This window comes from Oncorhynchus gorbuscha, linkage group LG05, assembly GCF_021184085.1.
Source record: "Oncorhynchus gorbuscha isolate QuinsamMale2020 ecotype Even-year linkage group LG05, OgorEven_v1.0, whole genome shotgun sequence".
In the NCBI taxonomy this organism is placed as follows: Eukaryota; Metazoa; Chordata; class Actinopteri; order Salmoniformes; family Salmonidae; genus Oncorhynchus; species Oncorhynchus gorbuscha.
The window spans coordinates 70,672,170-70,742,508 of NC_060177.1; the positions used below are offsets into that span (position 1 = coordinate 70,672,170).

Sequence of the window (70,339 nt, forward strand, 5' to 3'; positions counted from 1 at the left end):
CTTGAATGAGTAGGTGTGTCCAAACTCTTGACTGGTACTGTATGTACATAGAACTAGGAATAAAGTGACAGATACTAAACAGCAAAAAAAAGGGTCAATGCAGATAGTTAAATAGTTTGGGTTAACCAAATAGCTACCAACTATTTAGCAGGCTTAGGGGTAGAAGCTGTTAAGTGTCCTGTTGGTTCCAGACTGAGGACTCGTTCCAGACTTGCATCGGTACCACTATGAGGTAGCAGAGAGAACAGTTTATGACTTGGGTGGCCGGAGGCAATTAAATTTTTTTTTTTTTAGGGCCGTCCTCCCAACACCGCCTGATAAAGAGGTCCTAGATGGCAGGGAGTTTGTCCCCAGTGATGTAGTGGGGTGGACGCACTACACCCTGTATCGCCTTGCGGTCGAATGTCAAGCAGTACCAAGCGATGATGCAACCAGTCAAGATGCTCTCAATGGTGCAGCTGTAGAACGTTTTGAGGGTCTGTAGGCCCATGCCACATCTTTTTAGCCTCCTGAGGGGGAAGAGGCGCTGTCGTGCCCTCTTCACAACTATGTTGGTGTGTGTGGACCATGATAGATCCTTAGTGATCAAGACAGGAAGGAACTTGAAGCTCTCGACCCTCAACTACAGCCCTGTCGATGTGAATGGGGGTATGCTCGGGCTTTTCCTGTTGTCCATGATCAGCTCCATTGTCTTGCTGACGTTGAGGGAGAGATTGTTGTTCTGGCACCATAGTGCCAGGTCTCTGACATCCTCCCTATAGGCTGTCTCATCGTCGTCGGTGGTCAGGCCTACCAACATTGTGTTGTCAAACTTAATGATGGTGTCGCTATAACCTTGTTCTAACAGAAACATAATTTATCTTATCTTACTGCAGGGTAATTCCTAAGGGCCTGTATTACTGTCATGTGCTGTATTTCACTGTCAGTGACATCTTCAATAAGAACATGAGAACTCCCACTCTGGAGAAAGGCTTCACCCTCAATGAGTACACAATCTAGCCAGTGGAGGTCACTGGTAAGTCACATATCAGCAGTCCAAAATCAACCGCCTCTGCTGTTAGACTTTTATGTTTGGTTCTGAAAGGTCCGGATGGGTGTAAGCTGAGGAAACTCATATTGCTTACATGCCACGAATCCTTCAGATCCAAGTGTCTAGAAGTGGATTTTGGATTAGACACCTGTATCTTAGATACATTTATGAATTTCAGTAAAGAGGCAGTTAGGAAAGCGAAGGATAGCTTTTTCAAACAGAAATTTGCATCCTGTAGCACAAACTCCAATAAGTTCTGGGACACTGTAAAGTCCATGGAGAATAAGAACACCTCCTCCCAGCACTGAGGCTAGGAAACACTGTCACCACCGATAAATCCACAATAATTGAGAATTTTAATAAGCATTTTTCTACGGCTGGCCATGCTTTCCACCTGGCTACCCCTACACTGTTCAACAGCTCTGCACCCCCCCACAAGCAACTTGCCCAAGCCTCCCCCATTTCTCCTTCACCCAAATCCAGATCCAGATAGAGTTTCAAAATCTGGACCCCTACAAATCAGCTGGGCTAGACAATCTAGACCCTCGCTAAAATTATCCGTCACAATTGTTGCAACCCTTATTACTAGCCTGTTCAACCTCTCTTTCGTATCTTCTGAGATCCCCAAAGATTGGAAAGCTTCTGCGGTCATCCCCCTCTACAGACCTATACCTATCCTACCCTGACTTTCTAAAGTCTTCGAAATCCAAGTTAACATACAGATCACCGACCATTTTGAATCCCACCGTACCTTCTCCACTATGCAATCTGGTTTCCGAGCTGGTCATGGGTGCACCTCAGCCACGCTCAAGGTCCTAAACGATATCATAACCGCCATCAATAAAAGACAATACTGTGCAGCTCTATTCATCGACCTGGCCAAGGCTTTCTACTCTGTCAATCACCACACTCTTATCGGCAGACTCAATAGCCTTGGTTTCTCAAATGACTGCCTTGCCTGGTTCACCAACTACTTCTCAGAGTTCAGTGTGTCAAATCGGATGGCCTGTTATCCGGACCTCTGGCAGTCTCATGGGGGTGCCAGTGTAACGGATGTGAAACGGCTAGCTTAGTTAGCGGTGCGCGCTAAATAGCGTTTCAATCGGTTACGTCACTTGCTCTGAGACCTTGAAGTAGTAGTTCCCCTTGCTCTGCAAGAGCCGCGGCTTTTGTGGAGCGATGGTGGGTTCGTGGGTGACTGTTGTTGATGTGTGCAGAAGGTCTCTGGTTCGCGCCCGGGTATGGGTGAGGGGACGGTTTAAAATTATACTGTTACACCACAGGGTTCAATTCTCGTACCGAATCTTTTCTCTGTATATATCAATGATGACGCTCTTGCTGCTGGTGATTCTTTGATCCACCTCTGCACAGAAGACACCATTCTGTATACTTCTGGCCCTTCTTTGGACACTGTATTAACTAACCTCCAGACGTGCTTCAATGCCATACACCATACATCTCCTTCCGCGTGTGCTATCGTGCATAAATGTATTTTGTCCCCCTACACCAAACGCAACCACAACACGCAGGTTAAAATATCAAAACAAACTCTGGTAAAATGTTTATATCCCAGGACAAATTAGCTAGCAACAGCAAGCTAGCTAAATAGGACAAATTAGCTAGCAAGTGCAAGCTAGCCATACATGTTTAATGCTTTTCTACCTGTCTCCAAATTAATGTAATGGGTTTAGTTTGTTTTTATATTTCAACCTGCGTGTCGTGATCGCGTTTGGTGTAGGGGGACAAATTACATTTATGCACGATAGCGCAGCCGGTTTGGGTTCCGTGTTAGGTTTTATGGATATTTTGACACGTCAACCACAGATGGAACAACGAGTCAGATATTTCACCGGATTTATAAATGTGAAGCTTGTTATTTTATGACTATATGACAATCACTGGAGTTTTTTGTTGTGTGTGCAATAGTGACCTCCAGGCTCCTCTTCGTGGTCATTGCTAGAAGGGATCCAGCTTTTGTTAAATTAATGTAATATTTGACATTTCATAGCAGATTGAGAATTTAGGCTGCAGGTTGAAAATTAGGTAAGAGTTAGCTAAAATTCAAAACAACTATTTTGGGACAATTTGACCAAGGTCTTGAACCCAGATATCCGCCGCAATCAAACTAATTTTATGGACTGTTATCATACAGTTTGGGGAGCCACTCGGCTGTTGTTGTCAGAAGAGTTTAATGCAGTGTTCTAACATGGACGCCAGGAGGCGTCGTACGTCAACTGCAAGCCCTCTTTAGCCCGGTAATTTTAGTAGGATCTCTATGGTTTTTTGGCTTTGTTTTAGTCTGCTGCAAAGCAGCCAGTTATAGAAGCAGGTCAGGGCTAGAAGGGATCCAGCTGTTGTAAATTTAACCATTTTTATTATTTAACCTTTATTTACCTAGGTAAGTCAGTTAAGATCAAATTATTATTTACAATGACGGCCAACCCGGACGACGCTGGGCCAATTGTGCGCCGCCCTATGGGACTCTCAATCACGGCCGGTTGTGATACAGCCTGGATTCGAACCACTGTCTGCAATGACGCCTCTATCACTGGGATGCAGTGCCTTAGACCGCTACGCCACTCGGGAGTCCAACGTCAGATAGGACTTTTCGTAGCAGGCATCAAGCTAATATCAAACACAGTACAGTGAAATATATTATTTACAAGTTACCCCTTCTGTCTGTGGTATAGTATGGTTTAAAAAATGATACGTTTGTTGTTTACAACGGTTTCCACTGAAACCAACGACGCGTGGGAACCGTAAAGCATGATGGGTTGAAATAAAATGCAATGAGAAACACCAGCGAAAGCTGCGACAGATTAACCAATAACTACATCAAATGCGTAACGGCGTAGCCAATAGGAGATATGTGCGATCGAGTTTGGTCAGTTACACACCCACATTACTTTCTGTCAACCACTACTTAGCGGGAGTTGTAGCTGTGAAACCAAGCGTCCATACAGCGGAGACAACCGGCGTTGGATTAATTAGGTAAAAATTAGCTTGGCTATTATGAGATGTCGATCGTTATCATTTGTTCATAGTGGAGGAGGTGGTATATTATTAATTTGCTATCTGAATTGATAAGTAACGTTACAGTGGAAACCGTTATTTGCTGTTGAGTGGCACACAATGGTAATTGACGTTGATTCACCTGCAAGCTAGCTAACGTTTAGATTGTCAGACAGCTATCAATAACTTCCATTTTGACACCTAACCTTAGCTAATATCCTGACATACGGACTTGTTAGCGAAGTAAGTTAACACCTAAAGGAAAATAATGCTGTTTACTCAGAATGTTAACGTTTGCTAATTTTAACTCTTGACTCATTTGGGGAAATGGTATTAGCCAGCTACTGTATAACTTAGCTGTTTTGTCTGTAACAATCTTGTTAACAAACGTTAACTAGCTAGCAAACTAGCTATTTATCAAAGCAAAGGTCCACCCCCCGTTATTTGGAGAACATAATTCTAGCTAGCAATTAACTTTAGAAGCGTATCCATAGAAACTGCGCAGTAGCGGTGGTGGAAATTGTTATGCAACGTTGATAAAATAATAGTTCCCAGGGATGCCATGTGCCTGTTGTGTAACTGTTATTTACATGGCAGTCGGCCAAGTGGTGCTTTGTGTGTTAAGCTCCGATCTGAAGATGCAGCTTTAGCTACTAGTGGATTAGTCTTAACACGCCAAGCGCTTTATAGAATAAGTGAGTACCGTTAAATGCTGGGTGAGCCCATGTTGATCCTCCCATGCCATTAATACCGTGATGTGTTTTGGTTTCCTAGGGCAACCATGTCTGACAGAAAAGCAGTCATCAAAAATGCGGACATGTCGGAGGAGATGCAGCAGGACGCAGTGGAGTGCGCCACGCAGGCACTGGAGAAGTACAACATCGAGAAAGACATCGCTGCATACATCAAGAAGGTACCCAGATGACAGGTCAATGACTAACATGGTCTGTGGTCCATGGAAGTCACTGAACTTCACTAACAGCGTTGTGCGGAGACCAGGCTTTGTGGAATCTAGCCCATAATACATGGATTCACCCAAGGTCAATTAAATGATTAAATGCCCACAGTCTACCTGTTTAGCCTCTGTAGTTGCGTGCCTTTTTTTGCTGTCTTTTTCAATAAATACTAGTCAAATACCACCACGGTTTCCTTGTTGAGATTCAATGGGGCATTTGCACTGAGTTGCAAGCTTATAGCAACAGCATGCGCAAACGGTTTACATTTATTGAAAGTGTGGATTTTTGCTAACAATCACAACTAGAGGACAAACTTAAGTACACATGGCCAGTTACGTTTTTAAGTATTGTGAATCAACAGTGGGAGCTAGATTCCACGAAGTCTGGGTGAAGTTACTTAAACTTTCTTCACTGGCGAGTTTAGTCCGCTAGGTCTGTGGCTGAATAACTCTGCCTATTCCTCATGCAGAACAGTCCTTGTGACTCTTGCCAAAAGTTACACTCGGGGCTGCAGGGTATTGATTTGATGTTGCGATATGTTAGACGCTCAAAGGAACTGTATAATTGCGTACACAGGTAAAGAGATGTTTTGGTATGAAATTGAGTTTAAATAGTCTGACCTTCTTACTAAATGTTAGCTGCCTGACAAGTTACTGGTTTTTAATAAATCAAGGGAAAACTATATGAAATTATTTACTAGGTACAGTTACAGCTCCCGAGTGGCGTAGTGGTCTAAGGCACTGCATCTCAGTGGAAGAGGTCACTTGAGTTCCTTGGTGTCCACATCACCAACAAACTAACATAGTCCAAGCACACCATAAATAGTTGTGAATAAGATATGACAAAGATTTGGCATGGGTCCTCAGATTCTCAAAAGGTTTGTATGGCAACTGCAAGGCACTACAGAGGGTAGTGCGTACATCACTGGGGCCAAGCTTCCTGCCATCCAGGGCCTCTACTAGGCGGTCTCAGAGGAAAGTCCTAAAAATTGTCAGACTCCAGCCACCCTAGTCATAGACTTCTTTGCTGCGGTACCGGAGTGCCAAGTCTAAGTCTAAAAGGCCTCTTAACAGCTTCTACCCCCAAGCCATAAGACTCCTGAACATGCTGCTGCTATGCTCTGTTTAACTATGCATAGTCACTTTAACTCTGCCTACATGTTAAGGTAATATGTACTAACCGGTGCCCCCTGTATATAGCCTCGCTATTGTTATTTTACTGCTGCTCTTTAATTATTTGTATTTTTTTTACTAAACACATTTTCTTAACTGCATTGTTAAGGGCTTGTAAGGTCTACACCTGTTGTATCTGCATGTGAGAAATACAATTTGATTTGATGGATGCCAGGTTGTAAATGAGAACTTGTCCTCAACTAGCCTACCTGGTTAAAGGTGAGAAATAATCATTTGATCTTGGCAAATGAAAAATAATCTCTAACAGGTATTGTAAACAAATTTGAGATGCACTTTATGTGTAACATTTCTGGGATCCTTTATTTCAGCTAATGAAACATGGGACCAACACTAATTTTGTTCAGTAGCTCACTTTATAATGGTTTCGTCAATGCATGCTGCTTCTGATTCATTACTGCATTCCTCTCTGCCCCTCCCAGGAGTTTGACAAGAAGTACAACCCCACCTGGCATTGCATCGTAGGGAGGAACTTTGGCAGCTATGTGACCCATGAGACCAAGCATTTCATCTACTTCTACTTGGGCCAGGTGGCCATCCTGCTTTTCAAATCTGGCTAAGCGGCCAGTGGCCCCAGCCCCTTCAACACCAACTGACCATTAAATACTGACTCGACAGAAAGGCTATCACCCTGGTCAATGGGGACTGCCTTTTTCTGTGCTGCTTTGTTTAAGAAAAAAAAATACATGGCCATGTGAGATTAAACACTTGTATTTATTTTTGTTTTCTACTACAGTAGATTTGATGTCACCGGTTTTTATTTTTATTAAAGCGATATTGTTTGGCTCTGTTTATCTTTTTGAGTACTTTATTTTAGCTACTTATGTTCACTCCTTTAATTTATTTGTGCTATGACGCTAGCTGGTCACGAGGTGGATTGTCCAAATTGATAGAATGACAGCACTGATTGTGGAAGAGGCCATTTTTATGATAAACAGACACTACATGCGGTGGGTGACAATTCTCACCTCACTCACTTTACCATAAAGGTACATGTCAAAGATCACATGGGGTAAAGGGCTCTTTTCCAAAATAATCCATAAAACTGTTCATACATCTGCCACCAAGGGCTCTAAAGGCAACGCGTAAAATCTACAAGATTAAAAAATATCAAGTTTTGCGCTGTACGGTTTCCGAGTAGAGAAATTGTGCGGATTAGATGGCTACAGCAGCGATAACGGATTACTTTCTAATTATTTAACCTTTAACTAGACTTGCCAACACATTCTTATTCACAATGACGTTTAAGAACAGTGAGGTGACTGCTTTGTTCTGCCCCTGAACGACAGATTTTACCTGTCAACTCTTTCGTTCGAGGAACCTTTCGGTTACTTCTAGTCGAACCAGGGATGCTATTTGACCCATACCGACGCAACAGTTATATTCCTATAGCAGTTTAATTTGGGCCAAACCATAGAACGGGATTTATAGGATCCCTGGTCCAGATCTAAAAAATAATTCAGACCGTCAGGCTACTCGCGCCTCGTTAACCATTGTTTACACGCAATCTGATGCCACAATGTGGCTAGGTTTGGTGTGCTAACATCACCGGCAACTAATATCCTCCATTTGGGCCAAGAATGACACCGCATCACGACATTAAGGAAGTTTATTTAGAAACCTAATACTCAACTTTATGTACAGTAATTCGAATAAACATTTATCGAGGGCACGTGTGCTAAATTTAGAGCAGCCAGCTACGTGTCCAGACCTAGAAACAAGGTCCGTAACTCGTATGGCCAAAGTTAAACTATGCAAAGGCAAGGTGGAAAGAGTTACGGTTTTGCATGTACCTGTCCCAACATCCTTGTATGGGAGGTTAATGTAGTCAGTTTACTCATGAATACTTTAGTGTCAATTGACAAAGCTCTTCAATCTATACCAGTGAAGACATTCTAGTTTAGGGGTGAAAGCCAACTGGAAACTGATTTGGTAGACAATAGACTTCAATGGCAGCAACCAAACACCTGACCAGTGAATGCCATGGCCTGCCACATAACCCCATTGAGTTTTGAATTACAAGGGTGCTGCTGGGAGTCTACCAGGACACCTCAGATTATTGAAAATATCAACTTCAACACATACAGCCAGAAGGTGGGATAGGACTGGTGGTACTCTTTATTACAACATTTAGAAAACCAGTTTGTGAGGGTAGACACCGTTGGAGAGGCAGAAAGAGGAGCGCAGGTAGCCCTTCAGCTGGGGAACCTTCTTAATGAGGGGTAGCAGCTGAGAGTCTACAGTCTTCTGGTCCTCCTTCCTCTGCTCTGTCAACTGGTACTTCTGTAGCAGGGGGAAATAGATCGTCAGACAACTTTAGCTTGTGGCCTACCAATTAAAAGCATTTTCTATTTACAACCTAGTTTAGCCACAACCAAAGAGGAAAGTAGTTATCTACCATTTATTGAACAAAAGACCCCCGCCCAAGTGAACAATTATAGCCATCTGGATAAACTGACTATTCTTCAAATAACATTCTAAGGAATGAGGGATTTGGATTTACACATATTGCTCATCTAGTACAGGGTTCGGCAACAGGGTCCGCAGGCCAAAACCAGCTAAAAATATTTTATTTAGGAAATCTGTAGTATCTGTAGTATTCCCACTAATACATTTTAAAAAGGAAATGTGATTGTGTCTTAATGTAATCAAGGTATAAAATTGTTATTTTAAAATGCAATCTCTTTGTGGTCAATTTGCAGTGGCCCAGTTATTATAATTATGTTACTGCCCGTCGACCATCCACAGCTGAATCTAGCTGCCTACCCCGACTTATTATGCGCACACTGCCTGTACGCAACCAGTCCAATGACAACCTTCAATAGTTACCCTAACCTCTACTCCATCCCAATAGTTTGTAAATGCCAAAAAGTGCGCATGTGTGTATATGTTGTGTATGTCTAATGTGGGGTTTACCTCTTTCTCTGTGTCAAAAATCTCTCCCTCCTGGTGGCGGGGTCTCCTCAGCCTCTTCTTCTTGAAGTAGGCGTCTGACAGAGTCTTGGGGATCTTCATGCCAGAGATGTCAACCTTGGTTGCAGTGGCGATGACAAACTTTTGGTGTGCCCTGCGCAGGGGGACACGGTTCAGGGCCAGGGGACCTAAAAGTTGGAGTGCGAGTTGGGAATTGAGTTCGAACTGAAATAGCAAGAGCATATTTTCAAAACACATCAAGGTAGGTATGGATACCTGATGAGGTACTGCAGCTGCAGACATGAATGTGAAATAAAATCTCACTGGACATTCTGAAAATAACTTTATGCAACGCTTGTTTTTCCAATCCACCGTGATGAATAAGAATATTTCAAAGAAAGCACTGGTTGTTCTTACCAGTTACAAGCAGGAGACCACTGGAGAGCTGCTTCAGGAACACAACACGCTAAGAGGAGAGAGACGAGACAGTTACAGGACAACATCTACCACATGTACATGCTACAGTAAATCACCAGCCCTGATCCTGAAACAGGGGATACAGGCTTAGTTCCAGCCTAGCGCAAACCTACCAGATTCTTACTGGTAAAATCAAGTGCCACAGCTGAAACCATCAAACTTGTGGCTTAGAATAAAGAGCATTAACAAAACTATCCACAAAAATAGTACAACAAAAATTGTACTAGGCCACTGCCAATTTAAATGTATAGGGAAACACATTACATAAATCTTTAACAAATCTGTTCAGATGTTCATCAACCTGAGTTTAATGGAAATGTTCCACTTCACACATTTATGTGCTCCCAATACAATGCTGCGAGTGTCCTCTGGCAATTGAGCCACACTTAAAAGCTGACACCATAGCAGCAGGACCTGCTGGGTGAATTCAGTGTGTGGGCGCAGTCTTGTGTGTGGGAACTACTGTAGTATGCCAGCAGTATGCCTGTGTGAGGCTTATATGTGTGCGTGTTTCTATGTGTGGACAAAAGGTGAACTGATTTGTCAGTGTGGGAGTATCAGGCAGCTTATCACATGTAGGGCACAAAAGGGCAGCAGAGCAACAAGAGGTTTAAATTCATATGCATAGCACACAATCTGCAATATTATTGTTTGCAAAATAATTATAAAGTGAGTAAGCTTCAGTGTGTGAAAGCAACAGATATTTATGAGTAAGAGCAGTGTCATGAGTTTGGCCATGAGGGTTCTCACCTTCCTGCACTGGCATCCAGTTAGCAGGACAAGGACAGTTTAAGGTGGTGGGGCTGGAGTGAGGTTACGGTATGATCCAACTCAATGACACATGAATGTGTGTGCATGCATGAGTATTAATGCATGAGATCTAACCTTTCCGCGGTGGCGTCCAGTGAGCAGTACAAGCACGGTTCCTGGGGTGATGGTGGCACGCAGGTTCCTCTTATGCTGGCTGAAGGGCTTCTTACCATGGTTCTTCAGTTTACGGGCCACATCCTCTGTGGGGTAGTAACGGGGCTGGGGGGCAAACGAGTCAAGGGACATTACACAACTTCACAATTGTAGAATTAAGCAACGCCACATCTTGCTACCAGACCCAACTGTATGCAGTATATTGAACCGATGAAAAGTAAAAATCAGCCTTATGTATACGACAGAACAAATCCGTCTCAAACCGTAATCTTCATCTGCTGAATGTGGTAGTGAGCTACAAAATCCAGCAATGGTTACAACGACCCAAGAGAAACTTGATGCCAACCACAATATAGGAAACCATGTTTGAGTGAGCTAAAGACTCACCATTTTGCGCATCTTTACAACACGAGTGCCTCCATTCTTGTCACCGCCAACAGTCTTGGTGATGGTGGATGGGGTCTTGACCTTCAGCTTCTTCTCAATCTAAAACAAGCACCGACAGCACATGTTGAGGCTTTCCGTACACTACACAAATGACTCAACATTAACCAACATCTAGTTTTTAATAAACCCTTATTAGGGATCCCCATTAGCTGCTGCCTTACTCTTCCTGGGGTCCAAATAAGTTTAACAGGTTCAATCTAGAGAACCAAAAAGTGACCGCTTCCCCCAGTCGGTGTGCCTCCCCTCTCTCACCTTGGTCTCAGTGGTCTTGGTCTTTCTCTTGTACATGGCCCTGCGGGCATACATGGCGGAGCGAGAGTAGCGACCGATGCCCCTGGCCAGGACAGGGTTCCGGCTGCAGTGAGCCTTCTTGGCCACCTTCTTGTCTCCCTCTGCCATCTGGGGAGAGGGGGAACAGAATGGGTTAAACCCATGGATAGTTCTACAATAGAAATATTGCTCTAATATAGATGTATAAGATTGTAGTAATTCCATGGTCGAACATTCATTACTAGTGGATCATGAATGGCTGATGCTGGTTAGTTAGCTACTTTCAATATGGTGCTGAAACAGAACGTGACAGCTAGCCTGATGTTAGCACACCAAACCTATCCGCTAAGAACATTGCGGCTTCAGATAGTCAAGAACGGGTAACCAAAATACTTGGCTGTAAACTATGGTTAAATTATAGAGCAAAATCAGCAGGCCCGATCAATGGATGATTGCCTGCCACTACAACACTGGCATGCCATGAACATTTCTGCAACTTGGTAACATAACAGCACAAGTGTGCAGGTAAAAACGGACATTTCAACAGACAAGTTAATTAGGCATTACACAGAATTGACCAAACACCTAAAAATGACTGGAGAAAGTGTACACGCAAGCATGAGCATATACCGGCATGACAAGTCGTAGCTACGTTAGCTATACCATTCACCTTAAGTTAGAATCCAAGCCAAATGTGAGGGCCAGTGAATAGAAATTAAACATGCGCCAAATCTGAAATCTGCTCAATTACAACGCGTTGAGATATGTAGCAGGCTGTGGGCCTACGCTTACGAAACACAACGCTAATTATTTACAAATCATCACACACAAAACAACCATATTCAAACATAAATACTCTTAAGAACATAATCAATAGCCCCGTATAAATTGGATGCGGTTATTTGGTGCATTTTGTATGGATGAACACCGATTTTATTTATGCAGTAGTGTGATGAGAAGCCATTCTTACCTTTGCTATGAAAAAAAGACCGACATCCGGGGAAGTTACGTATATAACCACGTTGCATTTGACGTTGACGTAAACAACGCAAACAAATCTTGGCCCTTGTAGTCCTTTGAGAAACAACTAATTTATCAATAAAATAAATCAATTTATAGTCAATAAACATTGTAAATTAAATCTATGAATGCTGTATTTGTCTGGTAAGAGGAGTAAATGTTCATATTTGTAATTTATGGACAAATCTACATTATTTCCAGCAATCATCAAGTAATGAGCTGTCTATGAAAATATTTGCATCTAGTCTCATAGGACCAGTTTCTTTGACCAAGATTACGGTGGCGTTCCAGGTCACCTTCATTGCAGACACACTGCACAGAGCAGCACATTGCTATATCGATGTGGATCCTGAGATACATTACATGACCAAAAGTATGGACACTTGCTCGTCAAATATCTCAATCCAAAGTCATGGGCATTAATATGGAGTTGGTCCCCCCTTTGCTGCTATAACAGCCTCAACTAATGGAAAGGCTTTCCACTAGATCTTGGAACATTGCTGTGGGGACTTGCTTCCATTCAGCTACAAGATAACTAGTGAGATTGGGCACTGATGCTGGATGATTAAGTCTGGCTTACAGTCCGCGGTCCAATTCATCCCAAAGGTGTTTGATGGGGTTGAGGTCAGAGCTCTGTTCAGGCCAGTTCATTTCTGCATGGACCTCACTTTGTGCATGGGGGCTTTGTCATGCTGAAACAGGCCTTCCCCAAACTATTGCCACAATGTTGGGAGCACAGAATCGTCTAGAAGGTCATCATTGTATGCTGTAGCATTAAGCTCTCTCGTCACTGGAACTAAGGGCTCTAGCCCCAGACTATTATTCCCCCTCCCACCAAACTTTAGTGGGCATTATGCAAACCCTTTCTCCATGCACCCAGTAGTATTCTCCTGGCTTCCGTCAAACCCAGATTTGTCTGTCAGACTGCCAGGTGGTGAAGCGTGATTCAAGACGCCAGAGAATGCATTTCCACTGCTCCAGAGTCAAATGACGGCGAGCTTAACACCACGCCAGCCGACGCTTGGCATTGCGCATGGGCTTGCGTGTGTGGCTGCTCGGCCATGGAATCTCATTTCATGAAACTCCTGACCAACAGTTCTTGTGCTGACGTTGCTTCCAGAGGTAGATTGGAACTCGGTAGTGAGTGTTGCAACCAAAGAATTTTTACATGTTACGGCACTCGAGTTCCTTGAGATGGTGTGGCCTACAACTCGCGGCTGGGCCGCTGTTACCCGTAGACATTTCCACGTCACAATAACAGCACTTACAGTTGACCGGGGCAGTTCTAGCAGGGCAGAAATTTTACAAATTGACTTGCTAGAAAGCTGGCATCCTATGACAGTGCCACATTGAAAGTCTGAGGTTTTCAGTAAGGCCATTCTATGGCCAATGTTTGTCTGTGGAGATTGCTTATGTGGCTGAAAGAGCTGAAGCCACTACTTTGAAGGGGTGTCAACTTCAGGCAATAGACAGTGAAAGACCTAGTAACTACTACATAATACTCCATAAAGAATCACCAACATTACAATTTGTGAATCGCAGGTTTTCACTTTAATCATTAAAAAAAACTCTTTACAGGCAACCTTACATCATACACACACACCTTACATATATATCCAGTAGATAAGGCAATGGTGATCAATGCAATGGAGTGACAATTCAGGCAAGAAATTCTGGATCAATTATGCAGTTACTTCTCTTTCCACAGAAAGCAACATTGGTTACCTCAACTCAATAACACTCACCTCAACTATTCATATACTACAGCGAGATGTAAATGGTATGTCCTGCTATGAGCTAGCATTGTCTCCAAGGCAAACAAAGACTTACAAAAACAGGAGTTAGCCCTTCAGATTCACAAGGCCTCTAAGCAGATTGTTCATGTATGGCAACCATACTGTCTTTTAGAAAAAGGTAACAGGAATACGAAACATCCAAGAAAGGAGGAAGTTTAGACATTTATGTTCCTAAACATACAAATACCATTGTATTCTGTGTTCAGAGAAAAAGCAACCATTTTCTGGAGTAATTATGAGATCTTTGTATTTTTTTTTTTCTGAGTGTAGATGCTGGAGTCATGTCTAATGTGAAGTGTGGGTCAAACGTACAAAGAGCCTAATTTTTATTTATTATTTAAATTGGAAAGTGGATATTCTTACATTAAGTCAATATCGAGTGTGTATATGGCATGTACTCTATTGAGTATATAGGGTGTGGTGTGTGTTAAGAGTGTGGATGGTATTCTAATTGTGGATGGTTTGCTCGGTTCCTCAGTGAGTGTTCTCTATGATTATGGCGATACCCTGACCACCACCGATGCAAGCTGATCCCACAGCATACTTTCCCCCAATCCGCCTGAAGGAGAGAGCAAAACCACAACATGGAAATCACTCACCTGCGAGATAATAGGAATTGCTCAGCCATTGAATAGCGTTATTTATTAGTTTAGCTCCTGTATGCTGAGGTATAGAACAGCCCTTCGCCGTGGTATATTGGTCAGATACACTGTTTGTTGAACTACATAGAATGATAAGTAGTGCTCTGAGTAGTAAGAAGACTACTGGTGTGGTTACCCGAGCTCGTGGACCAGGTGAGCAGTGATGCGTGCTCCAGAGGCTCCCAGGGGGTGGCCAATGGCAATAGCCCCCCCATCAGCATTACTCTTCTCTGGGTCCAGACCCAATGCCTTGGCAACAGCCAGGTACTGAGCAGCAAATGCCTCATTCACCTGAGAGACAGCCAAGGTGAGAAAGAGGACATGAGAAGTCAGAGCAGGAGAAAGAAACGGAGCAAGTGAGAAGGAGGAACTCAATTCTATAGGGTGCACTACAAGAAGGAGATTGATTAAAGCAATACAATATCTGCGATTTCCTGCACCAGTTCCTACTTCCTATTCATGAACTTAGACAAGCATACCTCCACCAGATCCATGTCTTGGAGGGTGAGACCTGCTTTCTTCAGGGCTTCTGTGATGGCTGGGACTGGGCCTGAGGGGGAGAATGACAGAATCTTACCAACAGAAACCACTAGATGGCCATGCTGGAAAGGACTATATTTGGCTGTATCACATGTTTTCATCAAGTACATGAGATATGTTGCCAGTCACCCACCGATTCCCATAATGCTTGGGTCACAGCCGGAGACATGATAGGCCACTATTCTTGCCAATGGGGTGAGCTTGTGCTCCTTCACAGCTTCCTCACTGGCTATCACCACGGCAGCAGCGCCGTCAGACACACCCTGTTGAAAAGGAGCATATCTTGCAGAACAGTACATTCAAAACTAGCACAGGATTTAAACCTAGCACACAAAAATAATCTGCACGCAATTTAAAACCGGTGTGCTTGGGGACAGACTGAATGTGATACTCCGTTTGCAAGCGCTGGTAGGAACTGGGTGAAAGGGCTTTGGACCCAGAAGTGAATCGGTTTTGTTAAGAACTCACAGATGCGTTGGCGGCAGTAACCGTTCCACCCTTTTTGAAGACAGGGGGTAGCTTAGCCATCTGCTCCAGGGTGGTCTGGGGACGAGGGTGCTCGTCCTGGGTCATGGGTACTTTGCCCTTCTTTGCCTTCACGTCAATGGGTGCTATCTCTGCCGTGTAGTGGCCCGCCTCATGGGCTAAGGTTTAGAGCGCACACAGAAAACATCAGTGATGTAGTCAGCATTCAGATAGAAATCTGGGGAAACTGTTCATTGTCATGAAGATACAGAAGTATTTCTGGTTTACAGAGGACAGATAATCAGGAATTCCTTATTAAAATCAGGACAGTCTTCATGCCTTAAGTAAGGATTGTAAACATGTAAGCTTAGTTATGGTAAGGGTTGACCTCTAACCTGCCTTCCACCTCTGCTGGGTCTGGTGTGCGTATTTGTCACAGTCGTCTCTGCTGATCTCATATTTCACTGCCAGGTTCTCTGCTGTGATGCCCATGGGGATCTTAATGTGCAGGTCAGTAAGCCCCGCCCACAGAGTGTCCTCTAGCTGAGACAAAGAATACAGAAGACATTAGTTTAGTCCTTGGCATTGGTTTAGAGCAGCTGTTAAAGGGCTCTTGCAGTCAAAAATCATCAAAACCACACACATTTGGTTCTTACCGCTCCTCATTTATTAATTCAATACCTTGAGGTCGAGTCCGAACTTGGTTCCGAAGCGGACGTTGCGGACAGCGTATGGCGCCTGGCTCATGCTCTCCGAGCCGCCACACAGCACCACCTCTGAATCCTTCAAACAGATTTCCTACAGAGACATACAGGGTCTTAAAGGGGACAAACGCACAAGGCTGCAAATGTTCCTAATCAATCAGCAGAGGAAGAAACCATGCACCAACAATTGACCTACAAACAAAAGGGTAGGTGACACTGCAGCAGAAATAACTTTCCTGGGGTCTGTGACCAAAAACTTTGTATAATATATATTTTTTAATTATAGTGTACAGTGGGCAGGAGTCCAGTTCAGACAGACACATTAAGAAATCCTCAGTGGAGTGTAACAGTGTAGACTATGTAGAGTCTTAGTGCTTAGTGTGTCTACTGTACCTGAGCGCCATTGATGATTGACTGAAAGCCGGACCCACACAGGCGGTTCACGGTGAGAGCAGGCACTGGAATAGGTACCCCACACCTCAGGCCCACATGACGGGCAATGTATGGAGCATCTGCAGAGCTCTGGAGAGAAAGAGAATCTGTCTTATTAAGTCAACTCTCACATTTCCTTCCAAGAGAGTTTATCCTCGCCTCAGCTTGCTCTTTGGAGTTTTAGACACACCTGCATTACGTTTCCAAAGATAACACTGTTGACAAGTTCAGGTGCAACTCCCCCAGCAGCAAGGGCAGCCTTGGAGGCATGCTCTGCTAGGTCTGTTGCACTGTGATCCTTCAGCACCCCACCGTAGGTTCCAAACGGGGTCCGCTTTGCAGACACAATAAACACATCTGGATGGAAAAGAAGTCTGTGTGAGGTGACTAATCAAGCTTTCCTGCAGCTTTGGACATGGTTTGAGTGACAAAACAGTAAAAATATTGTACTTAAAAAAAGGCTGTCTTGCCTACTCTCACTGCATAAACGTTTCAGAGTTCTATCATAAAACTCCACTGCAGTGTCATTGCAATTCTCATGCCACTATGAATAGTGCCACGGTCACCTTCACCCTACATTCATTTTCAACTCAACTAGCCTTTAGAAATTAAACGATAGAGGCAACTGTCAGTTGAATATGTAGAGGGCAGACACATGACAAGAAATACACAAGTTTACATGTAGAGACAGACTGACAACTGTCCTTTATTCATTCATTCATTATGAATAATGATCACAGCTTGAGGCTAAACGGTGACAACTCTAAAGGGGAACACAATGTTTAAATTCACAAATGTAGGCTATAGTCAGTAGTGAGCAACTAGCCATGAACAATAGTTTGAACTTTGTCGACTGTCTGGAGCTTCTAGTTATAATTTGGCAGACAGACAAGCTATCAACGTTACTACGCAGACACCTTTGCAGAGCAAGATAAACATGTTAACAGAAAACTAAAGCATGCATTTCGTGGCGCGTGGTTTATGAAAAATAACAATATAACTTACTTCTGAGCAGTGACATAACGTTGATTCCTCCTTATGTCCACGAAGGTCAATGTATCTGTTTGAACCGGGAGTCAATTTAAGGGCGCTTTTATGACAAACTCTGGCAATCTTGGGTCGTCACTAGTTACCACAGCCACAAAGACATAAACCCCGCCTATTTCTACAATTTATATTCTTAAAGGGTGCTTTTAAACCTAACCGTAACCACACTGCTAACCGTATGCCTAACCTTAAATTATGACAAAAAGCACATTCTTGTTTTCATTATTTTTTTTACCATATAGACCATTTATACATTGAGGCTGTGGTAACTACTGGAAATTTGACCTTTTGCCTAAATAATGTGTATCTAATCATTGAGACAACAACTTTCGACAAAATAACTCTGATCAACATGTTTCTGTAAGGAAATGTTAAATGGTTACTTGTACAATATTTATTCAGTTATGTAGCTATGTTTACTTGAAAAAATGTCTAATGTTACTGACAAATTGTATCTCTGATGTAACCAGTGCAATCTGGTCTCAGAGCATATCTTGTTATTCTTTATGGACACTCCGTTTAGTATGATATTCTACTTTCGTATGGTATGTATTAATTTGTGGATGTCCATCACCCATTTGTATGACATGTTACGAATTACAATTCGTATTATATCTTACGAATTAGCAAAACGTACAATATGTTACAAATATACTAAACACATTATATATTACAAAAATTCAAAACGTGCAATATGTTACGAATTAGCTAAAAGGGTTATATATTACGAATTTGAAATACTCTCAATGTGTTACAAATTTGCAAAATGTGCAATATTGTAATGAAACAGCAGGGAGCAGGTCTTTAACCCTCGCCCCGAGGGTCGTTACAATATGTTACGAATTTGCAAAACGTATCATTATGTAGCGACCCGCAGAGACAGCTGTGTGTTATGTGTTAGGCTCGTGGGTGGTTGTGTTTTACTTACCAGCACCCAGTGTTCGCGGGATCCGAAATGCCAATCAACCTGCTATCTGCCAATCACGGGAATGCCTGGAATGTTCTGATGCCGGGCATCCTGGTGGTTGGCGGAGTGGCATGGAGGGGGGTTGGCAGGGGGATGGAGCATTGGATGTTAAGACCAGGTTTAGCTTTTGTTCTCTCTATGTCTGGCCTTCACAAAAGAAGGTCACGGTTGGCTTGTGTTTTATCTTTCATTTATTTGGCCGTGGGCTACGGCCAAACAGTAGCCTGTGTGAAGTTGGGTTAATAAACCGTCAATTCGTAAACTCAAGCCTCAATCTGGACAATTGTTCCTTAATGATCTAGTCAGGTCATTACAATATGTTACGAGTTCTAGCTAGGTGGCTAGAGTTTAGGGTTAGGGTTAAATTTAGGATATAGGTTAGGTTTAGCTAACATGCTAAGAAGTCCCAAAGTTGTAAGTAGTGGAAAAGTTGCTGATTAGCAAAAATGTGTTGCTAACGTTTGCGTTATGCACCCAGCCACTCACCTCAACCAACCACCTAAGTAACCATCGGTCTTATGCAACCATACAAAACGTAACATATCATCCCAAATGGTATGTATTTACGTACATAATAATACGACATGCTCTGTCTGAGACCGAGTTGCAACGTAACGTGAGGGAGGCGAGCTACAACAATGGGATCGAAAGTGTCCATCTGAAGCTCGAGCTAAATTTACGTCTGTTTCAAGTTGCACTTCCGTCCTGCGGCTGTCAAGGGGACCGCAATGATAAAATGTGTTGATACACGTGAATAACTTTCATCTGATTTGATTGAATAGTAATCAAATAGTATATCGATCATGTCCATTGCTGTATCGCGTGCCCTGTGTAGGGTATTGTCCCGACAGACTGCAGTGCCAACTAACGTTAGGTGAGTTGTCTCATGCAATTCTGGTTAGCATAGGCAAGCTAGCTAACGTTAGCTCCAGCAGTTGGAACATGTTTTCTTTTCTCATCCAGCTGTATGCTAAAACCTGAGCCAGTTAGCTAACTACGTTATCTATTCACTGCAGTGGAGTTCCACCAGGTTCGATTTAGGGTCTGGTTGTGTTCAGTTTATATATTTTAACTATTGGCAGTGTTATCAGAAGGCACAGCTTTGATTTTCACTGCTACGCAGACAATACACACCTTTGCATTCCTGTGTCACCAGAAGATTTTAGCTCCACGAATAAATTATTAGACTGTATTAGTGATTTAAATACTTGGATGGCTCACAACTTCCTCAAGCTAAATCAACACAAGACGAGGTACTTAATTGTTGGAGCCAAAGCACAGAGAGAAAATCAAGCTGCACATTTGAACTCCCTGGCAATACAAATAAACACCAGGTACATAACCTAGGTGTTTTAGATTCTGAACAAAATGTTGAAACACACATTAGGAATGTGACCAAAATAGCTTTTTTTTACCACCTAAGGAACATTGCCATGGTGCGACCATTTCTCCCAGGCTGATACAGAGAGACTCATCCATGCTTTTATTACAAGCACGTTTGACTACTGTAATGCTATCCTGTCTGGTCTACCTTAGAAAGCCATTGGTCAACTGCAAAACATACAGAATGCTGCAGCGTGGGTACTGACCAAGACCAGACTGAGAGCACGCTGGTTTTAAGGTCTCTGCACTGGCTGCCTATTAGATTTAAAATTCATTTTAAGATAATTCTATTGTTTAAAAAAACAAACAATCCACAATTGTGCACCCCAATACATGTCAGACATGCATTTAAGTTATGTACCCAGTAGGTCCCTCAGGTCCTCTGGCACTGGCCTTTTAACTATCCCAAAGCCTAGGACCAAGAGGCAGGCAGCTGTTAGTTATTATGCCCCCAGCCTCTGGAATAGCGTACCTGAGGGGGGCTGAAACTGTAGACATAAAGAGTTCTTAAAACACATCTTTTCAGCTTTGCCTTTCCTTAGGGTGCTTTTTGGTTGTTCAGTTTGTCATTCTTTTTGTTTTTTATCATGTTTGTTGTGTAGTAAATACTTCAGCTTTTATTTTCATTTGTTTTTCCTGTAAAGCACATCGCATTGCATTCCATGTCTGAAATGTGCTTTATAAAGCTTGATTTGATCTGTTACAGTGGCTAGATTGAGCTAACTAGTACTTCTCCCCTTCCTCTGATTTGGTATGTTGTTCTGCACAGCTCTTTGATGGGACTGGACGGTCATGTCAGTCAAGGTCCTTGGTTTGCATCTGTCCTCACATTGAAGACATCTGCGCCACTAAGGTAAGTTGAAAATCCTTTTGTCTATAAAGGGTTTGTTCTCTGGTGCACTTTCAGACTCTCTTTGCAGTTCCCTTAGGCACCATTTGTTATAAATGCACTACAAGCTCAACTTTCACTCATTCTGCCTGTGTGTGCTCTAACAGAGCAGAGCCCAAGAAGAAGAAGAAAGTGGACCCTCGTAGAGAGCAGATGGTGAGAGAGAGACTGAAGAAGAAATTGAAGAAGCTGGAGAGAGTTCCTCCTGAGCTCATTCCCATTGAAGACTTCACAACCCCAGCCAAATACATGGACGAGACCAGGTATGGCTCACCCACCTTTAGTGTTTAAATTAATGGAGTGGCTGACATTCCCATACAAAATCTGGGCACCACCATGAGTTACTATGGTGGGCACACCCTACCATTGAAGTAGGCACATCCATAAGCTTGGAATATTTACTGTTGCTTCACCCCCAACAGTCAATAGTGGCTTAGTTTGAACCCTGCTTACCATAGTGATCTCCAGCAATAGTCTTAGAAACACACCAAAATCAGCTGATGGATTGAAATTGAGTATGATGCTGTGTTTAACTGATTGTTCTGTTGAGTGACACACTATTAGTGTAATCCAAATTAGTGTAATCCAATTTCTCTGTCCTAATGTACACTTGAATAGGTCCCTACTCTATTTGTTCATTTTTCCTAGGGTGCGTGGTGCTCCTCAGCTTCCCTTTGAGGAGAGTGAACGTCGGGCTCTACTGCTGAAGGAGTGGTCCCGCTACAAACAGGTAAATGTGATCTTGTAAGCCATTGTTGGTTTAAACTATCACTACAGTCATATTTGGAAGCAGAAATCAGTGAGCAGCCATTGACAGTACCTTCTTTGTAGACATTTTGATATACCCAGTTTCTGTGCCACATTTTGACTTTCTGCTACGAGCAGACCCAACACCGGGCAGAGATGGAGGCAGTAGGCCTGGCTGTGGAGGCCCAGAGGGAGGCTCTGGAGGAGCTGAGGCTGGAGTCAGAGGAGCTCTACCAGGCAGCACTGAGGCCAGACCCCTTGCTCTTCCCCTTCAACCACCAGGGACCCAGCTACACACCGCCCAAGGCCCAGTATGAGGCACCTGAAGGCAAATACAACAACATCACCAAAGTCTACACCCAGTGAGAGGGTGGCAGCATTAACATTGTGGGTGTAACATGTGTTGACATGGTTATTACATCCCCTGGTCTTGACATGATTTGGACAGACTAAATATTTGACGAGCATGTTCATGAAACTAGTTTAGACATGAAAGCTAGAACAACCTCCCTGCCACCAATAGTGGATGGATGTCTCATTCAAAGGGTGTTTCAACCGCTTACCGACCAGAGGACCATGACCCGGTCATATTCATCGTATTGACAACTGCCCTATAATGGAACAAGTTTCAATTCACACTCATAAAGTGATTCACATTCTGTACTGTATTGTTACATTCATAAACGTCATAGTTTAAATACAACCAGTAAGTAAAACATACCAGAGGGTTGAAAAAGGATTCACTTTTTAATGTACTTTTATTATATACATTTGAATGTATATAACAGACTGTAGATGAGGTATCCTGTGAAATAATAAAGACAAAGAGCCCGTGTAATGGTGTTACAGAAACACTGGCCTCCATTTCAATAGGTAGAGAAACATACAAGCGCTCACTTGAGTCTTTCCACACAATGACCTAGACAGTATTTTTTTTTTAAAACAGACCACTGGTGCGACCCAGAATACTGTATGGTATGGTGCTGTTACCCTTATGCCAATACAGTAATTATTTTCACCAAAATACACTCACCAGCCAGTTTGTTAGGTACACCACCCCGTTCATGGAAATGGATCGCTCCTACAGTCACCTGGCCGTGGCTTGTTATATAAAGCAGACAGGCTTCGAAGCTTTGAGTTACTGTTCGATTGAACGTTAGAATGGGCAAAACGAGTGATCTAAGTGACTGAGTGTGGCATGATCGTCGGTGCCAGGCGTACCGGACCCTGTATCGGAAATGGCCGCCCTCCTGGGCTTTTCACTCACAAGTGTCTTAAGGTTTACCGAGAATGGTGCAACAAACAAAAAACATGCAGTCCTGTGGGAGAAAACAGCTCATTAATGAGAGAGATCGAAGAAGGGCAAGAATCGTCCAAGCTAACAGGCGGTCCACAAAGGGACAAATGACGGTGCAGTACAACAGTAAAATGCAGAATGGCATCTCGGAACGAACAACTCATTGATCCTTGTCACGGATGGGCTATTGTAGCAGACGGCCACACCGGGTTCCACTCCTATCAGCTAAAAACAAGAAGTGGCTCCAGTGGCCATGCGGTCACCAACACTTGAAAATTGAGCAGTGGAAATCATTGCCTGGAACATGACAGCGAGGACAGTTTACTTGAGTGGCCTGCCCAGTCCTCAACTCAATAGACCAGCTTAGGGATGAGCAGGAACGAGCTGTTTTGCAACATTAAATGTACCGCCGTCCAATCTGCAGCAACTGTGTGATGCCATCATGGACCAACATCCCTGTGGAATGTTTCAGACACCTTGTAGAATGCCCCCAAAGAATTTGGGCTGCTCTGGAGGCAAGGGGGGTCCTAATAAACTGGCCAGTGAGTGGATATCATTGCTCAGTATATATTGCTCACGCATATCTTAATTTGTATAACTTATGGAAAGACTACAAAGCACATTGTCACAATCAATACTTGTGTTATTGATCTCAGTGTGGAACGCTGTGACTTTCAAGTGTAACAGTTTAGCTTCCGTCCCTTCCCTCACCCCTACCTGGGCTCGAATCAGGGACCCACTGCACACATCGACAACAGCCACCCTCAACAGCACCCCGCTAACTAGCTAGCCATTTCACATTGGTTACACAAGCAATAGAGGTACACTCTCCTAATACCATTGGAGTACACTGGACACGTCTGGGAAGAAATCATTTATGACAAAGTAGTTCTGGTGGTCCTGGAGAGCAGGCTTTTCCCTAGCCAACTGAACTAATAGTGTTTAAAACAAACCCTCTGCAGGGGGCATATTCAGCTAAGTTACAGAACATTCAGATGTAATAAATTGTGTAGAACAGACATTCTGTTATGAATAAATACAACATTTACCAGCTCTATACATAACAATTATAGATGCAATGTCAATAGAGTAGTCTGAATAAGCCACAGGGTCATGGTTTACTAGCCACAACTCTACTGTGATTTAGTTTACGTAACTAAACAGACCTTAGATGCTACATTGTGGTTGGTTTGGCCATGGCAGTGTTAACTGGGGTGGCAGGGTAGCCTAGTGGTTAGAGCGTTGGACTAGTAACCGGAAGGTTTCAAGTTCAAACCCCCGAGCTGACAAGGTCTGTCATTTTGCCCCTGAACAGGCAGTTAACCCACTGTTCCTAGGCTGTCATTGAAATTTAGAATTTCAATAGCTCCTTGGTCATGTGACCTAGTGACTTCAAACAAGGTTCAGAATGTCCACTCAGTAGGCCTACACATTGCACACCCTTTAGTTTGTCCATTTTTAACTCACATGGTTTTACATGAATTTTCAATATGTAGAATTTCAACAGCTCCTTGGTCATGTGACCTAGTGACTTCAAACAAGGTTCAGAATGTCCACTGACTACCCTTCTATATTGCACACCCTTTAGTTTGTCCATTTTCTTTCTCACATGGTTTTCCATGAATTTTTCAAAAAATTGGAATTTCAATAGCTCCTTGGTCTTGTGACCTACTGACCACAAACAAGGTTCAGAATGTCCACTGACTATACCTTCATATTGCACACTCTGACGTTTGTCTACTTTCATCTGATGCTATTAGACTTAAATCTGTAAGCTTTGCATAACTTCATTTTACATTGGTGTTTAAAAAAAACACTTAAGTCAACAAATGTTCCATCCTCGCAATAACTATCTTTCACATGGACACTGAAAAGATCTGCAAATGGCTGTATGTGGAATGGATCAAGGACAGGAGAGGTGTTCGAACAGAGGTGCTTAAAGGAAGGAGCACAGGTAGGCCTCGAAAAACCGTGTTTCATATACTCTTTTTAATCACAGTAATAGGCAGTGATGTCAGTCACAGTGAGCTTGATAACATGAAAGATTCCTTTTTATAGCATCACTTTCATATACTGTAAATTAAGACAAATCCTTTGTGGTTAAGAATTAGAACGCAGTTTACATAACATGATAATGACTTGATATTTGAGTGCATTCACAACAAGCCAGCTGCAGACAACTTACAAAATGCAATATTCCATTTGAGGGTTCGTTTTTCTGATGAAAATAGTTATTTGATGCATGGCCTACTATTTCTAACTGGGAAAATAAATTCCTACATCTTTTGTGAGTAAAATCCTTTTTCCAAAATTGATTTAGGTACATTTTTGTGAAGAGGTATGAGGGTTGTGATATGGGTCATTTAATAGTAAAAATCATTTCCGGGATCAATACATTTCTATATTGCTTCCCCAGCATCTGCATGAACCATCAGGCCAAGTGTTTTTGGTTGACCCTGCTGGACAGAAAGAGAAGGAGGAATTGGAACACGCTGCATTCAAATTCAGGTCTTAGTTATTCCATTGTACTGGATCTAATACATTATTAGCATTTTACATACATTCATAAGTGTAATACTTTTTTATGACATACTGTGAAAAACTCTCTTGTCTGCTGGCTCTGTCACTTTCAGACATGCGCAGAGCAGATTTAAACCACAGGGGTTCTCTGTGAAGAGAGAGTAATCTAGAAGGCACAGACACACCCCTTGACTTTCAATTGGCACCGTTGACCTCTATGTATTCTCTCCTGATTGGCTCTGTGGTGCAGTCTGGCAGTCTGACTAAAGTGCCAGAGGTATGAGGAGAGACATCCTCCTTTGTATTTATGGGAACAAATATTTCCTAACACTTTGGATTCTATTCTTGGACTGTTAGAAGACACAATGCATCAATGCAAAAAAAAAATGTATTACTAATTACTGTCCATGAGTAACCTCAACCTTGTGGTTCTATGGGTGTTTGGGCCAATAAAGTGCCAACTCAATTCTACCACTGACTAGTCTCTCATTCCCATATGAACAGGGACACAGAGCAATAGTTTTTCATCTAAACCAGCCCTTTTTTACTGGAGTACGCTAACCCCTAATTGGGGCTCTTTTCTTGACACATAGTTGCAGTTTACCAGATAACAAGTCAAGAAGAACAAAAAGTAGATTGTTGTAAGGGGTTATTACATCCTGTGCTGCCACATTGTCATATCCATTCTGGATTCTGAGTGGTAAAATCAGAGCTGAAAAATGTCTATGTATGTGTATACCTTTTCCACCAAGACAGATCTGCCAAAGGGGGTGGAGTTGCAATCTACTGCAGAGACAGCCTGTAGAGTTCTGTCATGCTATCCAGGTCTTTTTAAAAGTAGAAGGTTGAACTGCCCAAACAGTTTGAGCTTCTACTTTTAAAAATCCACCATTCCAGAAATAAGTCACTCACTGTTGCTGCTTGTTACAGACCCCCCTCAGCCCACAGCTGTGCCCTGGACACCATATGTGAATTAATTGCCCCCTATTTATCTTCAGAGTTTGTACTGTTAGGTGACCTAAACTGGGATATGTTTAGCACCCTGGCCGTCCTACAATCTAAGCTAGATGCCCTCAATCTCACCCAAATTATCATGAAATCTACCAGGTACAACCCCAAATCAGTAACCTCGGGCACCCTCATAGATATCATCCTGACCAACCTGCCCTCTAAATACACCTCTGCTGTCTTCAACCAGGATCTCAGCGATCACTGCCTCATTGCCTGCGTCCATAATGGGTCTGCGGTCAAATGACCACCCCTCATCATAGTCAAAAGCTCCCTAAAACACTTCAGTGAGCAGACCTTTCTAATTGACCTGGCCCGTGTATCCTGGAAAGATATTGACCTCATTCCGTCAGTAGAGGATGCCTGGTTATTCTTTAAAAGTAATTTCCTCACTATCTTAAATAAGCATGCCCCATTCAAAAAATTTAGAACCAGGAACAGATATCGCCCTTGGTTCACTCCAGACCTGACTGCCCTTAACCAACACAAAAACATCCTGTGGCGTACTGCATTAGCATCGAATAGCCCCCGCAATATGCAACTTTTCAGGGAAGTTAGGAACTTATCTGGCAGACTCAACAGCCTTGGTCTCTCAAATGATTGCCTCGCCTGGGTCACCAACTACTTCTCAGATAGAGTTCAGTGTGTCAAATCGGAGGGCCTGTTTTCCGGACCTCTGGCAGTCTCTATGGGGGTGATACAGGGTTCAATTCTCGGGTTGACTCTTTTCTCTGTATACATCAATGATGTCGCTCTCGCGGCTGGTGATTCTCTGATCTACTTCTACGCAGATGACACCATTCTGTATACTCCTGGCCCTTCTTTGGACATCGTGTTAACTGACCATACAACTCTCCTTCCGTGGCCTCCAACTGCAAGTAAAACTAAATGCATGCTCTTCAACTGATCGCTGCCCACACCTGCTCGCCTGCCTAGTATCACTACTCTGAACGGTTCTGACTTAGAATATGTGGACAACTACAAATACCTAGGTATCTGGTTAGACTGTAAACTCTCCTTCTAGACTCATATTAAGCATCTCCAATCCAAAATTAAATCTAGAATCGGCTTCCTGTTTCGCAACAAAGCATCCTTCACTCATTCTGCCAAACATACCTTCGTAAATCTGACTATCCTACCGATCCTTATCTTTGGCAATGTCATTTACAAAATAGCCTCCAACACTCAACAAATTGGATGCAGTATATCACAGTATATCACAGTGCCATCCGTTTTCGTCACCATAACCCCATATACTACTCACCACTGTGACCTGTATGCTCTCGTTGGCTGGTCCTCGCTTCATATTGTTCGCCAAACCCACTGGCTCCAGGTCATCTATAAGTATTTTCTAAGTAAAGCCCCGCCTTATCTCAGCTCACTGGTCACCATAGCAGCACCCACCCGTAGCACTCGCTCCAGCAGGTATATTTCACTGGTCACCCCCAAAACCAATTCCTCCTTTGGCTGCCTTTCCTTCCAGTTCTCTGCTGCCAATGACTGGAACGAATTGCAAAAATCACTGAAGCTGGAGACTCATATCTACCTCACTATCTCTAAGCATCAGCTATCAGAGCAGCTTACAGATCATTGCACCTGTACATATCCCATCTGTAAATACCTCATCCCCATATTGTTTTTTATCTTATTTATATTTTTTATTTATTTTTGCTCCTTTGCACCCTACTATCTCTACTTGCACATTCATCTTCTGCACATCTATCACTTCAGTGTTTATTTGCGAAATTGTAATTATTTCGCCACTACGGCCTATTTATGGCCTTACCTCCCTAATCTTACTTCATTTGCACACACTGTATATAGACTTTTCTGTTGTGTTATTGACTGTACATTTGTTTATTCCATGTGTAACTCTGTGTTGTTGTTTGTGTCACTCTGCTTTGCTTTATCTTGTCCAGGTCGCAGTTGTAAATGAGAACTTGTTCTCAACTGGCTTACCTGGTTGAATAAAGGTGAAATAAAAAATAAAATAAGTAAAAGAATACTGTATGTGGAATGTCTTATGTCTGTCCTACATGTAGTGTTGGTACATGTCAAATCTAAATCAAATCAAATGTATTTGTCACACACATAGTTAGCAGATGTTAATGCGAGTGTAGCGAAATGCTTGCGCTTCTAGTTCCGACAATGTAGTAATAACCAACGAGTAATCTAACCTAAATTTCACAAATACCTTATACACATAAGTGTAAAGGAATGAAGAATATGTACATAAAAATATATGAATGAGTGATGGTACAGAACGGTATAGGCAAGATGCAGTAGATGGTATTGAGTACAGAATATATATATGAGATGAGTAATGTAGGGTATGTAAACATATAAAAGTGGCATTGTTTAAAGTGGCTAGTGATACATGTATTACATCAAGATGCAGTATATGGTATAGAGTACAGTATATACATATGAGATGAGTAATGTAGGGTATGTAAACATTGTATGAAGTGGCATTGTAATATTCCTCAACTGCATATATCATAAATTCTATTGCAAATAGAAGTATTATGTTCAACAACTGACATTTTCAGATATTATTTTGACAAACACACTTTGGTTCTTACAATTCATTCTCTATTGTCATAGATTTGGTGGGCACTGTCATCTGTGATCTTTGTGATGTGACTTTCTTTAAGTACATACTGATGAAACTGTCACTTTTTTTCTTGAAGTCTACAAACTCTACATTTATTCACTCTGTGATCGGGTTGGATCTTATATGCTACTTTTGTTATTGTCCTGTAAATGGTTCAGTGCCTATAATTTAGGCTGTGTGTGTAGAATGGGGCATAAAGGAAATGACCTTTACTAACAGCATACACATTTGGCTTGTATATTCATTTGCCTATAACTAATCAGAATTCCATTATGGTTACATAAAAAAGAGAACTTCAAAAGGAGAAGATCCTGCCATGGAAAAGACGACTGGGGGGACATAAAGTGGAAAGGAGGGTAAATAACTCACAACATGCAGCAGGACACCTTCAGCTGCGGGGTCTTTGTAATGCAGGTTTGATAGTTATATTTTCAATAATGAATGGTTAGCTGTAATGTGACAATTATGTCAAAAACTCTATTTTATTTTTTGGTGTAGATGGCCAAGGAAGTTGCACAGAACTTCCCCAACATTCCCTCCCAAATTGATATGGAACCTTCAATGGAGCAATTGCGAAAAGAAATGGATGAGGACATACTAAAAATGTCTGGTATGCAATGACATTTAATTCAAAGTAAATTTAAATTCTTTATTTTTTATGTAGTTGTGTCGGACAGTCATATGTTCAGTTTATGCCTATGATTTCAGAGTTCAACAAAGCCAACAACTGCTTTATGTGTGCCACTGATAAAGAACCTGGATGTGGCCCAAAGACTGACTGGGTTAGTAACTTTATTTAACATGTTTATAATCTTTTGACAACAGTAACAGGATGTAAGACAATTTATGATATAACGCAATGGATGGCTAATTCGTCATCCATCATACTACATTGATATTTGATATTATTTATGAAGTGTTACGCTTTGTTTTAGATTGAATGTTTTGCATGCTAACGGTGGTTCTGTGTGCTCTACCTAGGAATGAAGACAAAATGGTTCAACAGAGTAAAGAACACAAACTGGAAGTGCCGTCTTTGTTGTTGAAAATGTATGCTATACCCCATCCACACTGAAGAGGCTCTGAAATGTACATCAACCAGGGTTAATGTATGCTATACCCCATCCACACTGAAGAGGCTCTGAAATGTACATCAACCAGGGATAAAGAGAAAGTTAACATTGTGAAATGTTTCATACTTAATTGAAGTTAAGTGTCTGTTGGCATGTTGGAAAAGATTAAAGGTCTACAATTTCTGTTTAATTTGTCAATATTCCATTTTTATTCATTGAAATACTGGCCAACAATACTGTGGTTACATGTTCAGTTTATGTATTGACCAGCAAACCCACTGTAGTCTACCTCACTAGCTCATTCTCCATCCCTGCTTTGGACAATTAATAGCATGACTCTTGTACTTTGCCCTTTATGGTTGATATTGTCACGAACCGGCTCAAAGCCCGTAACAAAGGGAGACAACGTGGAGATAAGCAGTAGCAAAATCTATATTTATTAAATAAGTAACTAAGTATAATATACAATGGTGTGTGTAATCAGTAATCAGTAGTGTAAGTGAGTGTTTTGCATGCATGAATGTGATAATGCAGGGTAATGAAAGGTGCCAAAGCAAACAAACAAAAGGCCACCAACAACCACAACAGAATCTACAAAAGGTGTCTGCATGGAGAGAGTCTCCTCCATGAATGTGGAAGAGGTCTATTTATCCTGGGAGACACCTGGCCCAGGTGTTTCCCATGTAGCTGACGACCCTCTCAACTCCGCCCACCGGCATCCTAATAAGGAAACAAGAACAAAGACAGAATACGGCAGACAGAGTGGGAGGGTCGTCACAATATTAACGACAAAATGAAATATTATCTGTCTCTCTCCTATTGTGTACCACTGATAAATACTGTGGAAAAATAAAAAACAGGGAAAATAAGTACTTAGAACTAACAATAATTATAGATAAATATTAAAGAAAAGGGTAAACACAACACTGGACTGAACCCCCTAACTGTCAAACTAATATTAATGTACAATATAGAAGAGACAAAACTAGAGGTTATGCAATATGGGTGTATATCCACTGCACGCTTCTTAGGTGTGTAATTGACATGACCAAAGAGCTATTGAAATTTAAAACTATGAAAAATGTACGTTAAACCACGTGATTTTACTGCACACAAACAAGTGTGCAATATAGAAGGGAGCATTCTGCACCACGTTTGAAGTCACTAGGTCACATGACCAAGAAGCTTCTGACCAAGAAATTCTAAATTTTGAAAAATTCATGTGAAATCTTGTGATGAAAATGGACAAACTAAGGGGTGTGCAATATAGAAGAGTAATCAGTGGACATACTGAACCTTGTTTGAAGTCCCTAGGTCACATGACCAAGGAGCTATTGAAATTTTACATTTGGAAAAATTCATGTAAAAACATGTGAGATGAAAATGGACAAACTAAAGGGTGTGCAATATGGAAGGGTAGTCAGTGGACATTCTGAACCTTGTTTGAGTCCAGTAGGTCATATGAACAACGAGCTATTGAAATTCAAAAATGTAAATAAATAATTTAAAATAGTGCGAGATGTAAGTCGACAAAAAATAAATGTGTGCAATGTGTGTCTGTGTCTTTGCAATCGGGTTAGCTAGAACCAGTTTTGAAAGTTTTAGGAGTAATGGTTAAATAACTATTGTAATTTGTCAACATGTGATTTGTCACTATGTCGACAGTCCCTAACTGCTGTTGATGGACGTAAGGAAAACTACAGGCGAATATCCAATCTGAAACTTTTTTTACCTCGGTTCCAGTTAGGTGGTATTTGTTTACAAGAGACGAGACGGGAGACTTGTTGTGAGTCACTCATACTGCTTACACATAGGATTCACGGTAGGTAGCCTGTAAAAACAACTGGGCTACATTTCTATTTTTACCTCTTTCTTTTCGGTATTCGCCTTTTATGTAGCCATTGTTTTTGTCAGAAAGGAGCAAAAGACATTCAACGTTGACCCTGTTGTGCGACTGTTGTCACGGTAACTTGACAGCTGCATGTTCTAAATTCCTCATTTTAAATTCAGACCTTCCACTCCTTTCCTTCCTTCACATTCACAACAGTACGTTAGCAGCTTGTCATAGCCTACTTGTAAATAATTACCTTGTATTTTCCTGCTATGGTGAATAAAAAGTTGGCTACTCAAAACATTGTCGGATAGCCTATGTTCTGGTAATTATATAAGTTGGCTGGACAGAAATACATTAATGTTTATGCAGATCCTAATAAACATCAGACAAATACAATAATAGAATAACATAGGTGTTTTGTGTATGTGGACACAAATGTTCCCTCTATTTTTTTTCATCACTGAGCAAATTTCAGGTCTGCTGAGCGCAAACTTGAAAGTCGCAATTATTTTTTATTTATTTAACGAGGCAAGCCAGTTAAGAAAATGCTTATTTACAATGACGGTCAAACTCCCCTAACCCAGACGACGCTGTGCCAATTGTGCGCCATGGGACTCCCGATCACGGCCAGTTGTGATACAGCCCGGGATCAGGCGCCACTTGGTAACCTACATTCCCCTGCCCTGATCACAGTAGGGGAAAATCAAATAAAGACGCCCTTCCCCTCTGCTCTCAAAACAATGAGCTCGGTGTAGCAAGTAGAACGTCACATTGACATAACGTGGATGACAAAGCAACGTGAAGCTTTTAGTAGAGCTGAAGTGTAACGCCGTATTCAAAACAACTGGGAACTCGGTAATCTCCAACTTCCGAGCGTTGAAGAAAACTGGAAACTAGAAGAACAAAAAAGCTCAGATTTGGAAAGATCGTCTTGAATTGTCGACCAACTTGAATTCCAAGAGCTCTGACTTTCTGACCAAAAGATCACTGAAGCCAATCATTTTACAAAAAAATGTCCCAGTTGTTTTGAAAGCACCATTAGCCTACATTCCCCTGCCCTGATCAGTCAACACATATGGCCTATATTTTATAGTAAGAGTGAATATAATAGAACAAAATATAAACATTTTTCCCACAAAACTTGAGTGTCATTAACCAGTTGCAACCAGTTGTATTTTGTAACAGAGCCCATGTGCTCATTAAGGTAGAAGCATTAGAATATGCTCTTCCAGATCATATAAAACATCTGCCCTGGATGAACCTCTGTATGAGCATTTCATAAAGTAGCTTTTTTGATCAACCTTGGATGTGATCACATTGCACACAATTTCTCTTCTCAACCTACTAGCCATTTGTAGTTTAAGTTAGAAACATGTGCACACTAACCCATCATGTATTCACTAAATATAGAGGGCTTTTAAATATTTATTTGTCAAAGTCAAGAAAAAAAAAGTGTGCACTCTAGTGGAGGCTGCTGAAGGGAGGATGGCTCATAAAAATGACTGGAACTGTGTAAATGGAATGGCATCAAGCACATAGAAACCATGTGTTTGATACCATTCCACTAATTCCGCTCCAGACATTACCACGAGCACTTTCTCCCCAATGAAGGTGCCACCTAACTCCTGTAGTGCATTCCCCCCATGTCAAATGCCAAAGCATTTCTGTGACAATAGACAAGAACAACTCAAACACAGAACTAAATGCATTTAAATGGAGAGAATAAATGCATAAAAAGCATTTCTGTAAAGCTTTGTGATTGACAATAAATAGTTTGACGGACAACAGAATGTTCATGACTTAATATGTGCCAATGAAAGGCAACATTTATACTCAGGACTTTTAAATACATTACTGCAATCATAACTAGGTCGGTTGATGGAAATAAAAGTACAGGCTTTGTTGCCAGCAACACCAGTCAAATACAAAGAAAAGGCATCAAAAAGTTGGTGTTTTTCAGTCATGCAAAATGTCTAATGATTTCATTTCTCTGTGTTGTTCTATCCCAGTCCATACTGTGAGACTGCCTCCATCCTCACCAACCAACCATGCAGCTCAGACTCATAAATCCCTACATTATTCACAAGTTGTTCTTGTATCCCTTTACTGTGTTTTGTTCTGGACTCCACACACTTACCAATTACAATATGTAGCTATTTCAATACCTACTGATACACTTTAACATTAGGCTCTATAAACCAATATAATGGAAGCATCATTCCACACACATCATTTTAAGTAAAAAATAAACAGATCTATACAGAGTGCACATTCAAAACACTGTACTTTACTTCAGAGTGTTGATAAATAAACAAACGAAATAGCATTTATCTACCACTCATCACTCAAAGTTCGAGTCCAACAGGTTCAGATGTCAGAGGAGCGTTTCCAAATTAATTTGATACATATTCCAAGAAAAATCAAACCCACTCCAACATTAACAACTGTCATTCCATTGAAAGGTAAACAATGTTCTATGATATTTATCATATTGTAGTAAAAGGAAAGGGTTGCTGTCTTTGAATGGGCTCATACCAGCAACCCTGGACTCTAACCACAGTCCCAATAACATTCAATTATTTTTATGTGCTTTTAACATGCTTACCATGGGCAAGACCATTACCCTATGATCAAAGGAAAGTAACACCTTGTTGATTCCTGCCAAGGGAAAGAAAAAAATGAACCCAGCTCTTTTCATGACCTGCCTTTATTGGTTGCTTATGGTGGGTGTGTGAGTATGTATGTGGAGTCTGCAGTCAGTCAGTCTCTGCAGTTGAATACTGTAGTGCCTCAAAGCTTTCTGCCACCCTTCTTGCGAAGTGACTTTCCCTCACCAGAGAAGGCGATGAATTCCAAATCCTCCTGAAAACATGCAACTAGCTTTAGCGTACATCATTCAAATCTGGCACATACAATTTGAACCATCTAAATACAGCTTTTATGCCTTCCTGGAATTTCAGTGTTTGCAAGAAAGGGATGAAGCAGTTTATGATATTTTCCTTCTTTAACCATCATACTTACATCCTCTGTTGTTTTCCTGGGCAGAGGCCTGGAGTTTCTGATGAAGGTGATCCTGCCAACCTTGTACTCATAGTTAGGAATCCCTCTACATTGGGACAGAGAGGGGTTAAAGATTAAGATCAGAGCTGAATTCATTATAGCATGTCACATGTAGATGTGATCTGGAAATACAAAAGTTGCCCAGATATGGGGAAAGGATTATGGGTTGTTTTAGGACTGATAAGATAATAGCTCCCAACCTTTTAATGTCACTGGGATCGATGGGGACGGGGCTGGGCTCGATGCCTTTCTTTTTGCCATCCAGGCGATTGCCTGAACCTGTGAAAGCCTATAGAGAGAAGTATTCAGACTAATTCATGGGTTGAATTGAGGATTGCATGAGCTTCGCATAAATGAAAGAGAACGTGAACCATATGGGAATGAACTGAGGCAAGTAAGGAAAAAATCCATAAGCATAAACTCACTCTGAATCTCATGTCCATTTCAGTCCAAGTGTTGGGGTCTCCTTCCTCCTCCTGTTGTGAGGAGTGATTAGAGTTCATCAAAACATACAGTATAAACACTGAGACCGGATTAGAAATACTCTACATGTGTTGTTCTTACTGTGGGCTCCTCTGGTGCTTTGTAACACCTCTCTGGTTCTTTGTAACCAAGCGGCGCATCAAAGTCCACCTGAGAGACAATAACAGGTATGGCTGGGTGAGGTAGAGCTATTAGGTACCATAATCTAAGTTAAAGTGTTGTGTCTCCACTTATGGTATGATAGATAGTACAGAAGATCTTACATTCATATCACATTCAATGATAGATACGGCCTTGTCTGGCTTAGTCTCCATCACTCGCAGTTCATAGATCTGAAATCAGTATAGAGAAAGATAACAGGTCAGGCACAACTGTATGCCACACACAGGCTGCCGGTGTCACATTATTTGGGGAGGATGGGTTCATATTAATGGTTGGAACGGAATAAATGGAATGTTAACACAAACACATGGTTTCCATGTGTTTGATACCATTCCCAACATTATTATAAGCCATCCTCCCCTCAGCAGCCTACTGTGATGCCACACCTTATATTTAGAAGAAACATTTCTGGTGACAAGTAAAATTCCATTACAGTTTTGCCTTGTGCATTGTAATACAGTCATCATACAGTATATGGCCAAATGTTTGTAGACACCCCTTCAAATGAGTGGATTTGGATATTTCAGCCACACCTATTGCTGACAGGTGTATAAAATCAAGTACACATCCATACAATCTCCATAGACAAACACTGTCAGTAGAATTACCTTACTGAAAAGCTCAATTACTTCCAACGTGGTATCATCATAGGATGCCACCTTTCCAACGAGTCAGTTCATAAAATTTCTGCCCTGCTAGAGCTGCCCGGTCAACTGTAAGTGCCGTTATTGTGTAATGTGGAAATGTCTAGGAGCAACAACGGCTCAAATGCGAAGTGGTAGGTCACACAAGTGACTGAAGCGCATAAAACTTTCCTGTTCTCGGTTGCAACACTCACTACTGAGTTCCAACTGCCTCTGGAAGCAATGTCAGCACAATAACTGTTCGTTGGGAGCTACATGAAAGGGGTTTCCGTGGCCGAGCAGCCACACACACGCCTAAGATCACCATGCGCAATGCCAAGCATTGGCTGGAGTGGAGTAAAGCTCGCCGACATTGGACTCTGGAAACACATTCTCTGGAGTGATGAATCTCACTTCACCATCTAGCAGTTCGACGGACAAATCTGGGTTTGGCGGATGCCAGGAGAACGCAACCTGGTCCATACAGAAATGGTTTGTCGAGATCAGTGTGGAAGAACTTGATTGGCCTGCTCAGAGCCCTGACCTCAACTCCATCAAACGCCTTTGGGATGAACTGGACTGCCGACTGTGAGCCAGGCCAAACCGTCCTGCATCAGTGCCCTACCTCACTAATGCTCATGGCTGAATAGATGTCCCCACAGCAATGTTCCAACATCTATTGGAAAGCCTTCCCAGAAGAGTGGAGGCTGTTATAGCAGGAATGGCGGGACCAACTCCATAATAATGCCCATGATTCTGGAATGAGATGTTCGATGAGCAGGTTTCCACATACTTTTGGCTGTGTAGTGTACCAATAACTTCAAACAGTTACCTTTTCATTGTAGTTAATTGCGACAACATCTCCTGTAGTTAAGCAGGCAAAGTTTCTCAAGGCATTTTCCAACCTATGAGAGTGAAGTGAAAAGTGAGAATCATTTGCCTATTTTTAATGACACTTAAAGACAAAGTGCAGAGGTGAGTGATTAAAGGTCTATAAACTGTACATACACTGCTTTGGGGTTTGTGATATCCAGGAAGTCTGGGCTCTGTGGCTGGAACTTGGAGTATGTGGCCACCATGAGGTTCACACTCTCCACTTGGACCAGGCCTCCTTCCTCCAGCAGGAGATTCTGCATCATCTACAGGGGAAACACACAGGCAACCATGTCACTACAGACAACATACACACTAAAGTTCATGACGATTTTAATTAATTATTTTAATACAGGGCCACTGACAGGGCCCGCTACCACACTTGCGGGCTCTCCTTCACCGTGGCCAACGTGAGTAAAACATAACGCGTTAACCGTGCCCAGACGGCATCCCTAGCCGAGTCCTCAGAGTATGCGCAGACCAGCTGGCTGGTGTGTTTACGGACATATTCAATCAATCCCTATCCCAGTCTGCTGTTCCCACATGCTTCAAGAGGGCCACCGTTGTTCCTGTTCCCAAGAAAGCTAAGGTAACTGGGCTAAACGACTATTGCCCCGTAGCACTCACTTCCATCATCATGAAGTGCTTTGAGAGACCAGTCAAGGATCATATCAACTCCACCCTACCTGACACCCTAGACCCACTCCAATTTGCTTAACGCCCCAATAGGTCCACAGACAATGCAATTGCAATCACACTGCCCTAACCCATCTGGACAAGAGGAATACCTACGTAAGAATGCTGTTCATTGACTACAGCTCAGCATTTAACACCATAGTACCCTCCAAACTCGTCATTAAGCTTGAGACCCTGGGTCTCGACCCCGCCCTGTGCAACTGGGTCCTGGACTTTCTGATGGGCCACCCCCCAGGTGGTGAGGGTAGGAAACAACATCCCCACCCCGCTGATCCTCAACACTGGGGCCCCGCAAGGGTGCATTCTCAGCCCTCTCCTGTACTCCCTGTTCACCCATGACTGCGTGGCCATGCACGCCTCCAACTCACTCATCATTTTTGCAGACGACACTACTGTGGTAGGCTTGATTACCAACAACGACGAGACGGCCTATAGGGAGGAGGTGAGGGCCCTCGGAGTGTGGTGTCAGGAAAATAACCTCACACTCAACAAAACAAAGGAGATGATCGTAGACTTCAGGAAACAGCAGAGGGAGCAGCCCCCTATCCACATCGACGGGACAGTAGTGGAGAAGATGGAAAGTTAAGTTACTCAGCGTACACATCACGGACAAACTGAAATGGTCCACTCACACAGACAATGTGGTGAAAAAGGCACAACAGCACCTCTTCAACCTCAGGAGGCTGAAGAAATTTGGTTTGTCACCGAAAACACTCGCAATCTTTTACAGATGCACAATCACGGCCTGGTACGGCAACTGCTCCGCCCACAACAGCAAGGCTCTCCAGAGGGTATTGAGGTCTGCACAACACATCACCGGGGGCAAACTACCTGCCCTCCAGGACACCTACACCACCCGATGTCACAGGAAGGCCAAAAACATCAAGGGCAACAACCACCCGAGCCACTGCCTGTTCACCCCGCTATCATCCAGAAGGCAAGGTTAGTACAGGTGCATCAAAGCAGGGACCAAGAGACTGAAAAACAGCTTCTATCTCAAGGCAATCATCACTGAGTGGCTGCTGCCAACATACGGACTCAATCTCTTTTTAAATGTATTTTACCTTTATTTAACCAGGCAAGTCAGTTAAGAACAAATTCTTATTTTCAATGACGGCCTAGGAACAGTGGGTTAACTGTCTGTTCAGGGGCAGAACGACAGATACCTTGTCAGCTCGGGGGTTTGAACTTGCAACCTTCCGGTTACTAGTCCAACGCTCTAACCACTAGGCTACCCTGCCGCCACTTTAATTATTAAAAATGGGATGTAATAAATGTATCACTAGTCACTTTAAACAATGCCACTTTATATAATGTTTACATACCCTGCATTACTCATCTCATATGGATGTACTGTACTCTATACCATCCACTGCATCTTGCCTATGCCGTACGGCCATCGCTCATCCATATATTTATATGTATATATTGTTATTCCTTCCTTTATACACACACGTGTAAGGTAGTTGTTGTGAAATTGTTAGATATTACTGCACAGTCAGAACTAGAAGCACAAGCATTTCACGACATTCACATCTGCTAACCATGTGTATGTGACCAATAACTGACTGTTCGAGAAAATATTTTTTGAACAAGGCCCGCTTTGTTCAAACATTATCAACACTTGCTCTTTCCATGACATAGACTGACCAGGTGAAAGCTATGATCTCTTATTGATGTCACTTGTTAAATCCACTTCAAATCAGTGTAGATGGAGAGGATAACAGGTTAAAGAAGGATTGTTAAGCCTTGAGACAATTGAGACATGGATTGTGGACAGTATGCCATCGTTGTAAATAAGAATTTGTTCTTAAAATGACTTGCCGAGTTAAATAAAAGGTTCAATAAAATAAAAAATGCTCAGAAGAATTGAGGCTGTTCAGAGGGTAAAAGGGGATGCAACTCAATATTAGGCAACGCCATTTTAATATTAATTTATTGAAACGGCAATATCAACTGGTTATATTATATCATGAAACACAATCTTTAAAAATGTCAGTAACCTTAGCAGTGGTGCTTGTTTGTAGAAGCCGATGGCTGTGCACTGGCATAGCCTTGTTTTGTTAATTTAGCAGACAAGATACGTTTAATTCCTGAGCCCTTAACACAGTCAAGACACATGTTATAGCAAAAAACATGATGTAATATAAACAGAATTAAACCAAATATTTTTTCCAAGTGAAAAAAAAGTGATGCATCACGCATCTGGAACATAGAATGAAATGATGTGTAATGGCTGTCTCGACACCAAGAAGTACCAAAAGTGTCTGTTCAGAAAAGCAGAGAGTCCGGAGAGACGAGGCTTATTCAGGGCCCCAGCCCCAGACACATATGACCAGCTGCTAGATATAGGAATTCAACCGCTACAAGCACCGTTTTTCTGTGCATCATTGGCTGTAAGTGACAAAAAAGTGATCACTACACGAAAGTAGTTAAAGTGCTCTACCTTCGAACAACATAGCTATGATTTTTTGTTTGTTTATTATCCCAGTATTAATCATTACCCTGTTCATTGACTTATCAGTTAGTGTTGCACATTTCCTACAGGCTCACATTTGTAGGATACATTTAATAATATATTCAGTTGATCATGATGACAATTGTAGCCTAGATCCTTTGTACTGATTTTTCCCACTTAACAATGAAGTAGCTGATAGGCCCATTTTATGTGGCACATGCAAATGTGTTGCATAATGCATTATGACAGTCTCAGATATTAAAACCTTATTCTCCTTTTATTTAAGGTCAATTTTACAACTACTTCTGGTAAAGTAACATATACTTAAGAGGTCCTTTGGAAATAATTGGTACATGTCTTCAAGGTAATCAGCCCAGAGCAATACCAAAAGTATTTGATGCAAGAACTACGGACAAAATGTGCACCTCAAAAGACCTCATCCAACATCAAGGTGCCCAAGTCCAGTTTGACATTGCACAGAAATTCAGCAGGACCATAACGAGAGAAGACAGACCTCATGCAGCGATTTGATTAAGACTGAGCTGACACCAAAGTCTGGAAAGCACTCAATCTCAAGTAAATCTGAGGCCATCAACCATATAGTAAGTGTGCTTCTTCATCAGAAGGAGTTTGCTTTGACACCTGGCAGGTTCTACCCGAGCTTCCAGAACTCCAAAATAAACCTGCTGCACAAATTGGACTATGAGGAACAAGTGTAATGGATCAGATTCAGCAATCAAACTGACCTTACACCATGAGAAGAACAAACGGTCTGCCCTTTTGGCACACAGACAAAGGCACAAATGGTGACTGTTGATTTCAACTGTGGTGCTGAAACTCTGGAATGGAAACTGTCATCTTAAATGCCACAGTTAGAGAAGTAATTTAGGAAAGAGGAAAGACGTAATACTGAAACAAATGACAACGTAGACTGGCAAAACTTGTATTCACTTTTATAACGTTACATTCTTTGTTGCAGTTATGTAATTATTTTCACTTTCTCCACATATTGTTACATTACAGTCTCACTCTAAAATGGATTTGAAAAAAATCCTCAATCTACACACAATACCCCATAATGACAATGCAAAAACAGATTCAGAAATGTTGGCTAAAAAAAAGTCAATACATTTCCATAAGTATTAAGACCATTTACTCAGTACTTTATTGAAGAACCTTCTTGGGTTTGATGCTACAAGCTTGGCACGCCTGTATTTGGGGAGTTTCAATTCCTCTCTGCAGATCCTCTCTAGCTCTGTCAGGTTGGATGGGGAGCGTCGCTGCACAGCTACTTTCAAGTCTCTCCGGAGATCGATTGGGTTCAAGTCCGGGCTCTGGCTGGGCCATACAAGGACATTCATAGACTTGTCCCGAAGCCACTGCTGTGTTGTCTTGGCTGTGTGCTTAGGGTCGTTGTCCTGTTGGGAGGTGTACCGTCGCCCCAGTCTCAGGTCCTGAGTGCTGTGGAGCAGGTTTTCATCAAGGAGCTCTCTGTACTTTGCTCCGTACCTCCCCTTGAGCCTGATTAGTATCCCAGTCCCTGCCGCTGAAAAAAATCTCCACAGCATGATGCTGCCACCACGCTTCACTGTAGAGATGGCCAGGTGACGAGCAATGTCTGGTTGCTAAAAACCTGTTTTCGCTTTGTCATTACGGGGTATTGTGTGTAGATTGAAGAAGTAAAAAAGAAAAATCAATTTTAGAATAAGGCTGTACTGTAACAAAATGTGGAGAAGGTGAAGGGGCCTGATTACTTTCCGAATGCACTGTACATCCTTACAGTTGCATGAGGTAGTAGCACAATTGTCACAGCAGCCATGTTTGGGTGATATTGGTTGCATGCCTTAATCATCAAAGAGCTGTAAGAGTTTCAACCGCCTGCAGCTGGTTCTGTTTGACACATACAGTCCCTTCTTATATGAAACTCAAACAAGCGTTCTTCCACGCTACAGGATAAATTAATTTTAGCTCATGCCGTCCCTCCCTGCTCTTCCATATGCCTGCATGTAGGACTCAAGGTCTTGAGGTGGTCCATAGTTGTCTACATGACACGCTTAAAGTCTATCCCCATTCCCAGTATTGAAGTAGCCATCACAACTCTGAGATTAGATGACTAATTTTTCAAGGCTGCGATTATGTGCAATTTTATGCCCTTGGTTGTCTCTGGGCAGTGCATGTTGAAAAACCTGTTTTCCAGTGTGTCCTCTGCTCCTGCTGGATGCACAGATTTCTCCCCAAGGAACTGCTGAAAAACCTTGTTGTACAGCAAAGAACAGTCTTCAATTATCTTACAGTATATGTCAGTCCTTGGGGTCTCAGGCCCTGAGCAACCATGAATTCTAAATGGCATCAGTAGTTTGCAAAGTAGCCTAAGCGGAAAATATATGGGACGCAATTATTCCAAAACTGCTGCTTGGTGTTGGAACACATTTTCCTACTTCAATCAACCAGTCCATTTTGAATTTGTCACAAAACTGATGCCATTTGGCAAGGAATGTTGGTTGTGTGTCTCATCAGTTAGATAAGTTTTTATAGGCATTTATTTCTGTAGGCCAAACGGGAGCTTGCGTGCGCCCTCAGCACGCGTGTGTAGAGGGAGCGGTCGGAATGCAATTGAGTGAAAGAGACACGGAGGGGAAAGGGAATTTAGGGAGAAGAATTGTATTATTTTTGTTGTGCCCCACAAATGCATATGTACAAATGGAACACTAGAGTCAAAGCAAATGAACGTTTGTTTTTTTAGGGGTAAGGGTGACAAAATTTCACTTGTCCGTTCAGGCAGCCACAAAGCACATTCCACCAAATAGTTTTGCAGTATTTGAAAAAAAGAAGAAGTGATCTCTGGTTAAAGTTGGAGTTTTAAAGTAGTCCATTAGAGTACTCATGCCCATCCCTAACTTTAATGCACGTGACATAACATACACTGTTCCCAATTTAAAGCATCCATCCATCCATCCATCCATCCATCCATCCATCCATCCATCCATCCATCCATCCATCCATCCATCCATCCATCCATCCATCCATACATACATACATACATACATACATACATACATACATACATACATACATGTTTTTGGTTGAGGTTTTCTCTTGGGGTGGCAGGGTAGCCTAGTGGTTAGAGCGTTGGACTAATAACCAGAATGTTGCGAGTTCAAACCCCCGAGCAGACAAGGTACAAATCTGTCATTCTGCCCCTGAACAGGCAATTAACCCACTGTTCCTAGGCAGTCACTGAAAATAAGAATTTGTTCTTAACTGACTTGCCTGGTTAAATAAAGGTTAAAAAAAAGGAAATCAGAGGGGGAAACAGGCAAGAAGGAGAGAAACAGTGGAAAGGGTGGGGATCAAACACTGGTCTCTTGTGGGGAGTCTTATATATGTGACTTGTGCCAGGGAGTGTTACCACTTCTCTGCAGTTAAAGCATCCTTTGATAGAAATATGGCACAAGGTTTATAAAAAAATAAGTGTTGAAATAAAACAACCCTGCTCACCCAGTGTGGCAGGTAGCAAATCCCCTCATCTGCTACAAACTCCAAGACACCACAGTGTGTCATTCTGTCGGAGTTCTTGTTGGTAAGTTTGAACAACATGGGGTAGGTGATGTTAAGTCTGCCTTTGGGGAAAGAGTGAAGGGTAAGAAGAAGTCATCTGTTGGGTATAAAACTCTGGTTCGGAAAAATTGCATATGTAGATCATCAGAGTTTAAATCTGGATAAAGTAGCAGTATACTTACTTAGTTGGTCAAGTGCAGATGGCGGCATTATAACTATAATGAGAAAACAGAGCAATATGAGCACTAAAAAAAACACTTACAGAGAAGGATAAGGCAGAATCAATTGACAGTAGGATGACAGTGACTGCAATCTCTAGTCACTTCACTTGTGTATAGGACACTGGGGCAAAGCTTAGGTGTCAAACTCCATACATTCCTGTATGGTTATGATATCTTTCAAAGTTGGCAATTTATAGAATTGCCATCATATAGAATAATTACTTTTTCCTCCTTTCTCCACATCAGACCGGTCGTTGGGACCCGCCAGCATGGACACAGAGTAGCAGCGGTATTGAGTGGAGAAGCGGTTTTGGAAAGTCCGTGGCATCGGGTGGTCAAACATGTTGAAGGAAAACTGTGGCAAATATTTTGAAAAACAAAAAGTAGTTAGGTCAGGTAAAAATGAGTTATTTTTAGACAGTTGGTTAGACAACGTTACCCTGACTAATTTCAAATCCAACTTTAATTTCAAACATCATCATACCAACTAGTTAGCCTACTTCATGTAAAACTAGCTGACAAGTGACACCATTTAACTTTTTAAAGCTGTACGATTCACAAGTAAAGTTGCTGAGCAAGGTAGATATAAATTAGTCAGAATGATGGTGCATATTTCCTTTGATTTGAATGGCTAACTATTTCCTACAGTTAACGGTTAGCTAGTGAATTCCGATACGATGTGGCACTGGTTATGTTAGCATTTTTCATAAGCAACAGTCAAAACCAGTGTTGTCGAGTACTTACCATGATGAAAATTAGCACTACAAACTTTATATCTCAAAATGTATCGAATAAAGCTATACTAAATAGCGTATTCTCCGACAAACTGCTTGCTGAAACTCCAATGTTATCTTCCGCTTAGCCGCAACGAAAGCAGGAAGTGACGGATTACCCAAAACAAAGCATGAACACCAATCAGAATCCTAACACCAACATTCTATCCTTTGTGATTGTCTAAACGCGCTCCCGCCTACTTGCATGCAATTTCTATTGGTCAGTTTTACATAAGCCTACAAAGTGGAGTTTTATTGGTTGTTTAACATTCAGCAGCTGAAGTGCGAATTGGCGCCATATTTCCAACAAGGACAATTTGATCATACGACAGAAAAGCTCCTGGCTGCATTGAACAATAATAAAGTACCCGTAAAGTTATTTTATATTTTTCTGTTTTTATACAACCTTAGGAATATATTGTAAAATGTTTATTACGGACATAAGAAAGGAATTCTACGACGTTGTTGTCAACCAGGTAAGAACTTCTGACACTATTTAGTTTCCTGTTAACTAGCGCGTTATCTAACCGCAGAGAGGGGTGAAAATAGGAAGACCACCGCCATTTTTCAGTCAACTAACGTTAATTATTCGCCTGCTATTTTTGCTAAATAAAATAGGATGTTAACGCTATCGTTACCTTTTTACAAACTTCTGTGACTTGACTATTGACCTGTTCCTCCATTACTTTCAGAGAGTTGCCCTCCTGGTGTCATCTGATATCGATGCACTCTGCGCCTGTAAGATATTACAGGTAAGTCAAGGCCCCATCTTTTGCTGTCAAATAAGTTAACTGATCTTCTACATGTTTGTCTAATTCACATGTTTTCTTACTGCCTCTTTCACCCCCATCTACCCAGGCACTGTTTCACTGTGACCAGGTCCAGTACACCTTGGTGCCAGTGACAGGTTGGCAAGACCTTGGTACCGCCTTCTTAGAGCACAAGGAGCAGGTAATGTTAGACACCTGTCCACACCTGAATACCCTGGAATTCACCTTATTGTGTCTAGCATGATTATCAAAACTACAAACATCCATGAAGGTGTCTGTTATTTGCTCTCATTTCAGTTCCGCTGTTTTGTCCTGATCAACTGTGGGGCCAATGTTGATCTCCTGGAGACCCTTCAGCCAGAGGAAGATTCCATCTTCTTCATCTGTGACACACACAGACCTGTGGATGTAGTTAATGTCTACAATGACACCCAGGTGAGCAGTCAATGTCTATCCTAAATGACAGCCTTTTCCCTACATAGTGCAAAAGTAGCACGCTATATGGGGAATAGGGTACCATTTAGGACATAGTCAATCAATAATTGTAATTGAGTGCACTGGTCCATCACAAGCCCAGCTTCTAGACCAGTATTGTATTCTCGGTCTAGCTTTATAAAACTAGCTCACTGTGTGACTTATTTACTAATCTTTGTCTGTGCTTGTTTGATGCTTTTCCCACATCGGGAGGTATATCCGTGGGTAGTTCTGATTCAGAATGCATCGCCACGCTATGCCCAGGAACAAATTCAATTATTAGATGCTACTACCCCCTCCCAATCAATACCAAATATGGATGTCATAGTGTTTGCTCGCACACGCTCCATTGTACTTCCTGTCTGTGTCAGCATGGTGCCTGTGTTACGAGGCTGATTTAGCTAGGACATACAGGTGTGAAACACAGGTGTGCGTGCAAAGCGAGAACACAACATGGAATCCATCTTTGGTTTTGATTTGGCGGGGGGTGGTAGCATCTAACAATATCATTTAATAGTTTCTTATGCACTGCTCGTTCATGTAAGGGATGACATTTTAAGAAGGCCTGTCTACCAACTATGGACATACATTCCGACGTGGAACACGTGCTGCTACATAGGTAGTCATTTGATCGTGAGTTATCTCAAATGCATTCACTATGTAATACAATTAAACCTCTTAAGTTAAATTATTAATAAAGAGGTTTAAGTTTGGGCTAGTCCTTCACAAGGGGTTGCTTCCCTTTGGCAGCAGTTGGGTGACTTCAGAGGAGGAAAGTCCTTTAGGATACTGCCTTTGAGATGATAATGAGCACAGAAGTTGCTGTCCAGATGAAGAGCCAGTGTCAATCAGTGTTCTGAATTCAATCCCCCACAATCCAACCCCCCACCCCAGGTGAAGATGATGATCAAGCAGGATGATGACCTTGGAGTGCCCTCCTATGATGACATCTTCCGCGATGAAGAGGAAGAAGGCGGCGATGACTCTGGGAATGAGAGTGACGGAGGCTCTGAGCCTTCTGGGAAACGGAGGCGATACGATGAGGTATACTATGCTGCAGAGCTGAGACGATAAACCAAAAATTATCGACACTGACCACACCGATCACTTATTGCAGGCATTTTGAATATATTGTTCAGTACGATAAGTAGCCAATACTAAAGAAATGTAAAGTTTGATATGAAATAATTTAGCTAATAAGGGTGATTGTTAATAGGACAATTGATGACTACAACCATCAAACTAGTAGTAGTTTAAAGGATAAAAAAATGGTACATACTATTTTTTTAAAAACTTATCATTCTATTTATTGTTATCGCATCAATTAAATCCGTATCATGATAAATTGCCTTTTGTCCACATCGACCAGCACTACTAAGCTGTATTGATGTCACAAAAGTTGATAAGAAAAATATTGATATTGATCCAAGGTGGATACAATATTTCTGCTTCTTATTAATGTTTATTTTGCCGGGTGTAATTTTATTTGCATATGACAATGTTGATTTCCACAAAAAGTAGACTAAGCCGATCAAGTTTGCAGTGATGTATTGTTATTTATACCAACATGTTCCCATTTTTAGGGGGAAGTGGAGAAGAGGATTGAGCGACAGAGAGCAACGAGAGAGTGGGAGGCAAGGAGGTGACGTTTATAGCCCCCATGCAGTCTTTTATCATTTAATATTTAAATCATCACAGTTTGGTTAATAAATCACTGTTTATTTATTGAAAATTACTCAAATATGTTTGGTATAATTTATTTCCCTGAACCAACTTTGGCCCTTGAAATGCTCTGTCTAATCGAGTGGGCGTTAACAGACAAAGTTGAAGATGTTTACATACACAGCCCTAATTGGCTGATAGGATGATCTAGAGCCCACCCCTGTACCCAGATGAACAGTCATGGACTCTTTATAATTGGATCACATTGTCATGATTGTGGGCCAGAAGTTCCATCCCATCTGAACAGGATGAATTTCCAGGCATTTAAAAAAAAAAAAGACTCTTACACAAAAAGGGCAATAACATCGAAATTGTGAAAATTATGATATTTTGATCTCATTGTGTGGCCTAATAATAGTTACAACAGGTAAATCACGTTTTTAACCACACTGCCACTTTAAAGGTTTAAACGGTCTTCTAACTTTGAGTTTTGAAACGTTTCATTTCAGACGTGAGATCCTGTTTGACTATGAGCAATATGAATACCATGGGACTTCGGTGAGTATGCATTATATATTGGTTATGTTGAAACTTGCTGTGTGTGTGTGATACATACATTATTGTAGAAACCCTTGAATCAGTAGGCATGTCCAAACTTTTGAACGGTTATGTGTGTGTGTGTATGTTATATAAATAACATGGACATTTCTAAGTGACCCCAATTTTTTTTTCCATTTTTATTAATAAAAAAAATATATATGGGGGTTACTTAGAAATGTCCATGTTTTCTATGAAAACATACATGAAAGGAGTTGCAAAATTAATAGGAAATATAGTCAAGATGTTGACAAAATTATAAATGATTTTTAATTGAAATAATAATTGTGTCCTTTAAACTTAGCTTTTGTCAAAGAATCTTCCATTTGCAGCAATTACGGCATTGCAGACCTTTTGGCATTCTAGTTGTCAATTTGTTGAGGTAATCTGAAGAGATTTCACCCCATGCTTCCTGAAACACCTCCCACAAGTTGGATTGGCTTGATGGGCACTTCTTACGTACCCTATGGTCAAGCTGCTCCCACAACAGCTCAATAGGGTTGAGATCTGGTGACTGCTGGCCACTCCATTATAGACAGAATACCAGCTGACTGCTTCTTCTCTAAATAGTTCTTGCATAGTTTGGAGCTGTGCTTTGGGTCATTGTCCTGTTGTAGGAGGAAATTGGCTCCAATTAAGTGCCGTCTACAGGGTATGGCATGGTGTTGGAAAATGGAGTGATAGCCTTCCTTTAAGATCCCTTTTACCCTGTACAAATCTCCCGCTTTACCACCACCAAAGCACCCCCACACCATCACATTGCCTCCACCATGCTTGACAGATGGCGTCAAGCACTCCTCCAGCATCTTTTCATTTTTTCTGCTTATCACAAATGTTCTTCTTTGTGATCCGAACACCTCAAACTTAGATTCGTCTGTCCATAACACTTTTTACCAATCATCCTCTGTCCATTGTTTTTATTATTTAGCCCATCTTAATCTTTTCTTTTTATTGGCCAGTTTGGGATATAGCTTTTTCCCTGCAACTCTGCCTAGAAGTCCAGCATCCTGGAGTCGCCTCTTCATTGTTGACGTTGAGACTGGTGTTTGGCGGGTACTATTTCATGAAACTGCCAGTTGAGGACTTGCGAGGCGTCTGTTTCTCAAACTAGACACTCTAATGTACTTGTCCTCTTTTTCAGTTGTGCCCCTGGGCTTCCCACTCATCTTTCTATCTAGCCAGTTTACGCTGTTCTGTGAAGGGAGTAGTACACCGCATTGTACGAGATCTTTTAGATTCTTGGCAATTTTTCGCATGGAATAGCCTTCATTTCTCAGAACAAGAATAGATTGATGATTTTCAGAAGAAAGGTCTTTGTTTCTGGCTATTTTGAGCCTGTAATCAAACCCAGAAATGCTGATGCTCCAGATACCCAACTAGTCTAAAGAAGGCCAGTTTTATTGCTTCTTTAATCAGAACCACAGTTTTCAGCTAACATAATTGCGAAAGGGTTTTCTAATGAACAATTACTTTTAAAATTATAAACTTTGATTAGCTAAAACAACGTGCCATTGGAACACAGGAGTGATGGTTGCTGATAATGGTCCTCTGTAAGCCTATGTAGATATTCCATTATAAATCAACCTTTTCCAGCTATAATAGTCATTTACAACATTAACAATGTCTACACTGTATTTCTGATCAATTTTATGTTATTTTAATGGACAAAAACAAGGAGATTTCTAAGTGACCCCAAACTTTTGAACATGTGTGTGTATATGTATATATGTGTGCAGGCTGCAATGGTGATATTTGAGCTGGCATGGGTCCTGACTAAGGACACTAAAGATATGCTGTGGTAAGTGATCTTTATGTTTTTTGTAAAATGATATAAGTGTAATTTATTGCATATGCAGACTATGACAACAATCTGTTAAACATTTGATGTTGGACAGGTGGGCCATCATTGGGCTGACTGACCAGTGGGTTCATGATAAAATCACTCAGTAAGAATATTTCACTCCAACTCTCTTCTATAACACTTCAAATCTGATGCAACATCTAGGATGCCTACAAAGTTTTTGAAAAATACAAAGCTCATGTCTTACACGAGCACTAACTTCCTTGTATTGTTCCTGTGCCTCCCAGTATGAAGTATGTAACAGACATCGCTACTCTGCAGCGCCACGTCTCGCGTCACAACCACCGGAACGAGGATGAGGATAATTCTCTCTCTATCGATTGCATGAGGATCTCCTTCGAGTACGAGTATCCTTTAACTTCACTGGCCAAAGGACCAGGGGAGCTCAGACTTGTGCTTGACAACTAGTTGAGACCTAACTTTTTGAGACCTTTGGTTCAGCTATTTTGTTGCTGTGGTGTTTTCTAGGGCTGTGACGATACCAGTATCATGGCAAGGAACGACGACACGAGGCGGATTTAACTTCAGGAAAACAGCCCTAATGTTGGAAACAAACATAATTACATTGTCATCCAGAGTCACATTTAGTTTATTTTCCAAGGTATAGCACATGTTTACTTACTGCAGGATTTTAAAGAAATTAAAAGGGAAGTTCTCATTTTTGCCCTGGTTTTGCCTCGATATTAACGAGTATCGCAATGCTGGTATTGTCCCGGCCCTAGTTTTTTAATTTGGGTCCGACGTGTTATTAGTAAGCGTTGCCACATTCTTGCGGCTGTGTGTATGCTGTCCTGTCACCCTCCCGTTCCTCCCCGTCATGCCTTTCTCTGTGTGTCAACCCCTTGACGCCCTGTCTCAGTCTGCGTCTGGCCCTGTACCAGCACTGGTCTCTGTTTGAGAGTATCTGTAACTCCTCTTACACCTCCTGCAACTTTAAGCTCTGGTCAATGCATGGCCAGAAGAAACTCCAGGAATTCCTTGCTGACATGGGGTATGCTATCCCCAAGTTATGACTGTCAAATAGAATAGGATCTCCGTGAAATGATCACTTTAGGAACATGCTAATCAATTAGTTAATTAGTTAATGTAAGCTACAATTAGTCTGTAGCCTCTGAAGGACAAATGTCACTTCATCAAAAGTAAATGGGCAGCAGTTTGTTGTTTTGATTTATTGATAACAATGGATTGGTTGAAGGCATCATCAAAGATGGTTTCTGTTTGTGTTGTCCCAGCCTGCCCCTGAAGCAGGTGAAGCAGAAGTTCAACTCTATGGACATGTCAGTCAAAGAAAACCTGAGAGAAGTTATAGAAGAATCCTCCAACAAATACGGGTAAGTGTTTGTCTATTCTAGTGCATCAAGATATCTGTAATCCCCATTATCAATCACTCTGTGTATATGATGAATAAAATATGCCCTTCTCCTAATATGCCCAATAGACTATTTTCAACTACACAACACAATGACTTCACGCACAGATGTGCGCAACTCTTGGCAGCAGTAAGAAAGCCATTGCCATCTGCGCCCGTTCGACAGCCTAGATTCACTTTTTTATTACTCCTAAACAAAATACCTTTGGTGTTCTCATACGCATACAATGTTTTGATTCTCACTTAACAGTCGTTAAGATTCCATTTGTTTGCAAGCTTTGGAAAATAACTGTTTTGGGTACAGCAGTTGTAGTGTGAGATGCACTCATAAGCAACATGTAAATAGAGGCTTTTTTTTTTGCTGGTGTTCTAAATTATAAGAACTCCCACTTGTTCTGCCACTAACTTGCGCGCATCGCCTGTGTGTGGCAATGTTTGTAAACACATAAAAGGGTCTATACCCCTCATTTAATGCTGTTTTCTCTGTCCCTTCAGTATGAAGGACATCCGTATCCAAACTTTCGGCGTTCACTTTGGTTTCAAAAACCATTTCCTGGCCAGTGATGTCGTGCACGCTACTGCCGCCCTGCTGGAGAGCACTGAGAAGGACGACAGCCCCGGCGACAACTTTATCAAGGCCCTCGACTGCCTCTCCAGGTACACACATGCGCACACTAACTCTCCATAAGAAAAGCCTTTGACTGCCTGTCCTGGTGTAAGAGGAATACTGGACAATCCCAGAAAGCTGGATTGTTATTTTATTCCTTGTTGAGCTCATGATTCAATGTATAATGATTAACAGAGAGCACAGGGTCTTGGGCCCTCACTGTGCTCACCCCATGTGTGTGTTCACTTGGGATCAAACGAGAGAGGGACAAGGGTTGGGCGATATTACGATAGGAACGTTTATCGATGACGATTGACAGCCATCGGCGATTGACAACCTTGTGATGTGACAAATGATGGTTTAGCCTATTTGAACTTGACTGGCGCTGCGCCATAGGCCTGAAGAACGAGGGTCGGACAGGGCAGCACACGATTGACATTCAGAGTAATCTGCCTATTCCTGTTTACTATAACCTATTTCAATAACTAGCCTATGTTGTATAGGGCAGTAGAACGCAAGAGAGGAATTTGGGCTAGACAGAATTCCACCAAACCAGTGCAAAATGTCCATTCAGAAAATGTTTCTAGCTCTGTCGGATGCACAGACGTTAAAGCTTAAACTTATTACGTTTTATAACTGACACTCCTTAACTATATTGTCTAGCTGTTAAAAAAAAAAAACTTACGCTATATTCCCTTCTCTCTATTCAATATGACCTTTGGGCTAGGCCAGGGGTTCTCAAACTTTTTGGGGCCGGGGACCACTTTTGTGATAGCAAATTCACCGGGGACCCCCCTCATTTTTCATAATTGATTGGATTTGTAAAGCACCTTTCTACCAACCAGAAGTACTCAAATCAGTTTACATAGTAGGGGGAATCTTACCTCATCCACCACTAATGTGTGGCACCCACCTGGATGATGCACAGCAACCATTTTCTGCCAGAACTCTCACCACACATCACCTATCAAGTGAGGAGGCCAATTAGGAATGAGGGGGATGATGAGGTGGCCATAATGGAATGGGGCCAGGTTAGGAATTTAGCCATGACACAGGGTTTAACACCCCTACACTAATGATAAGTGACATGGGATTTTTGAATGACTACAGTGTCAGAACACCTCTTTAACGTCCTATCTGAAAGATTGCACCCTCGCAGGGCAATGTCCCCTTCACTGCCCTGGGGCATTGGAATCTCCTTAGACCGGAGTGCCCCCTAGTCGTCGTCGTCCCCCAACACCACTTCCAGCAGCATCTGGTCTCCCATCCATTATGAGTACATAATCACAATATGACAAAGGTTCACCCAACTCTAAGAGGGACCTATTTGAATTCTGTCCAATAGTAACACATTCTTTTTGCAAAAAGTGTTACGGTGTGCACTAATGAATACACTCCAGGTGTTGGAATGATCCCATCCTGTTTTCTTTCTTCTGAAGGAGTAACCTGGAGCGTCTCCATGGTGGCATTGATTTGGCTAAGAAGAAGTTGATGGCCATCCAACAGACTGTAGCCAGTTGCATCTGCACCAACCTCATACTGTCACAGGGACCCTTCCTCTACTGCTACCTCTTGGAGGTATGTATTATACAGTATACTGTTACCACTGTAATATCACAGTACCAAAATGTCATGATACTTATGATGCCAACATTTTCGAATACCATAGTACCACTTCATATGATACTACCAAATGTTTTGACCCTACTGTTTAAGAAGACAGTGGCACCTGTTATAAAATGTCTATAAAGTCTGGCATTTTTTATAAATTCTGTATAAATAAAAAAAAGTTTAGCAACTAATGTCTTGTATCCGCTGGTCCAATAATGTCCACTTGACTTTCATGAGCATATCATGTGGCTGCAGTAATCAGCCTGCCGCATCCCGTATCAGTCCTCACTCGCCTGTTTCTCTCTGTTCGCTCTTCCTGGACATCTGTTCCTCCATCAGTTTAAACTTAATGTAGTGGTGATGAGGGGGAATGCTGTCCCTGATCTGTTTTTTTTTATCCTTACATTTGATGCATTGAAGCAACACCTAATGTGAGCCGAAACTCTCTTTCTAGTCCTTACATTCTGTTTGGTGCATAACGGTTTTAATGTTGGGCTCAATGTGTTTGTAGGAGAGAGTGGTGTTTGAGGGGAGAGAGTCAGTAAGTGTGTGAATTGAAGCGTAAAGGTTTCATGCAGGGTTTTCCCCTTACTGCCATAATGACATGCAGATTATTATGTATGTATGTACCTCCAGCCAAATCACAGGTAGGCCTTTGCAAATATGAGCAAACCAGCCATTCTATGCAGTATACAGAAGTTACATTTTGAGTAGAAATTTGAACATCAGTGAAGTGAGTTTTTGTTGTTGTGTGTTTTGTAGCACATGTGCATAACGTTTAGAAAACGGGAACAAGTTACATGGGACGGGGTGAACCGGACGCTAGGTCATTCTGAATTCGCCTGGTGTCGTTTGTAAAATGTTGGTATCGTTTGTAAAATGTTGATATCGTGACAACACTAGTGTCTGGTATGTCCTCCCTATGACCATCCATCTCTGTGCAGGGAACTCCTGATGTGAAGCTGTTCTCCAAGCCCATGGCCTTGACCCTGCTCTGCAAGTACCTGCTCAAAGCCTTTGTCCGCTCTGTGAGTAACTCAGTATTTCACTTACCCATTATCCAAGGCCCTGTCTAGCTCTTGCCCCTGGTCTTCAATTAGTTTCAAACAGAAATGACCGTGTTTTAGATGTTTGTTTATGGTATTTTGCATTGCTCTTGCTTGTCTGCCTATGCCTGTACATAGACGAGGAATAAACGATGTAAGCTGCTGCCCTTGATCATAGCTGCTCCCATGGATGTGGAGAAGAGAACTGTCATCGTTCTAGGCATCCCACCTGAGTCTGAGACATCCGACAAGAAGAAGTGAGTTCATAAGTTGTGTGCCTGTCTCTGTGCAAGCACTTGAATGTTCTTTATGTTTTGGGCAAAACTAAAACAAATGCTAATTTTAATATTTATTTTGTTCTCGCTCTCTCCTTAATTTCTTTGTCTCTCTCCCTCTCCAATAGTTTCTTTGGCCGTGCGTTTGAGAAAGCAGCAGAGAGCACCAGCTCCAGAACTCTCCACGACCACTTCGACACCTCTAGTAAGTAAAATGTTATTGTAATTGTATATATTTTCCACAAGAGGGCAGACATGACACACTACAGATTGGCCTTGTTTAGCAGTACACTGGTGTTTCAGTACTTTATTTGGCTCTCATACAGGTGCTTTCTCAAGTCCATTGTTACAGCTTTAATCATTACATCATCAGGTGTTTAAAAAACATTTCCCTTGCACCTGGTAGCCATAACAAGCTCAAATTGAGCAATACACGTGCTCATACTTACCTATGTTTTGCCTTTGCAGTCATTGAGCTAAAGATGGAGGACAGGACTAAGTTTCTGGATGCCCTCATCACCCTGCTGTCCTAAGGAGTGAGCTAACTAAGACACACTGATGTATGGATAAAGTTCCTGAAATTGATATGTGAAATCTGTAGATGCTGGAAGAGACTGTATGACATTACAACTAGGTTCATGCCCAATGTGATGGAGAAATCGCTATTTTGTGCTTCACCTGTGAAGAGTATTTTCCAATGTTTTGTATTTTCATTTCAGGATACTTTGTGATGCCTATATGTATATTGTACTGTTTTTCTAAGTGTATTGTGAGGGTTTGTGTTTTTAATCTCATGTAAATACATTTTATACATTCATGTAACACTTTTATTAAATGATATTTTATTGATGTATAATTATTGAAGTTACCATCTACTAAGAAAAGGAATGATACTCCTATTATTACTAAATGTTTCAAGTGTATGTAATAACATTGAACTTTGGTGCAGAATGTGATACGGACTGTAGAAACTGCTTAACCATCTCCCTCAGTATACTGATCTGGAGCATAGGTTAACACACAGACCTTGGCCCATATAGCACAGTATAAATACAGTTTCATGGATGGGTGGGATCCAAGTCCCTCCCTGTGGGCTAATTGAGCCCCATGTCTCAAATCAGTATGAGGTCATGACCCACAGAGAAGAGGGTTCTGGGGGTTTCACAGGAAAGGCTGATCTGCTCGCCATGGTGAAAGCGAAACGTGCCAGAAGGAGCTTAGTAAGCTAGGGGAGGGGAACGGGATCCTCATGGCAGACGTGGTGTGTCTACTGTGTATATTATTTTATTGCCTTGAACACAAATGTGGATGTATAACAATCTGACTTCCTGCTGATTGAATGTTTGGATGTACAGTATTATTGTATGTTCTTAACTAACTGGAAAATGGTCAGATGAATTTGCTATGAAGATAAAGCTCATACTGTTCACTGGTCTGGTGAGAGACATCTTATGATGTATAGTTCTAACGTTTACTATTTCATATCCTCTAAACACACCCCACTAGTTACTGGGTGGATCCCGTTTATTTTTGAGTGATGTTATTACCTAAAGTGAGCTGATTGAGCCAAATTATTGTTTACTTTACTTGGAGTTTAGGAGAATGTCTCTTGATTGTAAAGAATTAGAATTTGGCCACTGGGATTTTGAACTTTGCAGCCATAACATCCCTCGTCTGGCTCCACTATTCCACTGTTCCTTTACATTGTGAACTTCTTATCACCAAAAGGCAGCATGGTTGTGCCCCATCCCCCAATATCACCCTCACATAGCCTCGCCCCTAGTACCTATACCCCAACCATACAGAGGTCACATCTTTCAGATGCCAGTGAAACGTGGAGAAATTGTGAATTCCAGTCTATTATGGTGTCTGCCCCCCCCCCCCCTGCTGGCATTTCTCTCAACCAAACCACTTCACCCCTCAAACCCCATCCTATTCTTCGGTCCCCTCTTTCACCTTTCCAACCCCCAGTGGTGGGGGGCCACTGGCCTTTCTGCTGCTCTGCCCCGGAGGAATGCAACACTACCCCCTGTCATGTCACAACTACATGAACACACTCACATGTGGCAGGAGAGGAGTAGTGTGTGGGACAGAGGGTATTTGAGGGCCTCACAGTCACACATGTTGCCTTTACTCCTTGGGGTTAAGCTACTTTGATCACAGAAGGAGCCCAGTGACTACTTTACCCAAGAGCACTGTGAGAGTGTGTGTCACTGTCAATACAAGTACATCTCTTTATTTGTACAGGACTGGATATTTGTTAATTAGTTAGAAACATTTAGAGATTTGAAAGTTCTAGGGAAAACATTATCCAACTTTCTTAATTTTACTTAATGATTAACAACTGCAACATCCTTCCAAACAAATCCACTTTCAGAGTGTAGGAAATTAGTTGTGATCTCTTCTACAGGTTACTCTAATAAAAAAATGTGGTCAATAAACTATGTTACAGTGGCTGTGAAACATTCAGGCACATACATACAGCATGTCTCAAGGACTTCTTGCACAGTAACCCTCTTTCTATCTAAAGCCTTTTCACTTGTTTTCTTCCTCGACCTAACAATCCAGGATTCCTGATAGGATTAGTCAGACTGGACGACCGGGAACAAAAGCCCACAGCTGACTCCCACTGTCGACGCCTGTCTCACAGAGACGCTATGCTGAGGAGGGTGAGTGGGCTACACACACATACATTGCCCTCCCCCAGTCATGCATTCACTGTGCCATCATCAGTAGCTCCCCAAAACAGCTGGGGTCTAAAGATGCCCCTCCCACTATGACCTTTAACCTAAGTGACTGCCAACCTCTGTGACCTCTCACAGTTGTAGGGTCAGCCCATAGAATTAGAATATTAGGATCTCTATGGGTCAACCTCTGAAACTGGCATTACTGTGTTCTTTTCTAAATACTCTTGAAACAGATTTGAGTAGAAATGTTCATGTGCAGTTTTCTTATTTTTTTCATTGGTAGTTTAGCAATGAACCTGACTACAGTGTATGCATGTATTCTTTCCTTTCTTAAAATATAGATGCCATCGAACTACAGACCACATTGTCAACAAAGGACCCGGCGCTGCTTTCTGAACGTCTAACCATATACCCACCGTCGTGGATGTGTGACTATACCGAATGTGAAGACACACTCATACACACAGCATGGAGAGGCCAGTGTCTCAGATGAGTGGGCAGCCTCATTCACGGCCAGACCTGGGGCAAATTAAAGTTTTTCACGAGAAGGGACTCGCGCTGCACTTCCTTTAAACCTCAGAGAGGGAAGGGCATTTTTTTTTACACTACCCTAGTATCCCTGGACACCAGAGAGACATAGTGTCCAGCCCTGAGAGGTCTGAATCATGCTGTTTGTGCTACTTAGTACAAAGATAAACTTTGAGAATGATAGAATATGCTCACACACTCAAGAATTAGCTAAACACTCATTTCATCCTAAACAACTAGTTTGTTATTTATTTTTCCAAAGCTGTTCTGTCGTTTGCAGAGTAAATCCACAGCAGTGCCTGGAATAGCAACACTGAATTTCCTGCAAGACGCAATTAATGTCAAAACAATGCTCTCCTCGGGATCCTGTGTGTGTGGGGTGTAAATATGTGGGCCAGCAGGCACAGCTGATACTAAAACCAACCTCCATCAATTACAAAGATCTTGGGTTGACTAGACTGGGTAGATAGAGTACCTCTGGCATGGCATACACCCACACGTTAGGGGCAGCTTTTCTTAGGACATTTAACTGTTTCTCTAAATTATGGGTTGTAGGTAATTCCTGGGTTATAATTTGGTTTATTTGTTTGATCAATACAATCCCCCCTTTTAGCTGAAAAGTTAAGATAGACATACAAGCAGAGAGAGACTGACAGTGTTTTCAGTGAGCCATGATACCCGTGATAAATAAGAAATGTCTCTTCATCTGTTTTTTGACATTCCACAACCTGCAGGCCCTCCCCTTCATCTCATCTTCATTTCCTTCATCTCAGCCTAGTGCTTTCATGCCTTCTTTTTGGCCTGGTCTGTGTGTGTGCATGGCATGTTGTTGATTTGATGTCAAGTCTGGAACATGATTTGGATTTTTTACACACCTTGTGGTTTCTTGGATGTGTTATCCGTTCTGTTCCATAGTTGAGTAATTGAGGGATTTGTTGTATTTGTGTTGTGGGCGGCCTGACGTTATATTGGTGCACTATACAGTAGGCAAAATGGTGTTTACAATCTGTTCATCTATAGTCTGGATGATTGGTGGGGTGTAAAATGGGATAGAACTCTCAATCTCTTCACTATGTTAATATACAGAGCATTCGGAAAGTATTCCGACCCCTTCACTTTTTCCACATTTTGTTACGTTACAGCCTTAATCTACAATGGCTTTAAAATATATATACAGTACCAGTCAAAAGTTTGGACACCTACTCATTCAAGGGTTATACTTTATTTTTTTACTATTTTCTACATTGTAGAATAATAGTGAAGACATTAACACTATGAAATAACACATGGATTCATGTAGTAACCAAAAAATGCCAAGAGTGTGCAAAGCTGTCATCAATGCAAAGGGTGGCTACTTAGAAGAATATCAAATATAAATGAATGACATAGTTGAATGTGCTGACAACAAAATAACAAAAAATATCAATGAAAATCAAATTTATCAACCCATGGCGGTCTGGATTTGGAGTCACACTCAAAATTTAAGTGGAAAACCACACTACAGGCTGATCCAACTTTGATGTAATGTCCTTAAAACAAGTAAAAATGAGGCTCAGTAGTGTGTGTGGCCTCCACGTGCCTGTATGACCTCCCTACAACACCTGGGCATGCTCCTGATGAGGTGACGGATGGTCTCCTGAGGGATCTCCTCCCAGACCTGGACTAAAGCATCCGCCAACTCCTGGAGAGTCTGTGGTGCAACGTGGCGTTGGTGGATGGAGTGAGACATGATGTCCCAGATGTGCTCAGTTGGATTCAGGTCTGGGGAATGGGCGGGCCAGTCCATAGCATCAAAGCCTTCCTCTTGCAGGAACTGCTGACACACTCCAGCCACATGAGATCTAGCATTGTCTTGCATTAGGAGGAACAAGGGGTCTGAGGATCTCATCTCGGTACCTAATGGCAGTCAGGCTACCTCTGGCGAGCACATGGAGGGCTGTGCGGCCCCCCAAATAAATGCCACACCATGACTGACCCACCGCCAAACCGGTCATGCTGGAGGATGTTGCAGGCAGCAGAACGTTCTCCACAGCGTCTCCAGACTCTGTCACATGTGCTCAGTGTGAACCTGCTTTCATCTGAGAAGTGCACAGGGTGGCGAATTTGCAAATCTTGGGGTTCTCTGGCAAATGCCAAACGTCCTGCACGGTTTTGGGCTGTAAGCACAACCCCCACCTGTGGATGTCGGGCCCTCATACCACCCTCATGGAGTATGTTTCTGACCTTTTGAGCAGACACATGCACATTTGTGGCCTGCTGGAGGTCATTTTGCAGGGCTCTGGCAGTGCTCCTCCTTGCACAAAGGCGGAGGTAAACGGTCCTGCTGCTGGGTTGTTGCCCTCCTACGGCCTCCTCCACGTCTCCTGATGTACTGGCCTGTCTCCTGGTAGCGCCTCCATGCTCTGGACACTACGCTGACAGACACAGCAAACATTCTTGCCACAACTCGCATTGATGTTCCATCCTGGATGAGCTGCACTACCTGAGCCACTTGTGTGGGTTGTAGACTCCGTCTCATGCTACCACTAGAGTGAAAGCCCCGCCAGCATTCAAAAGTGACCAAAATATCAGCCAGGAAGCATAGGAACTGAGAAGTGGTCTGTGGTCACCACCTGCAGAACCACTCCTTTATTGGGGGTGTCTTGCTAATTGTCTATAATTTCCACCTGTTGTCTATTCCATTTGCACAACAGCATGTGAAATGTATTGTCAATCAGTGTTGCTTCCTAAGTGTACAGCTTGATTTCACAGAAGTGTGATTGACTTGTAGTTACATTGTGTTGTTTAAGTGTTCCCTTTATTTTTTTGAGCAGTGTATATTTTGATTTGTTTAACACTTTTTTGGTTACTACATGAACCCATAAGTGTTATTTCATAGTGTTATTTCATAGTGTTGATGTATTAAATGTTATTCTACAATGTAGAAAATAGTCAAAATAAAGAAAGACTCTGGAATGAGTAGGTGTGTCCAATCATTTGACTGGTACTCTATATCTCATCAATCTACACACAATGACAAAGTGATAACAGGTTTTTAGAAATGTTTGCAAATGTATTAAAAATAAAAAACAAAAATACCTTACATAAGTATTCAGACCCTTTGCTATGAGACTCGAAATTGAGCTCAGGTGCATCCTGTTTCCATTGATCATCCTTGAGATGTTTCTGCAATTTGATTGGAGTCCACCTGTGGTAAATTCAATTGATTGGACATGATTTGGAAAGGCACTCACCTGTCTATTTAAGGTCCCACAGTTGACACTGCATGTCAGAGTAAAAACCAAGCCATGGTCCGTAGAAGGAATTGTCTGTAGAGCTCCGAGACAGGATTGTGTCGAGGCACAGATCTGGGGAAGAGTACTAAAAAATGTCTGCAGCATTGAATTTTATTTAAACCAGGTAGGCCAGTTGGGAACAAGTTCTCATTTACAACTGTGACCTGGCCAAGATAAAGCAAAGCAGGGTGACCAAAAACAACAACACAGAGTTACACATAATAACACAAGATCCCCAAGAACTCTGTGACCTCCATCATTCTTAAATGGATGAAGTTTGGAACCACCAAGAGTCTTCCTAGAGCTGGAGGCCTGGCCAAACTGAGCAATCGAGGGAGATGGGAAAACCTTCCAGAAGGAAAACTACCTTTGTAGCACTCCACCAATCAGGCCTTTATGAGAGAGTTGCCAGACGGAAACACTCCTCAGTAAAAGGCACATGACAGCCCGCTTTGATTTTGTCAAAAGGCACCTAAAGGACTCTCAGACCATGAGAAACAACATTCTCTGGTCTGATGAAACCAAGATTGAACTCTCGCCTGAATGCCAAGCATCACGTCTGAAGGAAACCTGGCACCATACCTACGGTGAAGCATGGTGATGGCAACATCATGCTGTGGGGATGTTTTGCAGGGACTGGGAGAGTAGTCAGGATTGAGGGAAAGATGAACTGAGCAATGTACAGAGAGATCCTTGATGAAAAACTGCTCCAGAGCGCTCAGGACCTCAGACTGGGGCTAAGGTTCACCTTCCAACAGGACAACAACCCTAAGCACACAGCCAAGACAACGCAGGAGTGGCTTCGGGACAAGTAGCTGTGTAGCGATGCTCCCCATCCAACCTGACAGCTTGAGAGGATCTGCAGAGAAGAATAGGAGAGTCTCCCCAAATACAAGTGTGCCAATTTTGTAGTGCCAAACCCATGAAGACTTGAGGCTATAATCGCTGACACCTTTGCTTCAATAAAGTATTAAGTCAAGGTTTTTTTTCAAACATTTAATAAGAACTGTTTTTGCTTTGTCATTGTGGGGTATTGTGTGTAGATTGATGAGGGAAAACATTTAATCAATTTTAGAATAAGGATGTAACGTAACAATGTGGAAAAAGTGAAGAGGTCAGAATACTTTCCGAATGCACTGTATTTGATAACCTCCTCACTGGAAATGTAATTCTAGTTTAAAGGAACAACATGTTCCTCCATCTTGATAACAAAAGCAGGAATGTCTTGGGTGGGATGTCAGCGGGAGTAGCCTCTGGTTTTGCTGACCAATTCCAAAAACAACTCCAACACAAACACTACTGCTTTAGGACAGTGTGGTGCAGGGAAGATGAGATTAATGATTTGGCATGAGCGACTTTGTGTGCACGCGCGCACATCTGTGTTTGTGCTTGAGGGCTAGCCAGTGGTGTGAGACAACAACCAAGGAGCATTTCACGTGTGATGGAGCAGTGTTTAAGCCCCCCTCTTCTCCCACACCCCACTTGTTCCTTCCTGTTCCGCTGTCCACTGGACAGGAAGTCTGTGCTACTGGGCTGTGACAAAGCTCTGAGTCATTCCACTGGCTTCAGCCTCAGGGGTCCACCACTGTCTAGCCATGCTGAATTATGAGACTTTCTTAAGTAACCTATAGGTTTTTACCACTTCTAACAAATATCTTATGTACTTGCTCATCACTTAAGAAAAAAAAATACAATTAGTCCTTTTATTGTAAGCATGGGAATGGTGTGACTGACTCACTCTTTTATTAGAGACTATCTGGGTGCACCTGCTTTGCCTGAGTCATGTATTACTCTCTCTTTGGCTGAATTCCAAACACTTAAAAGACACACCCTATCCTCAGGCCTCAAATTAAGTGGGCACTTCTGATGGCGGATCATGACGTCTGACGAATAGACGCTTGCAGGGCAAGGAGCGAGAGAGGAAGGAATGATTTTTAAATGGACCGCCCTTGCCTGGAAATTCGTCACTCGTTCAACCCGCGATGATTGTTTCAGCCACCGGTAGCTTGTGGGTGCTTTATATGCGCTACAGTCAATTATGATTGCATGTCTACTTAAATTATCTATATAATTATTAATATACGCCTACTGTATGACAGCTAGCAAATTAATTAGCTAACGAATGTTAGCCTGCCTAGCTGGAACTTCTGAAGAAGGAAAATGTTTTATTTCTACAAAAGCTAACCAAACAAAAACATAGTTACTTTTACGAGACGTGTTTGTGCCATCATGTGCAAACAGCACTATTTATTTTTTTTCACCCCTTTTTCTCCCTTGTCCCATCGCTGCAACTTCCGTACGGACTCGGGAAAGGCGAAGAGCAAGAGCCATACGTCCTCCGAAACACAACACAACCCAACCAAGCCGCACTGCTTCATGACACAACGCCCGTTTAACCCAGAAGCCAGCCGCCCCATTGTGTCGGAGGAAACATCGTACACCTGGTGACCGCGTCAGGGTGCATTGCACCCGGCCCGCCACAGGAGTCGCGAGTGTGCAATGGGACAAGAACATCCCTGCTGGCCAAACCCTCCCCTAACACGGACGAGGCTGGGCCAATTGTGCACCGGCTGGCTGCGACAGAGCCGGCTGTGACAGTGCCTTAGACCGCTGCGCCACTCACGAGGCCTGAGTAGCACAATTTCTAACCTTTTTTACTTACACTTGTATGTTGACTTATCCATATTGACATTGAGGTTTTACATTTCCGCAGACTATTCTTAGCGGATGTACAATCACCACGAATTGAATTATGGGGCCGAAGTAAATATAATTGTACACTCGCAAACTTGATCAAAAACGAGGGCTGAAGGGCTTAAATTGCGAACTTGCCTTTGTTACAGTTGAAGTCTGAAGTTTACATGCACTTAAGTTGGAGTCATTAAAAATTGTTTTTCAACCACTCCACAATTGTCTTGTTAATAAACTATAGTTTTTTTCGGCTAGGACATCTACTTTGTGCATGACACAATTTTTCCAACAATTGTTTACAGACAGATTATTTCACTATTTCACTGTATCACAATTCCAGTGGGTCAGAAATTTACATACACTAAATTGACTGCCTTTAAACAGCTTGGAAAATTCCAGAAAATTAGTTGTGGCTTTAGGAGCTTCTGATAGGCTAATTAACATAATTTGAGCCAATTGGAGGTGTACCTGTGGATGTATTTGAAGGCCTACCTTCAAACTCAGTGCCTCTTTGCTTGACATCATGGGAAAATCTAAAGAAATCAGCCAAGAAATCAGAAAAAAATTTGTAGACCTCCAAAAGTCTGGTTCATCCTTGGGAACAATTTCCAAACAGGGGTGGCAGCATCATGTTGTGGGGGTGCTTTGCTGCAGGAGGAACTGGTGCACTTCACAAAATAGATGGCATCATGAGGAAAGAAAATTATGTGTATATATTGAAGCAACATCTCAAGACATCAGTCAGGAAGTTAAAGCTTGGTCGCAAATGGGTCTTCCAAATGGAGAATGGACCCAAGCATACTCTGCATTACAACAGAGTCAAGGTATAGGAGTGGCCATCACAAAGCCCTGACCTCAATCCTATAGAAAATATGTGGCCAGAACTGAAAAAGCATGTGCGATCAAGGAGGCCTACATACCTGACTCAGTCACACCAGCTCTGTCAGGAGGAGTGGGCCAAATTCACCCAATTTATTGTGGGAAGCTTATGGAAGGCTACCGAAACATTTGACCCAAGATAAAGGCAATGCTACCAAATACTAAAGTGTATGTAAACTTCTGACCCACTGGGAATGTGATGAAAGAAATAAAAGCTGAAATAAATCACTCTCTCTACTATTATTCTGACATTTCACATTCTTAAAATAAAGTGGTGATCCTAACTGACCTAAAACAAGAAATGTTAACTAGGATTAAATGTCAGGAATTGTGAAAAACTGAGTTTAAATGTATTTGGCTAAGGTATATGTAAACACTCGACTTCAACGGTATGCTCCTACCAGAATCCTGTTATAGGGTGTAGAAGCTTGATATGAAACCGAGTACAGTATTTGTTTATTCAGAATGTCAGCGCTCTTTCTCCCCCCCCCCCTCCCCACTTCCCCTTTCCCCTCTCTCTGCACCTGCCTGCCTGCCTGCCCGTCTGTCCCTGCCTGTCTTTGTTTCACTGCAGGGCCACAACTTTGGTTTTAGAATTGGGGGGGACATATATACATCTTTTTTTATCCAATTTTTTATCCAATTGAATAAAACCCAGACAGCTCGGAGGCGTCCGCATGGTCGTACATTCCAATGATAAAACTGGGGGGGGGACAAAAATTAAATTTACGAATGTCTGTTGCATTATGGGGATAAAAATGTAGATTGCAGAACTTGACAAAAATCGTGATCAAAGGTCTACAATCGACTGCAAGCTTCTGCAGTTGCTCTTCACCAACTTCATCCTGCAGCCATAGGTATGAGAGTCTTTAAGTGCCTTTTGGCAACTTTCAAGCAGGCTGTCATGTGCCTTTTAAGGAGTGGCATCCAACTGGCACCTCTACCTTAAAGGCCCGATTGGGGGAGTGCTGCAGTGATGGTTGTCCTTCTGGAAGGTTCTCCCATCTCCACAGAGGAACTCTGGAGCTCTGTCAGAGTGACCATCGGGTTCTTGGTCACCTCCCTGACCAAGGCCCTTGTCCGCCGATTGCTCAGTTTGGCCGGATGGCCAGCTCTAGGAAGAATCTTGGTGGTTCCAAACTTCTTCCATTTAAAAATGATGGAGCCACTGTGTTCTTGGTGACCTTCAATGTTGCAGAAATCTGTGCCTTGACACAATCCTGTCTCGGAGCTCAAAGGACAATTCCTTTGACCTCCTGGCCTGGTTTTTGCTCTGACATGCACTGTCAACTGTGGGACCTTATATAGACAAGTGTGTGTCTTTCCAAATCATGTCCAATCAATTGAATCTACCACAGGTGGACTCCAATCCCGTTTTAGAAACTTCTCAAGGATGATCAATGGAGACAGGATGCACCTGAGCTCAATTTCGAGTCTCATTGCAAAGTTTCTGAATACTTATGTAAATAAGGTATTTCTGTTTTTTATTCATTCGCACAAAAATCTAAAAGCCTGTTTACGTTTCGTCATTAGGTATTGCGTGTAGATTGCGGAAGATTTTATAAATCCATTTTAAAATATGTAAGTGTAACGTAATGAAATATGGAAAAGTCAAGGGGTCTGAATACTAGCAGGCTACAGTGGAAATGTACAAATTAATGAATGTGATATTTGAGTCTCTCTCTCACCAATTGATTGTACAATGTAGTTTACACATATATTTCAGTTTGTGGGTGTGTGATATGGGGGTTGGAGACATGTTTATTTCGACATAAATCATTTAAAAAATAAACAATGACAACACTGCCATGTTGCACTGAGACTTGCTGTTGGAAAACCACATCAGTGTCTGACTTTCGGCTCTCGCAGATGCACCTCCCGACTTCACTTCTCGACTTTCATATACAGCCGGTTGCTTTCGCCTTACCAGTCAAACAAGCCCAATAACTCAGCCCAATTGCCAACCACTGCACTGGGTTGATGTAACCCTTAAATACAGATCTTGGATCAGCTTACCCTCTCCAATTTCTAACCTTAACCATTAGGGCGATAATTCGAAACTGATCAGGGGAAGTTTCAACTCCCGCGCCCACTCCCTCCTTTTCGTGTCTCAATCTCTCCCAGTTAGGTAAAATTTACCGCTCAACACTGTGTTCCCAATGATTCTACTGAGATTAATATTGGCATATTGTATCACATTGAGCACATGTTGTCTGTATGATAAGAATGAATTGTGTTTTTGAGTGAGTAGGATATTAGTAGTGCAATATGAGTAATTGAATAAAGTTTAATATTTCTTATCTGTAGTTTTTATTGTCAATATTTTGGATCGTTTTTTTTCTTTAACAAATGATGGCTGAAACACAGAATGAACCACTGAGATCTTACATTCAGTGGTGTAGTGGATGGTATATGCCATATGTCCACTTATTTTTTTAGTGGACATTGCATATACTCACTTCCTAATCCCCACTGATACGTTTCAAAGTAGTGTAGTGGAGGTACACACTGTATCAATTAATAGTGCAGATGGACCAGATCAGAATGTTTAGTTTAAAATGTAATAATAATAATAATATATGCCATTTAGCAGATCCAAAGCGACTTACAGTCATGTGTGCATACATTCTACGTATGGGTGGTCCCGGGGATCGAACCCACTACCCTGGCGTTACAAGCGCCGTGCTCTACGAACTGAGCTACAGGAAGGCCTACGCATGAATGTTCCAAAATTAAATTTGCGGGAAAATACCGTTCACATGTGAGGGGTTTCATGGACAGATATTGAAATATCCGTTAGAAATTTAGAAAGAGGGGTAATTTAAAGATACAACAACTATCATGGGTTGATAATATGACTAGGATAATGCCCTTGGTTGCTAGACAATGAAATAAAGTTGAAAGAAAACCAATACAACAAGGCATGAGGAACTCTATAAAAACTAATTGCCTCCACCTTTCTATGGTGGGATTTTGGCTATAGGCTACTTTGAAGCAAGGAAAGTTGAATAAATACATTTTAAAAAGCAAGGAAAGACATCCATAATATGAAGTAAAACACCCAGGTTTCAAACAATTAAGGAAAAGGGAAAATATAGTGACGCTAGCCTAGTGGTTAGAGAGTTGGACTAGGAACCGGAAGGTTGCAAGTTCAAACCCCCGAGCTGACAAGGTACTAATCTGTTGTTCTGCCCCTGAACAGGCAGTTAACCCACTGTTCCTAGGCCGTCATTGAAAATAAGAATTTGTTCTTAACTGACTTGCCTGGTTAAATAAAGGTAAAATAAAAATAATGATAGGCCTAACCTTCTTCTGATAGATGGAAAAGCTTTCCCAAAAACGTTATATTTTACATGTTAACTAGTTACAAAGTAGCCTACATGTCAAAATTATTATTTGCACCATTGTAGACGATGGCATGGCGACGTTGGTCTTGAATTGAAACACTTAATCCGGTTTTACGGTTGTCTCACGCCGAATTGAGCATGTGCAGGCCATCAAATCAAAGGGACTCCTTCGATATAAAATAGTTTTTGACGAAAATGAAAACGTGTCAGTTTGTCAATTTCACGAGGTTTGAGTAATAATAGATTCAACTACTTAAGACGTTGTCTCGAATCTAGGTTGGGCCATTAGATTTCGTGAAAATTAACAAATAAAGAATAATGTTTCACTTCTCTCATTGATTTCTCAAACCCTAAGCCCCGACCTGGTCTGTTTGGTTTGTTTCGCAAGCTTTCCCGGAAGTCTTGAAATCTAAAACCGGTGAAATTCTGACTCAGTTGACAGCCTCATTTATCAGTTTCAATTAGCTTACTTGCACAGTACAGCCTGGGCTGGGCTAACTGTGAAATACCAAAAGGCAATTGATCATTTTAGGTTATTCAGAGCGTAGTCTATTTCACTGTTTATCATATACTTTTTCACATAGGGCACCTGTTCTTTTCCCCGGGGGCAGTTAGGAAAGAAATAAGTAAAATGATTGTATACCCAATTCTCCAGGCACCTCTACACCACTGCTTACGCAATAACACATAGTTATTGTTGCTGTGGTCATTGCTGAATTACTGTCTTTTCGTAAACCCATTCTCACTGTTCTTAGCCTATGCGGTTTTCAGGGGAAATGGAAAAAATAGCCTGTGACGCGACTTCTGCTTTTGGACATTAACAAGGCGACACTCCATCTTAACTCCTATTCATTTACCTGATTGGTTGAACAGTGCAGAAGAGAACCTCCCCCAACATGTTTTTTACTCACGTCAAGACCAGCATATCTGTCATGTCTAGTTTCAGGCGTTTCTTTTATGACTGCTACGTTAGGTTACAGGCGGGGAGTCTGTGTCTGGCTGGGTGTGGGTCTTTGGAATGTCCCCAGGCCGGGCCTTTATGAGGCTCATCCATACCACCACATTATAGACCCTGTCGCTAGGCAACAGCAGGTCCTAAACCGTTACCATGGCAAGGACCCATTGAGTGACGTTGCTGGTCCTGTTTGCCTCTTTTCTCTCTGGAATGGGGGTCATTTTAGAGGTGCACCCCCAACTCTACACCCCAGACAGTCCCAAAATAACAGCCCAGCCCATTCCCGACAGACCATACTACTTCTTTGTGCAGAAACACCAGATACACATCAGTCTGAATGCCTATAGAGGGGGTTATGGGAGTGATGTGATGCCTAGGTTGTCCTCAGCGAAAAGTTACAGTGAAAGTTTGGGAAGGTCATCTGCAAGTGCACACTAAGATGTTTATTCACAATGGAGTTCTATCAAGTGGTTCTTGGCCACTTTTGGCTAAAATGTCAATTGCATTGCCTACATGCAGTTGTTGGTCATAATTTCTCTCTACTAATAATGTCGTTGTCTTTTTTTACCAAAATATAATCAGCCCAACTCATATCTACCTCG

The 70,339-nt window shown here is 42.0% G+C and overlaps 6 protein-coding genes, 1 long non-coding RNA gene and 1 pseudogene across 8 annotated transcripts; 5 read left to right on the forward strand and 3 right to left on the reverse strand.

The window, feature by feature from the left end:
• LOC124034923 overlaps positions 1–999 on the forward strand; it is a 3,844-nt pseudogene extending 2,845 nt beyond the window's left edge.
• A 2,867-nt stretch (positions 1,000–3,866) lies between these two features.
• LOC124036440 (dynein light chain 1, cytoplasmic-like) lies at positions 3,867–6,980 on the forward strand. The gene is made up of 3 exons (XM_046351031.1): positions 3,867–4,021; positions 4,817–4,955; positions 6,611–6,980. The coding sequence occupies exons 1-3, from the start codon at positions 3,870–3,872 to the stop codon at positions 6,746–6,748; spliced, it is 429 nt and encodes a 142-aa protein (XP_046206987.1). The 5' UTR covers positions 3,867–3,869; the 3' UTR covers positions 6,749–6,980.
• A 1,303-nt stretch (positions 6,981–8,283) lies between these two features.
• On the reverse strand, positions 8,284–11,369 carry LOC124036439 (60S ribosomal protein L6-like). The gene is made up of 6 exons (XM_046351030.1): positions 11,202–11,369; positions 10,890–10,988; positions 10,464–10,607; positions 9,519–9,567; positions 9,105–9,289; positions 8,284–8,471 (listed from the first exon to the last, which is right to left on the reverse strand). The coding sequence occupies exons 1-6, from the start codon at positions 11,346–11,348 to the stop codon at positions 8,319–8,321; spliced, it is 777 nt and encodes a 258-aa protein (XP_046206986.1). The 5' UTR covers positions 11,349–11,369; the 3' UTR covers positions 8,284–8,318.
• A 2,397-nt stretch (positions 11,370–13,766) lies between these two features.
• acaa2 (acetyl-CoA acyltransferase 2) lies at positions 13,767–17,966 on the reverse strand. Its single transcript, XM_046348684.1, has 10 exons — positions 17,823–17,966; positions 17,008–17,174; positions 16,779–16,907; positions 16,363–16,479; positions 16,077–16,224; positions 15,685–15,860; positions 15,350–15,479; positions 15,156–15,226; positions 14,813–14,967; positions 13,767–14,594 (listed from the first exon to the last, which is right to left on the reverse strand). Exons 1-10 carry the CDS (start codon positions 17,836–17,838, stop codon positions 14,510–14,512), a joined length of 1,194 nt encoding a protein of 397 aa, XP_046204640.1. The 5' UTR covers positions 17,839–17,966; the 3' UTR covers positions 13,767–14,509.
• Positions 17,967–19,442: 1,476 nt separating this feature from the next.
• Positions 19,443–22,702, forward strand: mrpl40 (mitochondrial ribosomal protein L40). The gene is made up of 5 exons (XM_046348685.1): positions 19,443–19,705; positions 20,984–21,067; positions 21,211–21,366; positions 21,752–21,833; positions 21,989–22,702. The coding sequence occupies exons 1-5, from the start codon at positions 19,635–19,637 to the stop codon at positions 22,214–22,216; spliced, it is 621 nt and encodes a 206-aa protein (XP_046204641.1). The 5' UTR covers positions 19,443–19,634; the 3' UTR covers positions 22,217–22,702.
• Positions 22,703–29,764: 7,062 nt separating this feature from the next.
• On the forward strand, positions 29,765–30,421 carry LOC124035343. Its single transcript, XR_006838728.1, has 3 exons — positions 29,765–29,899; positions 29,998–30,071; positions 30,271–30,421. It is a non-coding gene; the product is annotated as an uncharacterized LOC124035343 (long non-coding RNA).
• Positions 30,422–33,988: 3,567 nt separating this feature from the next.
• Positions 33,989–45,232, reverse strand: LOC124036441 (ubiquitin recognition factor in ER-associated degradation protein 1-like). Of its 2 annotated transcripts, none has more exons than XM_046351034.1 (12): positions 45,075–45,232; positions 44,553–44,685; positions 44,292–44,324; positions 44,050–44,171; positions 37,533–37,663; positions 37,357–37,429; positions 36,003–36,071; positions 35,821–35,889; positions 35,682–35,732; positions 35,457–35,545; positions 35,218–35,302; positions 33,989–35,055 (listed from the first exon to the last, which is right to left on the reverse strand). In XM_046351034.1, exons 1-12 carry the CDS (start codon positions 45,075–45,077, stop codon positions 34,987–34,989), a joined length of 927 nt encoding a protein of 308 aa, XP_046206990.1. In that variant the 5' UTR covers positions 45,078–45,232; the 3' UTR covers positions 33,989–34,986. The 2 variants fall into 2 exon arrangements, with proteins under 2 accessions (XP_046206990.1, XP_046206989.1); XM_046351033.1 differs by having other exon boundaries at positions 33,989–35,058.
• A 155-nt stretch (positions 45,233–45,387) lies between these two features.
• cdc45 (CDC45 cell division cycle 45 homolog (S. cerevisiae)) lies at positions 45,388–56,231 on the forward strand. The gene is made up of 18 exons (XM_046348686.1): positions 45,388–45,579; positions 45,796–45,855; positions 45,962–46,054; positions 46,171–46,308; positions 47,242–47,391; positions 47,931–47,989; positions 48,519–48,567; positions 50,343–50,404; positions 50,502–50,552; positions 50,695–50,814; positions 51,327–51,458; positions 51,700–51,798; positions 52,332–52,493; positions 53,883–54,021; positions 54,999–55,082; positions 55,239–55,357; positions 55,504–55,580; positions 55,844–56,231. The coding sequence occupies exons 1-18, from the start codon at positions 45,529–45,531 to the stop codon at positions 55,906–55,908; spliced, it is 1,710 nt and encodes a 569-aa protein (XP_046204642.1). The 5' UTR covers positions 45,388–45,528; the 3' UTR covers positions 55,909–56,231.
• The last annotated feature ends 14,108 nt before the right edge of the window (positions 56,232–70,339 follow it).

Bases quoted from the DNA above. Each gene is read 5' to 3' on its own strand.
- LOC124036440 (XM_046351031.1), top strand. From the start codon at position 3,870: ATGCGTAACGGCGTAGCCAATAGGAGATATGTGCGATCGAGTTTGGTC. The intron at 4,022-4,816 runs GTAAAAATTAGC...TTGGTTTCCTAG, and splicing joins ACCGGCGTTGGATTAATTAG to GGCAACCATGTCTGACAGAA. The intron at 4,956-6,610 runs GTACCCAGATGA...TGCCCCTCCCAG, and splicing joins TCGCTGCATACATCAAGAAG to GAGTTTGACAAGAAGTACAA.
- LOC124036439 (XM_046351030.1), bottom strand. From the start codon at position 11,348: ATGGCAGAGGGAGACAAGAAGGTGGCCAAGAAGGCTCACTGCAGCCGG. The intron at 10,608-10,889 runs GTGAGTCTTTAG...TTTGCCCCCCAG, and splicing joins TTGTAAAGATGCGCAAAATG to CCCCGTTACTACCCCACAGA. The intron at 9,290-9,518 runs GTAAGAACAACC...TCCAACTTTTAG, and splicing joins TGGTCTCCTGCTTGTAACTG to GTCCCCTGGCCCTGAACCGT.
- acaa2 (XM_046348684.1), bottom strand. The intron at 16,480-16,778 runs GTACAGTAGACA...ATGTCTCTGTAG, and splicing joins CAATCATCAATGGCGCTCAG to GAAATCTGTTTGAAGGATTC. The intron at 15,227-15,349 runs GTGGGTGACTGG...TCTCCCCCTCAG, and splicing joins CCCAAGCATTATGGGAATCG to GCCCAGTCCCAGCCATCACA.
- mrpl40 (XM_046348685.1), top strand. From the start codon at position 19,635: ATGTCCATTGCTGTATCGCGTGCCCTGTGTAGGGTATTGTCCCGACAG. The intron at 21,068-21,210 runs GTAAGTTGAAAA...GTGCTCTAACAG, and splicing joins AAGACATCTGCGCCACTAAG to AGCAGAGCCCAAGAAGAAGA. The intron at 21,834-21,988 runs GTAAATGTGATC...TGCTACGAGCAG, and splicing joins AGTGGTCCCGCTACAAACAG to ACCCAACACCGGGCAGAGAT.
- LOC124036441 (XM_046351033.1), bottom strand. The intron at 35,733-35,820 runs GTAAGAACAACA...TCCTCACAACAG, and splicing joins AAGCACCAGAGGAGCCCACA to GAGGAGGAAGGAGACCCCAA. The intron at 35,303-35,456 runs GTTGGGAGCTAT...GTCCCAATGTAG, and splicing joins GATCCCAGTGACATTAAAAG to AGGGATTCCTAACTATGAGT.
- cdc45 (XM_046348686.1), top strand. From the start codon at position 45,529: ATGTTTATTACGGACATAAGAAAGGAATTCTACGACGTTGTTGTCAAC. The intron at 46,309-47,241 runs GTGAGCAGTCAA...CCCCCACCCCAG, and splicing joins ATGTCTACAATGACACCCAG to GTGAAGATGATGATCAAGCA. The intron at 48,568-50,342 runs GTGAGTATGCAT...ATATGTGTGCAG, and splicing joins ATGAATACCATGGGACTTCG to GCTGCAATGGTGATATTTGA.